At 37.4% G+C, this 72,089-nt stretch overlaps 1 protein-coding gene across 3 annotated transcripts; it reads right to left on the reverse strand.

Annotated features, from left to right (window-relative positions):
* Positions 1-1,553: 1,553 nt before the first annotated feature.
* On the reverse strand, positions 1,554-46,692 carry LOC131532473 (pleckstrin homology domain-containing family G member 1). Of its 3 annotated transcripts, none has more exons than XM_058764153.1 (18): positions 46,493-46,692; positions 25,572-26,026; positions 21,966-22,066; positions 20,916-20,985; positions 17,116-17,162; positions 12,960-13,110; positions 12,674-12,805; positions 11,785-11,967; positions 9,232-9,327; positions 8,390-8,476; positions 7,697-7,730; positions 7,501-7,587; positions 7,364-7,402; positions 7,227-7,249; positions 6,956-7,126; positions 6,487-6,606; positions 4,506-6,366; positions 1,554-4,387 (listed from the first exon to the last, which is right to left on the reverse strand). In XM_058764153.1, the coding sequence occupies exons 2-18, from the start codon at positions 25,905-25,907 to the stop codon at positions 3,390-3,392; spliced, it is 4,536 nt and encodes a 1,511-aa protein (XP_058620136.1). In that variant the 5' UTR covers positions 25,908-26,026; positions 46,493-46,692; the 3' UTR covers positions 1,554-3,389. The 3 variants fall into 3 exon arrangements, with proteins under 3 accessions (XP_058620136.1, XP_058620134.1, XP_058620133.1); XM_058764151.1 differs by having other exon boundaries at positions 25,572-26,029; XM_058764150.1 differs by lacking the exon at positions 46,493-46,692 and adding an exon at positions 39,028-39,284 and having other exon boundaries at positions 25,572-26,029.
* Positions 46,693-72,089: the final 25,397 nt, after the last annotated feature.

Raw genomic sequence — 72,089 nt, forward strand, 5'->3', positions numbered from 1 at the left:
ACATCTTGCGCCCTTACGTTAATAAGTATTATGACAAAATGCATTATAAAGAAGAATTGGACCTGTTCTGCAGCTGCATTAGAGCTAACATTAGCATCATGCTTCATAAGACAGTTTATGAGATTAATAATACACTTTTACTCAGAACTCACTTCAAACCACCATCAAGTGTTTGTAATAACTTCCTTTTGCAATCACATGTGGAATTTGGTCGTTTACTGTTGTTAAAATATGCTATTTATAGCCTTTTATTTCGCTGCACAAATTAGCATTTCAGACGTACACATTCATCTCAAGAAAATCACATACAAACCATATCCTATCGTAATCGTGTGTTTATTATCTTATATAATCTATAGTGGCTGTTGTCATGTTTATTTCTGCTGTGTAAAAGCCTTAACATGTGCTCTGTTGAAACTCACGTTGTTTGTGATGCTACAACAGCCTCTCCGTTCTTAAGTTGCCAGGGATCCATTCCAAGTATAATACACATTAGTAAAAGGATCTATTTTCATTTTTATTTCTCTATATACACTTTGGGCGGCTGCGGTACATTATAAAAGTAGCCCAAAAAAACGCAACCCACAGCTCTGTAATTTTTCCCGCGACTGTATTTTCAAAATAGCCCACTTGTGCCGTTACCCTGGCAACACTGGTTCGCTGTACCCTCATCAGACAATGATAGATAACCTTCCGCACTGCGATGACGGGAAGAAGTTGGGGTCAAACCTTATTAAACGATTAATTTGCGTTAAAAACATATTAACGTGTTAACATTTTTAGATTAATAGCATGCGTTAACGTGTTAACGTTGACACCCCTAATATATACAATATATATATATATATATTAGTTCTGAATAAACTTTTCTTTTGGAATCTTGATTTTCGAGGCCCTTCAGTCATATTCAGATATCTTTAATATTTCTTGAGTTACAGGCATGCAAACTTTGGAAAAAGAATATTTATGGCACGCAGACAGGTAAATTATATGCAATTGTATTGATAGAGGGTAACAAAATTCACTTCTAGTTTTAACATTATTTGCTCTACAGACCCTTCTCTTAAAAAAATAATAATAATAAAATCATCTGTATGCAAAGTGACCCACATTTGATTTTTGACCACAGAAAAGGTGTACAATTTAACAATTTACTCTAGGAACCATTTTTAGATCCCAATATCTCTGGAACCAAACCATATAGGGCCTTAAAAATAAAGATGCCAAAAGGAAAGTTTGTTAAGACCCAAAATATAAAAGATATATTTAATACTTCTTGAGCTACAGGCATGCAAACCATTTTGACCCCCCCTCTACAAAATAGTGGATTACTCTAAATATACGTGTGTGACATTTAATGTTTTGGCTTACATCACTATACATGGTTTTTATCTTTCTTCAGAAAAAATATTGACAAAATCACAAATTTGAGGCGGAGACCGGTCGACACGGAATGACCCAAAGGTTCATTTGCTTGGTAAAAAAACGACTGAAGAAAAAATTATATAAACAAACACTTAACTTTGTGATGGCAAAACTAAAGGCAAAATCAGTTTTGTTTTAATTGAATGTTTATTTGTTGCCTACATTACATCTTTGACCAGTTACAACTAGGCAGTTATAAAAAAAAAATGGCAAAACCTTAAATTAAGATCACGAAAATAGGTGAATGGCAACATTCATGAAAATGTACATCTTTACAAATAGAATGTTTAAAAGGAGGGAAAGTGCAAAAGTAACGATTCCAATGGATAACAGTCCCCACCAGTGAAACAGAAAACAAAATGTACAACTAAATAAAAATGAAAGAAAAACTATATAAACATACTTCATTCAAAGCTTCCATCAGATTATTTACAATGGTACTTAATAGATCATGATTTTAGGAGATTTCTTCTTTCGTTGTAACATTTTGATAAGGTAACGTCTTTGAACAATGCGCAGAAAAGCAGAGACACTGCAATATTCACAGCACATTTGAAACTTTTTCATACCAGATGAACCACCATTCAAAATGGTGGTGGTGCGGGGAGGGGTAAACAACATTTTCCCAGAAGTAAATAAATAAGAACAATAAACAGAAATGTGCTGTGAAAATCACTAATAAAAATAGCTAAATCTTTGGGATGACAGACAGTGTGTGAGCCAACCAGTGTGTAGTTTGAAGGCAGAGACAGGGTGGGGACAGCCAATGCTGAATATTTTAAACACTAAACAATTAAATGATCCGACAACACAGTATTAAATTCAAATTTACATCCAATTACAGTACATTTGTGACACCTCAAACTCCTTAATCTCCATCATGGTCCCTGAACAAATCAGATTAACCTAAAATTAACACGCTATAAATTATATCGTCCTGTCATTTTTGCCAATTACATTTACAAGTGGTGTTCCTGAAATGATGCTATAGCAAAAATTAAATCTAAAAGCAGTATAGTAATTTTATGCCATAATTACTGACAATACGCTTATGTCTGAGGCATGGTTGATTGTATCTAGGATTTTAGCAAAACGAGATCACATTTTTAAATATACTTATTACTTTCCAGACTGATAAATCTATATCTATACCTAATGTACAGCATAGTAAAATATATATGGATTCTATGTATTCCTGGACTCTCAAAAATGTGGCATGCAAATATTACAAATTACACACTGAATGGTCACTGGCTGATGTTAGCATAGTTTCCTGTAGATGCAGCCACCTACATGACCAAATTTACTAACTTCTACACAATTAAAAAACAAACATTTAATTATTGGCTTAAGGAACTGTTGTTTACGCTGAAATTACGGCAGATCATTTAATTAACATCACCATTCATGTGCACCTTATGTGGCTTATCTTAAAGCTTGTATGGCAACATTTATATACATGTACTAGAATATTATAACCAGTAGTTTGAGAATATTGTAACAGGTTTAGAGAGAAATAAGTTTAACTTGTGCCTGCCATTCAAGCCCATGTAGCCAATGTGTTTCTTTGAATTTTCTTTCTTTTCTTAAATCATGATCTGACATGTAGATGACTTTTCATGTTATATAATTATTGGCTCTTCATATTAAGAAAAAGAGAGATAAGATAAATCATTTGAAAGATGTGTACAGTGTTCTGCTTGGATATATAACTACCGTGTTTAACTCAATTCAAGTGTAGAGATGAGCAGAGTAATGCTGAATCCATCATTTACAAATCGTATGCTGTTGAGTGCATTTAGCTCTGTAAAGTACAATGAATTAGAGTTAAAATGTACTGTAGTATGTCTTGTGCTTTGTGTTGTGTCTTTAAGTTGTGTAACATGTTCCATGTGGAAGTTTAAGTTTGTCTCATTTCTTCCTGTGTCCTAAGTATGTGACATGTTGTCCATCTTTCCTGCTTCCTATGCAAAACTGCTCGAGCTGAGACACTGGAACTTTTCCCTCAGTGACTGGACAATAGTGGGCTGATTCGCACCTTGCTGGCTGCAATCCGGATCATTCCACAAGTATCCCTGCAGAGCCATCTCAGGGTCAGTGGAAACCTGCTGTCCTTTTACAAGGGTTTGCATGCTGCCTTGAGGTGGGTTGCAGTAATTTATTGCAGTTCCAGGCAGATTGTGCGGTGGAGCAGTTTCCTGCTTCTGCTCCTCACCCTCATCTTCAGAACGGATCTCTACATAGTCGTCATCATCATCTCCAGTGTCTTTAAAGTTGGCCAGATAATTCTCAGTGGCACTTTGCGCATTCAGTGGCACCTTTTTGTTGAGCACCAGTATTTGCTGCGAGTCCCTCAGTGTGATATCACATGGTGCTGAGAGGTCTGAAGTCCCTTGGACGGGGCAATCTGGAAGGCTGTGCTGCCGCGGCATGTGTGTCCTTGATTCGTTTCCGTTCACCTCCCACACCTGATTACTTGGACCCCTGCCATTCTCTTTTCCGGTCTGGTCTATCAGTGAAGATGAGGACTGGCAGCGATTATAGGGTGACACCTTGGCATTGCGTGGTCCAATTGAAGAGTAAATGTGATCAGAGTCATCTTTAATTGGTGTCACAAAAGCACTCCAACGCTGATTGGGTGGAGTACTTGGAGTAGGAGGGAGGTTCTTCAAAGCAGGAGTAGAACTTGCGGGTGCCAGTCCTATCTGTGGGGTTGAAGTGCATACTGTTTTTTCTGCTGGCCAAGACACAAAATCAGCAAGTTCTCCATTACTGTAAGTGCAGTTCAACCAGTCTGGCTCTTGGCTAGAGCTCTCAGATAAGGAAGGGGAGGATGTAGTGCTGGGGAAAAGCGGATGGGGGCCGGCAATACTGATTGATGACTTCAGAACTGGAGGAGTGGTTGGAGAGCCTTTAAAAACCACCTGTTCATACAGATGAGAGTACTCTGCTATTCTTGCACCTAAGCAGAAGAGAGGAAGACAGAGGCATTCATAAACCAATCATATGTTTAATCTTTATGAATAAAACATTGTAGAACAAAGAAAAAAAAAAACATTTGCCATACAAGTGTGTCTTACCTATTGCACTGCCACCTTGTTTCTTCTCCTCCAGTATGGATGCCAAGTCTTTCTGTTTGCCTAGCCTTAGCTTAGCACAACTGGGTTCATGGTCCATGCTCTTCATCTTCAGTAACTGATTGGCCTTTTTGATCTTCTGACTGTACTGTCTAGCCATGAGGAACACTCTGTTCTTGCCCTTCTCTCCAAGCTCAAGAAACTGGTCCCCAGCTTCCACACCCAGCAGCAGATTAGAGGAGCCTGAGTCCAAGCTACTAAACATGGTCTGAAGCTCTGAGTCCTTTGGTGAAGGGATATCATCATCGTCCATCCTGAAGCTTCCGCTGCTTAATCTTGCAAGTTTTTTGCGGATGCTCTTCACTGTACCAGGTTGAGGCTCAGGGGTAGGAGGGAGTGGAAGGGAAGGTGCTGCAGGAGAAGACGCTTCGTCTTTCTCATCCAGCTTAGTTTCTACAATTTCGGGAATGTTGAGGATAGGGATCTGGAGAGCTGGAGCGGGGTTAGAGGCTGGTGGGTTGGGTGACCCAGATTCAGCACAAACAGGGACTGTTTTTAAGGGTAATTTACATGGAGAATCATTTGATTTTTGTGCAGAATTGGCTTTCTTACTTGGAGATTCTTGTGCTTTGCATTGGGAATCACTAGCTCTTTGTTGCAGCCTGTTCCCTTTACTTGGGGAGTTATGTGTTTTTCGTGGAGAGTCTTGTGCTTTGCGTGGGGTATCATGCACTTTTTTGGGAGAGTCCTGTGTTTTACATGCATTGTCAGTTCCACTTACAGGAAATGCAGCTGGAAGTCTATCTGGCTTCTTTTCATTGTTCCGGATGTAGTTTTCCAAATCTGTCCAGATCTCTTCCACTTGCTCTAATGTGTGATCAGCTGTGGGAAGCTGAGATGTTTCAGTGTCTGAAATTGCAGAAGAGGGAATGTGAGGCTGTTCAACCTCTGTCTTATTTTTAGGACAGAGTTTTTCCTCAGACGCAAACCCTCCTAAACTCTGGCTAGCCATGAGGTCTACTTCATATGTCTGCAAACTCACTGGTTTTCCCTGATCCTTCACAGCTGTAAGAACTGGGGGCTCCTGGAAGACAATGGTATCATAGACATTCTCCTCATCCTCAACAATTTGCAGTTCACATGTCTCAAGCGGCTCCCCGCCTTGACCAGAAGACCTATTGCTCTCACATGAACTCTCGGTTTCAGTTGGAGTTATTATAACTTGTGGTGTTATCCTAGATTTGACCTCTGATACCTCCGAGTCTCCATGGTTAACTTGATCCTTGCGGATAAGCCCCATGGCCTGAAGCTCCTCATAGCTAATGTTGTCATAAACATTCTCGATATCATCAATTGTTAACTGCTCGGCAGAAGATGACCCTGAGATTTCATTGCTTGAAGACTCAGTCTGGTTGGTGGTCTCTTCTTCTTGTAGGGCTCGCTTGGTAGGGCTTTGTCGCTCACTTTGGTTTTCTCCAACACTGTTGGCCCTGCGAAGTACTCTGCTCCTGCTTGTGGGGAGGTCTAGCCGTGATGTTTTAGTTTGTTCAACATGCCAGCTACAGGGTCTTTCTGGATGGTCAGCAGCCTCATGGTCACTCTCGGCATCATGACTGCTCATATCATTCTCCGTTGGCATGAACATCTGATAGATGTCTTCATCATCGTCAATTTGAAAACTCTTTTGACGAGTTGGAAACATAGCCCTGCGGACTCGATGGTCTGTCCATATGTTGCGGAAGGAAGGTTCCTCTCCTGTTCCCAGCATGCGAGAGTAGCGTTCATCTCTGTCTCCTTCTGGAGGTGCGGTAACCCTTAGGATAGGGGGCGTGATTACCTTATTTTGCAGGGATTCTTTAGCAGTCTGAATGAAAAAATGAATAATCACTTTTACCATACATACGATTAGGGCTGCAGGAACCACAAAATAATTATTGGTGTCAACTATGTCCTAGCCACTTTATGTACCACACTATGTCCTTACCTGGAGGTCTGCATGGGTAAGGTTGTGGTTTCTCCACTGGTCAATGCTGTCCACCGACACTTGCTGGTTCAGTCTTTTCCGGCTGCCCTTCCCTGGTACTCTCAGCTTGCCCCCAGAACTCTGATCATTCAAAAGTTGACTCTTTGAATATTATTCATAATCAATGAAAATGAAATATAAACCAGAGCCTTACATTTGAAAATGAGAGAGGTGCGGTTTCTTGCAAAAATTGCAAGCACAAAATTAAGGTGTTGTGAGGGCATTGCTATACAGATTTTCCGGGTGTTTTTTAGATACATCTTTCGTATGCCTATGTTCCCTTGTTCTTTTTTTGGTCTTCAATATGTTAGCACCTCAGATCTTAAAACCTTTACTAACTACGATGCCCTTGTTTTCTGCTAATTTAACAGGCCCCTAAGTAATTATTAATAGGATTAAAATAAAACATCAAATGTCAATTCAGACTCACCAAACCGGTATCGTCCTCATCGTCAGCATCCTGTGGATGTGGCTCGTCGTCAACATCACTGTGGTCACCAGGGTCCAGAGATTCCTGTGATTCGCTGACAAGGCTACGGGATCGGCCAATAGTACCCAAATTGGCAACAGGTGACAGCAGGGTGACTCCCAAACTAGAACGCTGTGAGGAGCAAATATATTTTTTAATTTACTTTTTAAAGATTTTTCATCAGATTTGTATAATGGATTAATGCTTGCATGCTATGGGTGGTGTTCTTTACCTTCGGAATATCTGGACTGGATACTACAGCAACAATAAGGAAGAGAGAAAGAAAAAATGCCACAATGTTTAAAAGATTAATATTATTTTAGCATATTTTTTTTCTCAATTATAATTTTTCATATGAATGCTACTTACTTATATGTTTGGAGTTTTTCAATAACTTCGATAAGGGCTCTGATGAAACGGCAAAACAGAGGGAGAGACAAAAATAATGAGTAAACATGATCAGTGAAAAATTGTTGTTTGTTTGTTGTATTTGCCATGGGTCTCACCTGTCTTCCTGCGTACTCTCCGGGGCGAAGGACCCTCTTTAGTGTTCACTCTCTTGTCATCAGAGTTGTAGTTAAAACTTGGGTGGTCTGAAAAAAAAGTTAAGAATAGTGTCTGAAAAATAGTCTTCGTAAACAAACAGAAAGTGCTAAATATAGTGCTGTGTAGCTTTCAGTTTGAAGTTAAAATAATGCTTACTTGCAGTATCCATCTCCAGAATGGCCTGCTTAGCCTGCAGAGACAGAAATAAAACCTTCCTTAAACACTTCCTTTTAGTATTTATTTGTGTTTACTATGTATAATAATATTTCATGAACTAATTTTAATTTCTACAAATTTTTAATAAAACATATTATTGTATTTTTTGCAGTAATTTATTATTATTATTATTTTATAAAATTAGACATGGTTCATTTTATGAATTAAGCTATTAAAATAAAATGGGGTTATTGTATTAAAGTAATGTGAATTTCGGTGGAAAAAAAAAAATGTCAATGCCAAAAAAGGTGGCTTAATTTATTTTCATGCAAAATAATTTGTCCTTTTTTAAATTGAGGCAAAATATGATTGACAAATTTACACATGATTTACCTTACTGAAGGTAAAGTAAATGCACATAGAAGAAAAACTTAAAGGCACATTAATGAGCCTAGAAATGAGCAAACAAAAAAAAAATGCATTTCTAAATGGCCTCTGGGTGGCACTGTCTTAACTTCTGTAAGTACAGAAATTCCTGCTCCACCTTTTAAATTCTTTTATTCTCTCTGAGTTGAACTACTTTATCATGACACAGTTGAGTGTGAATAGCCAGATTCGGCCACAGCTGCCTAATTACAGAGTACATTGTACAGAAGCAGAGCTAGGACAATGTGCGTATGTGCACGTTCTAACCTTGGCCGGTATTTTGGCAGGATGGTTTTCAAGGATCAGCCGTTTTAGATGCAGGACCCACATTTTCTTGTCCTGTTGAGACTTCGCCTAAAAGTGGATTAGAAACATATCAGCACAATCTGCAAGTTTAAGATCAATTACCAACACACCTTTGAAACTACTGTGACCGAGACATCCCACTATCAAAGAACATCAACACCAGTCATCAAAATCAAAACAAACACTTTCATCAACTGGGTGAACGTCAGCAGAATCTGTAACTAACACACAGATGTGGTTGACTGGAACTGCTACTCAGCAGTGACGCACTTATACACGGTTCATTTCAGAGACAGTAAAACCCAACATCCTGCTGTGAGAATTCATAATTCAGGCTAAAATACATTTTTGTTACTGTAATGCTGTGAAAAATATCAATAGATGGATAGATTGATGGATAGATGGATGTACTAACCCCTAAGAGGTTATGAAGTCATGGAGTACATATTACTGGACATGTACTAGCTGCTGAGATGACGGTGAGCCGTTCAATAATTAGGAGGCAAGGTGATTTACAAGCGTTCTGCATCATATTTATGACTACTCGGCTGAGGTCCAACACAAAGGTCAGATGTACCAACACTGGCTTTAGGCGCGACTCGTACGTAACATCACTTTTGTGTGCGTATATTCATACATGCTGAAGCCTGTAGGTAAAGGGGTGTGGTTTTACTAGGGTAAAGTTCAAGGCGATTGGCTGTCCGTCAGAAGCCTGGCCTCGGGCTGGACATTCCACTGTGAGTTTAACACAACTTTGGTTACATGCTGTTTGTGTGCGTGTGTGAGAAAGTTTGAAATATTACCTGCACAGTGTGTTGAAGTTTGGGGTTCTTGTAGTGAAACACGCTGAAGCTTAGAGGCTCTTTAGGAATGACTTCTACCAACATTAGGTTACAGCACTGGAAAAATGTAGAGAAACAGAATATAGATTAAAGAGATCACTGTCATTTACAGCATCTCACAGAAGTGAGTACACCCCTCACATTTTTATAAATATTTTATTATATCTTTTCATGTGACAACACTGAAGAAATGACACTTTGCTACAATGTAAAGTAGTGAGTGTACAGCTTGTATAACAGTGTAAATTTGTTGTCCCCTCAAAATAACTCAACACACAGCCATTAATGTCTAAACCGCTGACCACAAAAGTGAGTACACCCCTAAGTGAAAATGTCCAAATTGGGCCCAATTAGCCATTTTCTCTTCCCAGTGTCATGTGATTCGTTAGTGTTACAAGGTCTCAGGTGTGAATGGGGAGCAGGTGAGTTAAATTTGGTGTTATCGCTCTCACTCTCTCATACTGGTCACTGGAAGTTCAACATGGCACCTCATGGCAAAGAACTCTCTGAGGATCTGAAAAAAAGAATTGTTGCTCTACATAAAGATGGCATAGGCTATAAGAAGATTGCCAAGACCCTGAAACTGAGCTGCAGCACCATACAGCGGTTTAACAGGACAGGTTCCACTCAGAACAGGCCTCGCCTCAAAGAAGTTGAGTGCACGTGCTCAGCGTCATATCCAGAGGTTGTGTTCGGGAAATAGACGTATGAGTGCTGCCAGCATTGCTGCAGAGGTTGAAGGGGTGGGTGCCTGTCAGTGCTCAGACCATACGCCGCACACTGCATCAAATTGGTCTGCATGGCTGTCGTCCCAGAAGGAAGCCTCTTCTAAAGATGATGCACAAGAAAGCCCGCAAACAGTTTGCTGAAGACAAGCAGACTAAGGACATGGATTACTGGAACCATGTGCTGTGGTCTGATGAGACCAAGATAAACTTATTTGGTTCAGATGGTGTCAAGTGTGTGTGGCGGCAACCAGGTGAGGAGTACAAAGTCACGTGTGTCTTGCCTACAGTCAAGCATGGTGGTGCGAGTGTCATGGTCTGGGGCTGCATGAGTGTTGCCGGCACTGGGGAGCTACAGTTCATTGAGAGAACCATGAATGCCAACATGTACTGTGACATACTGAAGCAGAGCATGATCCCCTCCCTTCGGAGACTGGGCCGCAGGGCATTATTCCAACATGATAACGACCCCAAACACACCTCCAAGACAACCACTGCCTTGCTAAAGAAGCTGAGGGTAAAGGTGATGAACTGGCCAAGCATGAGCATCTGTGGGGGATCCTCAAACGGAAGGTGGAGGAGCGCAAGGTCTCTAATATCCACCAGCTCCGTGATGTCGTCATGGAGGAGTGGAAGAGGACTCCAGTGGCAACCTGTGAAGCTCTGGTGAACTCCATGCCCAAGAGGGTTAAGGCAGTGCTGGAAAATAATGGTGGCCACACAAAATATTGACACTTTGGGTCCAATTTGGACATTTTCACTTAGGGGTGTACTCACTTTTGTGTCCAGTGGTTTAGACATTAATGGCTGTGTGTTGTTATTTTGAGGGGACAGCAAATTTACACTGTTACACAAGCTTTACACTCACTACTTTACATTGTAGCAAAGTGTCATTTCTTCAGTGTTGTCACATGAAAAGATATAATAAAATATTTACAAAAATGTGAGGGGTGTACTCACTTCTGTGAGCTAATGTATAGTTCCACACATTTTATTGAACAATAACAAAAATGTATGCACATTTCATTAACACACTGTCAGAAATATGTGTAAAAATAGTACACTTAGTGCTACAACAACTTGTCACCGAGGCAGTACACCTTTACTTGCTTTACCCACAAAGGTTTCATACTAGTACCTTTGAGTAGTAATAGTATACACCCTTAAGATAGTCATATGTGCCCTTATGGTACTATTATGAAGCCTTCAGGGGTAAATAAGGTACAAAGGTTTCCCTTTGAGGGTACAGTTTTTCCAAAAAACATTTTTTTTTTCTTTTCTGAAAGTGTACACTGCTGCAAATATTTAACAAAAACAAGTTATTTTTCGAGCTGGCCAAAACTGGTAAAATAGGTTGTTTTCACAATTGGATGAACTGCTTCCACCTCCCCTGCAAGTCTATTTTCACACTGTACTATTAGGGTTCAAACTACGGTATATTTGCATCTTTTTTGTGAGTACTGTCCAAAGCTGTTTACTACAGTAGCTGCATAATGACTCATTTGTGCCTTTGGATTTTCCACCAAACTTTACACGCACAGACCGTAGCTTGTATTTGCCATGGCTACATCGCAAGAGATGTGAAGAATGCAAGCTGCTCCCCGAATGGCATATTCCAGAGCCAAGCGTCGATGAGAAATGCATTATGACCAGCTGGTGAGGACAAGGGTGACTTGGTAGACCACTTTGGAAAAGTTTAACTACCAGCAAAAATAAAGCTACCATGTCCAAAACACCAGCTTGACCTGATTGTCCAGAATGGGAAACTAGTAGGTATATGGACTCTCACCAGGATATGGGCTTTGTAGGTGTAAGTCTCCTCGCGTTTCTTGGTGATCAGCAGAATTTTGTCGAACAGGAAGAGTGTTCTTTCATTTTTTGCTCTCTGGATACGGAATGTTCCCTCAAGAACCAGCTCACCATAGCCAATCAGATCAGGCCCCTTCCAGTTAGTCAGCAAACTCTGAATCTCCTGAAAGAGAGAAGGTGAGAGCAGAAGAGGAGTGTCACTCTTCACGTACATCAATTAACTTAGCCGAAGGGCAAGTTGGGAATGACGTTTATGTCTGATGAGTCTCAAACATAATGTTCTGCTATCTGTTACCACACACCATCCATAAAAAAGCATGCACCCTGTAGCCAAAATCAAATTAAAGTAGTTGATAGTGGATTTTACTTGGTCCAGAATGGTCATTTCCTTTCAAGGACCAATTCTCAATGTTTGATCGAATGAACTACTTGCTGGTGGCCTTGTGTGGTGCTGACATAGTAGACCAGGAGTGTCCAATCATGCTCCAGTAGGGCCCTTTTTTTTCCAGAGTTTAGTTTCAACTTGCTCCAACACATTTACCTGTAGACCCTGATTAACTTGTTTAGGTGTTTAACTCAACAGGAACATTGTAAAAAGGAAGAGAACACCCCTGTTGTAGACCATCTACAGCACCTTGTGCCAGCAAAAAAAAACAGCTACTATTTTCTAAACAACTGTATGACTCCCCTTTTTCTAAGCCTAAATATATGGTAGAAGCTATTGGCAAATCTATGATTTACTTAGCCTTATAATTCTTTGGGGAACGTAGCCCAGGTCAGTTTACCCTCATGTATTCTTGTGAAGTAACTGATATAGTCTATATGGTGCATAGTGTGTATATGAGTGTGTGTGTGTAGGGTACACAAACCTGCAGTCTAACTGCATGCTCGTGTTTTCTCTTCATGTCATTGATGTGCCAGGCAACCCTCTGCATGGTGTCGATGGCCTCCTGGATTACATCATACATCTCTGAATCCTTCTCCAGATGAGTGGCGATCTCCTGCAAAACACCAGTACATCTGTGATCTCAGATCAGTGCCACAATCATCTGTGTGTGTGTGTGTGTGTGTCTAGGGCAGTATTTGTGTACAGGTGTACTATGTCTAGGGTCTGTGTGTGTTTAGGAAGGTCATTCTGGGTGTTTGTGTACTTACATGCAGTAGTAGATGATACTTTAGGATCCTCTGGACAGGTTTAAGCAGGTAGGAGCCGAGAGGAAGGGAGTGTTTAAGACTTTCCTGGCGCTCTCGCAGAAACTTTGCAACTGTTTTGTTCCGCATGCACTCTGTTAAGACAGCAACGGATCTGCAGATGCATATAAACATGTGTTATCAATAAAAAAGTTTATTTTATATCCACTCAGACTTTGGCAGATATGAACAACATAAACATGTCAGTTACATATTATTGATTTGGCGTCTCTCTATGATTAATTTGTTCAGGTTAGAACCAAAATTATATACAACGGCCAAAAAAGTACTTAAGTGCACTTAAAAATATCTGAATCTCATTACATCAGATACAAAATATCAAAGCAAATGTCATCTGCATGTTCTTAAAAATAGCTTCACTTTTGTTCATTGTTACTGAGCAGCTTTTAATCAGCTGGTGTTTTGGTGATTTTTAGTGGATGTATGAAGTCAGTTCATGAAGTGTTGATAAAAAATTATATATATATATATATATATATATATATGTGTGTGTGTGTGTGTGCGTATATATTTTCCATCTTAGATCTGTATCTTAGTATATCACCTTGCATGATTCATTTCAATACTCTCCTCATCTCATAATTTTTTGTCTGAAAGGAAACTACTACAAATGCATAGGCAATAAGGCCACAAAAATAATGTTCATCGCTATTTTTCACTATGTGTCTTTAGTAAATCCTAACAGTAGTTTTGTTTTTGTTTTTGTTTTTTAATACCAAAAGAGGGTATGCACTGATACAAGCTGTTATTAAATCTGGCCCTTTGTTTGTTACTTTATCTAATGCAATGACTTTCAAACATTTTAAGCTATAGCTTAAATAGATAGTTCGGTAACACTTGAGTTTAGGGACCAATTCTCACTATTAACTAATTGCTTATTAACATGCCTATTATTAACATATTGGCTGTTTATTAGTACTTACTTACTTATTCAGTACTTGTTTATTAGCACATATTCTGCATGACCATATCCTACATCCCTAATCCTACCCATTACCTAAACTTTACAACTAACTTACTAACTATTAATAAACAGCAAATTTGGAGTTTATTGAGGCAAAAGTCATAGTTAATGGTTTGTTATTGGACCTAAAAATAAAGTGTGACCAATAGTTCATCCAAACATTTTAAATTACTCACTTTGGAACTCACATGTTATTTTGTTTTCCATGGAAGAAAAATAACATTATACAGGTTTGGAACAACATGTGGGTGAGTAATTGATGACAGAATGTTCGTTTTTTGGGTGATCAAGTGTCCAAACATTTTTTGGGCTAATGTACAGTACATTACTGCATAGATAAACAAACAAACACACACACACAGACTTGCACACACACAACAAATATGTATATGCACGGTTGAGAGAGTAAGGTCGGGCCCTTCTGTTAAAACACCGATTTTACAGTTTATTGGATCTGCTGCCATGCCTCACAAAGCACTGGGACAGATAAACGTGTGTGTGCGCGCATTCCTGCGTTCTGCGCACAGACTTCACATTGTCCCGATGGGAAATATGACCCGAGTATCACTGAGATACAGCTATTGCTTTCAGGAGTGTTACTGTATGTGTGTGAGAGCGTGCCATATGACCTTGGTTAGGGTCAACAGCTGTGTGAGGGTGTGAGGGTCTCTGTGGCCCAGACAAGAATCCATTCGTTCTCACACCATTCAGCATCTGATGAAACTACTACTGAGTCATGTCACTTTTAATTTCTCCTTGCATCAGAAGTAGGACTCATGACAGCACGTGCTGCACCAGTGTGTGTGTTTGATTAAAAAAAAAGAAAAGAAACCATGGGTGCGGGTGGCATTTTGCAAGGGAAAGGTGTTGTATGTCAAAGCTTTTGTTGAACTCCAGGCTTATGAATAGATTTAAATTCTCTGTATGTGTACATGCACCCAAAGGCAAATATATTTGACACACATTCACATTTATCTCCGCTAACCTTTATTCAAGACCTCAACACTGTTCAGTCACTAAAACACTAACTTAATATTTATTTTCATCTCTGATTGTCACCTATACATGCAATTAAAACAAATGTCTGTGAAGTTGACCCAATGCAGTTTGCTAACCAAGCAAAGCTAAGCTATTTCAAAGGAACTATTAACACTGAACAGCATCAGCATATTTATACTAGTATGGATAAAACACTAATGCTGCATCCCAATGCGCCTACGTATACTACGCCCTTAAAGAATGTACTCTTTTGGTGAAGAAAAAGTACACACTTTTGAGTGTGTAGTAGAAGAGTAAACAAGCTTTGGGACATACTATCACGTCACACAACTGCTGTTTAACGGACCGCTCTGTCGCACCTGTTACACACACCCTGTCACTGTAACCTGGTCTGTCAATCATCTTGTCACTGTTAACATCCTCCACATTTCATTTCATTTAACTTCCAACCATATTGGAGAGAAAAGAAGTAGCTCGTTGATCTGTCAGTCATCTTTCATGCCGAGAACTCTGCTCATATTTTCTGCATAATGATGCATTTCAATGACTGAATCCTTCGCCAAAGTGCAATGGGTTGTGGCGATTTTAGCCATTAGAGTGTGCACGGATCCACACTCTAAATGCTCTGCATTTAACCCATCCAAGTGCACACACACACACATACCATGAACACACTCACGGAGCAGTGGGCAGCCATATTGCTGCGGCGCCCGGGGAGCAGTTGGGGGTCCAGTGCCTTGCTCAAGGGTCTCACCTCAGTTGTGGTATTGAAGGTGGAAGAGGGTGCTGGTTATTCACTCCCCCCACCTACAATCCCTGCTGGACCCGAGACTCAAACCCAGGACCTTCCGGTTAAAAGTCCGGCTCTCTAACCATTAGGCCACTGTTCACTGTATTAAGCCCCAGTAATGATAAACATGAATTCAGATAAACTAGTCCGGTGCAACTCCTAACTGGAAGTTGTGCGGCAGGCTTGGGGTTCGTACTGACACCTGCTGCCATGGATGCAAAGCTATCTTTTATGTTAACTTACCAATACCTTTGTATTCTATTAACAAGCATATTTGTTATCCATTACTAACTGTATGATTCATTGTTAATGAAATTAGTCACGCTGTTTGCTTAAAATGTTGGCACTTTGTTGCACGTTCGTCATTCAAACCATGTTAATTAAACAATAGAGTTGTCGGTAATGATGTCACAAAGCTGGTGGAGTAATAATGTCTTCTAATTAAATGATTTGAGATCAAATGAATGAATCATTGCTGTAAATACCAAACATGGCATCTGATGACTACTTTGCTATTTTTGTTCTCTGTTGTTTCGCTTTATTTTCTTTATTTGTTTGATTCAATTGCAGGTTCCCTCTTACTTCATACCCCAGGGTTCACATACTCACATGCACACTCTTCAAAAACATGCTCTTGATAATCTAAAAGATGCAGAATAAAGCTTTTATCTATATGGACTGAAAGATATAGATTGTACTGCATGGTAGCTTATTTTTGAGCTAATTAAGTTCATGATAAACTAATATCAAGAAACTTGTGTTTAATCACACGTCGAGAGCTGTAGTTCCGGCCATACAAATTTGCAAAGCTGTTTGCAAATGTTTGTTGGAAGTATGGTTTTGGGAAACACCGAATCATTAAACTATGATGGTAATGACAGACCTCGAAACCCTTAGTCGGTTAAAAATGCTTTTGGAAAACACACCCCTGGTCAAGAGATCTCAACATGTTGGCCATTGTGAAAAAGTTTGTTCTATTCATTTCTTTAGGGGGAAGATGTTCTTAAAGTGCAAAAGGTTACTTGGTGCATTTTTACATGTAATAAACAAAGAGGCAGACTGTATATGTGATAGAGAGAGAGTCAGACAGGGGGTTTCCCTCAGGGGGGAATATATAGGAACAGACTCCCAGACTCCAATGGTGTTATACACATGCACACACACACAACATATAATATGAGCACACACACTCTCACAAGTCTCGCATTCCACACACACACACAACAGGCATCTGAGACGGCCTTCGCTCGTGAAGTCTTATAAAGCTCTATATTGAGAGACAGATGGTGACATGCAAACCACAGGAAGTCAAACTGCCACCACAAACCACAGGAAGTATTTCTTACCTTGGATAATTTGTGCAGTACTGCGTGTAGATGTGGAAGTCTTCACTCTGAAAAACAATGAGGAAATTAGGGTCAGTTACTCGAAGTAAGACTTGTGTTTCTGTGGAAAATAACTAGATTAACATATTAAATGATATCATAATGAAAAGTAATGCAGGAAGGTTTGTGTGAGGGTAAATAACACCTGATACATGCCTAATTTTAAGACTTCATTCATCCAAAAAAAAAAAAAAAAACATCTACTCACCCTCATGTTGTTATAAACCTATAAGATACATATGTGACCCTGGAGCACAAAACCAGTCTTTAAGTCGCTGGGGTATATTTGTAGCAATAGCCAAAATTATTGATTTTTCTTTTATGCCAAAAATTTTGGAGAATTGATCCTTATGATTGGTTTTGTGATCCAGGGTCACATACTGTACATAGAACAGGTCAAATATGATAAACAGAAGTTCTTCATACACAAGAACCAATGAGGCTTATTGTTGCATGTCGATGCAAGATCCAATGAACGTGGATCTTGTGTACCAAGCAAGTACAGTTGAGCTTTTATTTACCATATTTGATGTGCTCTAATATGCACACTGATCAATATTTATATGTGATAAAAGTCTTAAATAAATCTGTTCATCATATAAAGTGATTTATAAACGAGTTGAGTTGAGTATGGTTGAGTTTTTGGACTTTCAGTGAAGGGAAATATATGAAAGTGCACATAAAACAAAACAAACCAAACAAAATTAAGTTCTATAACTGATTAATACAATTTTATACTTTTAAGTTTCAGTAGAAATTACATTACATTATATTTTAATTTACCGTAAATGCTTGGCAGTATTTGGAAACACAATTTATATGTCTAAAGACAATAGAAGTAATTAGGAAATTACATATATACCTTAGTAGGTTAAAAAAAGCTAATTGGATTTAATACAAATTTAAACTACATTAAATTTTAATTTATTTGCAATTAACATTCAATTACTGTCAAACATTACATTCAGTTTGTGTATTTTTTTAAGTATTTTTTATTCCTGTAATTACTGATTTTGAATGTATGCTAAAGTTTACACATTTAGATAGCTAGGTCAGTGTGTGTATATGGCTGTTTTGGCACATAAAGCATCAGACTTGCTCTGAAAGGTCACATCAGGATGGTGCATTACAGCCTCTCTCACACACACACACACACACGCACAGCGGTTGCAGTGACTGTAATAAGAGTCCTGATGTTGTGTTTACAGTAATGGTAGATGTGAGTGTGCTCTGATTAAATCTCTCTCCTCTCCTCCTTCATCTGGAGTCTTTTGCTCTCTCATTCCGCCTATATGAACATCAAAGCACTTGGAAAAGTACAGAGAGTCTGTGTATCAAAGAGCCATTTATCCTCTTCCTCTAATACCCCTCTCTGCCACCCCCGCCGGCTTTCACATCTGCCCTCTCTCTCTTCATAAACACACAACACACACACACACACACACACACACATACATACAGGTAGCTTTATTAATGAAGGTGTCCTTGCATAAATGCTGTGACCCAAACGCACACACAAACACACTGAGTCGTAGGTTCTCCATGGGAAAACGTATAAATTAAAGAGCAGCATACTCTCCTGTTTTTAAAAGTCCGGAACCACAACCAGATGTGTGCTTACTGTTTGATTATGCTGAAGTTGTCTTGAATAGATGTGAAGATGTGAGCAGTTTTCACATGTTCTCCAATTTTAAAATGAATGGACACTTTTGTGTCAGAACTGTTATATAATGCATCCTGGTGCAAATAAAACACTGTATTAACCAATTAGCATCCAGGACTATTTGTTGTATAAGTTGTGTTAGTGCTGTGTGATATCCTTCTGTCTGAACTGAAGAGCTGCAAACAGCAGGTGGAGGATTGTTATGATCTCAGAGAAATAGACTGAGTCAGCGTTTGTCCTTAACAGAGAGAAAGAGAAAGACAGTGTTCTCTGGAAGCTTTGATAGGAATCAGATGTAATAAAACTCCTCACTCTTACTGGAATCCTGAAGCTCCTTTGTGATATCAGTACCACAGAACAGGCTGAGTAATGCCACACACACACACACATGGTTCTGGGAGTGTTTGCTAACGATGACTAACCTTTACTGACCGATACACTGTAAAAAGTGGGAACAAGCTATTTGTATCTGATTTAACAATTTTTTTTCCTAAATTAATGCATTTACATGTAGATGGATTCAGCGACATTAAATAATATTTACTTGAATAAAACCAGTTCATTTAGATGTTACCATTTTTAGTTTACAGTTTATTGCTGTAAACTGGATATTGTTAACAAAATATTGAAAATAGTTTTTGGTAACTGAAATAAATATATTGGCTTGGCAAGTAACTAAAAAGTTTAAATCGAAGTACTAAAATTACTAAAACTAAAACTGAAATAAAAAAAATTAAAAAGCTAAATGGAAAAAAAATCACAAATGCACATAACAAAATTACCAAAACTTAAACTAAAATTGAAATCAAAACTGAAAATATGAAAATAAAAGCTAATTAAAAATATTAATACATACTATAAGTATTTAAATAATGCTAAAATAACAATAACATTCGTATTATTGATGAGACACTTGAGATGATTTGCTTTGTTTTATTTATCACTTGTAAGTCGCCTTAGAAAAAAAAAAATGCATCATCTCTTGGAAAAAAAAAAAAAAAAAAATGTGGCACAATTCCTGGAGAAAATGTCCCTGTAATAAATGAATTCATGTTTGTGTTGTTTTGTTTTGTTTTGTTGTTGTTATATATACACATTCTAGGTTTGGTTAATTATCTATTATTCTTAGATGTATTATTTATTTAAACTCATTGGAATAAGGCCCTTGAAAATCAAGCACAGGTGGCAAATATTGAAATATTAAAAATATCAACATCAGACACTACAGACAGTTGCAGACTAACCCAAATCCAATTCATTTACTTAATGAATAGTTCAATTAAAATAATTAATTCCCCTTTACCTTAGTGGACAGATTTGGATATTCTTGGGACACTTTTGTCCAATGTATACATACACAGATTAGATTCCCCTTATAAACTCTGCTGTTGTTAATGAATATCATGTTTTAATGTTCTAATTTCGAGTTTGTCAGCAAATAATCAATAACACACACTGAACAGAAAGTGTGTGTCTGAATGTAAGTATGTGTGAGAGTGTAAATGAGAGCTGGACAAAAGAAGAAGCCAGTAAAGCAAAGCCTCCGAGGAAACCACCACTTAACTGTAGCACCTCTCCGTGTAATATCTCTCTGTTGTTTTCTCAAATAGACATAAACATAAATCCTCATAACCATATACGCAGACCTCTGAAGGCGTTTCACGCTCAGGGCTGGGCTGGATGTGTGGGTTTTAGGCTTTATATGAGATCTTGTAAGCCACAGTCATTTGCACTGTGTAAATTGTCAGCCCCCTGCTAACAGCACATTAGCACAACAATAACCCGAACAAAACAAAGCAATTATCACACAACACCACAGGACAGAAAACCACACAAACCAGCTGCATTCCAGCAGCTGTTAATTAGAGCTATAAAACAGCTATAACACTAACACTATAAGTATGGCATAATAGTGCTGATTGTTTACGTGTGCGACCATGTGATAGCAGATTTAATAATTTCTCCATTTTAGCTTCATGGATGAAAGAAAGTCTAAAATCTGGTTTGTAATAACTTGAGCTTGAGTAAATGGTCATCAAAATGTCATATTTGTGTGAGGTTTGTTTTTTTGAAAAAAGAAAAGACAAAAGAGTTTTACCTTGGCTACGAAACACTTTGCAATGGCAACTGGGTTGGCGTTACACTTCTCCAGGTCATGAAGCAGATCACTAAAACACACATAAACACACAGAATGATTATATATCAATCCTCACATCCATTAAAGGGCTGAGCCGTTATGAAACTATTCAACTTGTCCTCCGGTTATGTGCTGTATTGTAGGCCGTGTACTGTAAGGAAAGACCCACTTCCATGAATTGAACAGCATTATGAATGCATGTGTGGTCACTTCAGCGTTGCAGTCATGTGAAGTCACTCTCTCTGTGTGTGTGTGTGTGTGTGAGTGTGTGTGTGTGTGTGTGGTCCGAAGTGAGAGAAACTGAGGAAAGAGATATGGCAAACAGCAGACAACCTAAAACAGAAGATCTTCCCTCATCGGGTCTTTAAGTAAACTTTATCGGTCTTTTTTTTCTGTAAATGGTCAGTGAAGGTGTTTTAAAAATATTCAATAGCCAATCTCAGAAGGTCAGACTAAATGTTATATAAATTAAATGTAAATTAAAGCAAAAACTACACCAAATTCAATAATCTATCTTAATCTGTCAGCTATTTTGGGATTCAATTTTGGCTTGTATATACTGATGAAATTACATTTCCCATAATTTCCAAAAGAGAGAGAGAGAGAGAGAGAGAGAGAGAGAGCAAGAAAGGAAAACTTAGGGCTGAATGGTTGATGGATGCATTTAACACATCAATATTTGACAAACTAAAAAAACGAGAGAATGGAAATAGATTATTTGCTGTATTGATGTCACAACATTAATATATTTATATATATATATTTATATTTATTTATTTATTTTATTTTTTAAATAAATAGCAGAATATTATGGTAATTACCAATAACAGTTTATAATATACTATGTAATTGTTTATCCAATAGTTGTACCCCTTAAAAAAAAAAAAAAATATATATATATATATATATATATATATATATATCATAGAAATCAACAAACATCCATTACATTTCTCTCAAGAGATGTTTTTATCACTGAAACAAACAGGGACTGAATTGTGTCTGTGTACCTGTTGAAACGGTAGATCTCACGGATATTTCCAAATAAAGAATTCCTCTCTTCATCTCCCAGCAGCAGAAGAGACTGATTGCTGATGGACTCCAGGTAATCCTGTAGAGAAACAGATGAAAGGATGAATAATCTCATCAGCAGCATCATGTGAGACGGGCCGCACGCCTGCCATCAAACACAGGGGTCCTGTCCTCTGACTGGCTTCATGATGTTCAGGGTTTGCCATATTTGGACAGACAGACCTGCTTCAGTACGGCTTCAACTCTCACACCTGACCTTAACATTTCCACATCGGCAGAGTAGCTACAGTATGTCCGTTATGTAAAGACACTTTGATGCATATGAAGCATCAAAAGAATGGTATTTATTTACCATAACAGGATGCAAATTATACAATTGAACCGTGATATCTGTGATATTCTTGTGATACAAGTATCACTGCAGTTTTGTTTAGTGATAAACACTTCACCTTTAAGTTTCACAATGAGCTTTTCATGCTCTAGTTCTGTAGAAACATACCCATGTTCTGTGGTTTTAAAGAGCACAGAAACTGAAACACTGTAACAGTGCAGAAGCGCAGTGAGCTCTCACATACACAAATATCAGCAAAGCATGTCAGAATCTGTAACTTCTGCTCCGCCCTGCATCTGAATGTCTCTGTCTTCGGTTGACAGATGAGATAAGTGATTCTCTCATTCTGACAGAAATCTTTACCTGAACACCCTCAGGCAGTGTAAAATAACCATTCTGTGGGGAAAACACTCCCGCTCACACATGAACACAGACAGAGAGGTGCTGTTGTTTTTAAAACTGAAGAATAAAGACCCTCAGGGGACATTATCATCAACATATTGTCTACACTGGAAGTACCTGCTTTGCTTTCTTTGAGTATGCTATAGTTTTCTATTCACTTGTAGATAAAAGTGCAGAAGATACACTGAGGTAACAAACACCATACAACAGAATCTCTATTAATCATCTCAAACCTGTCAAAAACAACGTAAAGAAGTCATTTCAAGTACAGACAAAGTGCAATATTTATTTTATTTATTCGTTATTTTAGTTATGCGCTTTTGTCATTTTTAGGTTATTGAGATTTTAAATATTTTTATTTAGCTTTAATGTACGTTTATTTTAACTAATTTTATTTCAGTTGTTTATATATTCATATTTTATTCAATTTCAGCTTTATTTCAACAAAATAAAATGATTTTTAATAGTTTCAGCTTTAGCTAACACTGACAAACAGTAACATTTACATGGCATTTTAAACTTTGCCGTCAAATTGCAAGTACCAAATTCAATATGTTCACATTTGAGAACATTACGTTCTCTACAAAAAGGGAAGCAAAAAAGTCTGTAGATTGGATTTAAACATGGTAAAATCTGTTAAACCAGGGGTTTATTTCATTTCTAGGGGGTCTATGATGGTACTGCAGGGGTCCAGTAAATATCGTTTGATCTCAGTTAACCTCAACCCAAGATAAACTTCAGCTAAATGATGAATTGTCTCTCCCTCATTAGCATAAGTAAATGAAGTCAAATTAAAATATAATGTATTTTTGCATTAGCATGTTACACAAAGTTAAGCTGCTACACTACTGTTTCTAAAAGAAAATATTCTTAAAATAGCTAAAATGCAAGGTCTTTTTGAGAAACCAATTATAGATCAGCAGGAACATCCAACTAACAGTGTGTTATGGCTAAGTGGCTTATTTACAACCTTGAGCTCACAAAAATGTTGTAACTAAGAGAGAATAAAAAGAAATAACGTAAAGTGAGAATATGTTGCCTTCATGTATTCAACAGTCTCATGTGTTAACAGAACGGTTTCTTTCAAAGTTGTTTTCCTAAACCTCTTTCCTCTCCTTTATCTGTCCTGTCCATCCATCCTGCCTGCTTTCCTTTTCTTCCATTCTCTCCTCAGACCATCTATCATTCTCTCTGTGCCGGGGGGCCTGTGAATGTGTCTGTATGGAGGAGTAGGTGGGGAAGGGGCTTACCCCCTAAAACTCTGTCCCCACATTAACCGAGAAAGAGTGAGAAAATCAGGGCAAGGGTGAGAGGAAGAGTTTAGCATTCATCTCCTCGCTCGCTAGGTCAAATGACAGCCATGTGCACTTTACATCTGACAGCTATATAAATCATACACAAAGAAAGCGCACCCATGCCTCTTACTCAAAGAGCGCCAGTAGTTGGAGTCTCGTGGTTTATGGGGAGTGGTGGTTAAGCACAAAGGTGCAAAGTTTGAGCTCAAGTATGGAAAACCCATACACTGGACACTCACCACCATTTGTTTCCTTGAGCAAAGCACTTCACTCAAAAGTAAACACTGTCATAACTTACTATCCTGTCATTCAAAAATCTGACTTTGTCCATGAAAACGAAATGGAAATGTTCTGAAGAAAGTTATATGATGAACTAGATGCTATCAAGATCTATAATGATGTAAAAACAAACATAAAAGTAGTCCATATGACTACTTTTATAATACACTGGACTGAATTTTTATATACATCAGGTGATGTGACACCAAACTCCATTGATTATTGCATGTGTGTGTGTGTGTGTGTGTGTGTGTGCACTTATGTATGCATTTACAATCACAACACTGCAAGTTTGAATATGCAGAATTACAAATGAGATCTGAGCATTACTGCAGAGAAGATGATTTTCAGCAAAGGATGACTTTAATTATGACTAATTTTCTCATAGAAGTTATCATGACTTTAGAAAATGTAGCACGTTATATGGTCTACTGTACTTTTCTAATACTTTGACTACTTTTACTATGGTCTTTTTTGTAGTTTTTGCAGCTTGACAGTATGAATAACCATACACTTACAATGTATGGAAAGAGCAGCTTGAACATTCTTTAAAAGCTGTGTTCTTTGAAACATAGCAATAAATAAATGATTATTCATCTTTTCAACAATATCAAGTCACGATGAAAATGTTTGTCTATGAAGGGGTTTTGATTTCATCAGTGATAGTGAGGCAAAAAAAAGCACATTATGGCAATAAATTTAATATATACTATATATATATATATATTATATAAACTATACTGTTGATGAAAATATGACAAGAAAAAACAACACAAATATTGCTACACTAGCAATATTGTTTTTTTTAGATATTCCCAACAAAGACAATTTTTAGATGTTGTTTTTTTTTTTTTTTGTTCAATGTTGATACTTTCAATTTAATATATACAATGTTAAAATATTGGGTTTAATTTAGCAATTTTTGGCCAAAAAAATATATTTTAGTCTAACGTTAGTCTAAAATAAGATCCCATTTTGACTAAATGTAACTGACTAAACGCAAAATACTAAAACTGATTAAAAACAACACCAAATAAGTGAATAAATCAATGAATTTGACAAATAATTATTTAATTATTTGATTTTACTTTAATTGATTTTATTTTATTTCATAAATAAAATAAAGTAAAAAATAAAATAAAAGCTGTCAATAACTGTCAGTAAAAACTGGGAACTATTCCTTTAACTTTGGTTTGTTGTGATTAGTTTCCTTGAGTAAGCGATCTGCTGTGTGTCACCATCGGTAAGTGACCGCACATGCTTTGTGTCTTTCTTACCTGGACTATACTGCGAAGGTCCTGGACGTAGGTTTTTTCCGTTTCAAGAATTTCCTCCACCACTCGGTCCACATACTGGACTTTACGTCCTTCCGGCGACTGAATATCTGCATCGCTCTGACTGGTCGGTGTAGGTGTTTGTCTTCCCGTCTCCTCCTCCTCTAGCTGTTGGGCAGGCACCAGCTCCAGTCGGATGGCTCCAGAATCATGATCCCGCTCGGGGGCGGAGCCTAATACCGGCCGCCCCCCCAGCGAGCAGTGGCTGTCACGGGAGGAGGCGGATGAAGACGTGGAGCCGTAGCTCACCGGCCGCTCGTTGCAGTGTGTGGAGTCCATGCTGCGCGAGGAGCAATATCTCAGAGCAGAGTTTCTGATGGGACCCGCTGGGCTTAGGACCGGCCCTCCAACAGGGACCTCCGGGAGTGGCGGTAAAACATCAGTGGAGAATGGATAATCTTCTGAAAGATAAAAAGTGGTCAGAAATTAGGGATGCATGATATTGAAGAAAACTGCAATATGCCATAACTTGGTAAATATAATGCAATATGATGCAAAATCAGTTTCAATTATATTGAAATGAATTTAAACACTGAAAATGATACAACCAACATGTGTTTCACATTCTGTGTGGGAAAAGAAAGCATCACAAACAACTTGCATGCAACTGTTGCATTACATAAAACATCATTTTAACATTAATGAAAATGAAACACTACCAACTCTTTGCCCAACTTGGTAATAAATTAATTTGCAAACTTTACATTTACATTTACATTTACATTTAGTCATTTAGCAGACGCTTTTATCCAAAGCGACTTACAATTGGGGAATACATCGAGCGATTAATCTTGAAGAGGCAATCAGACATACGAAGTGCTTGCAACACCAAGTCTCAGACATTGTTCAAATAAATACAAACTACCAAAGGAAGGAATAAGTAAAGATAATTTTTTTTTTTTATTTTTATTTTTTTTTTTTTTTTAAGTTTAGGATGAAGTCAAGTGCTGTCGAAAGAGATGAGTTTTCAGTTGTTGCTTGAAGATTGACAGGGATCCAGCATTCCGGATAGAGGTGGGAAGATCGTTCCACCAGCCAGGAATGGTGAATGAGAATGATCTAGAGAGTGATTTTGCGCCTCTGTGATGGTATCACGAGGCGCCGCTCACTAGCAGATCTCAGATTTCTGGAGGGATGTAGTTTGTTAATAGAGAGTGCAAGTAAACGGGTGCTGAGCCAGTGGTTGTTCTATATGCAAGCATCAGTGTCTTGAACTTGATGCGAGCCGTGATTGGTAGCCAGTGCAGGGAGATAAAGAGAGGTGTAACATGGGCTCTTTTGGGCTCGTTGAAGACCAGTCGTGCCGCTGCATTCTGAATCATTTGTAGAGGTTTGACTGTATTAGACGGAAGTCCAGCCAGAAGAGCATTGCAATAGTCCAGCCTAGAAATGACAAGGGCCTGGACAAGAAGTTGTGCAGCATGCTCTGTCAGAAAGGGCCTGATCTTTCTGATGTTATATAGTGCAAACCTGCAAGATCGAGCAGTTTTTGTAATGTGGTCTTTGAAGGTCAGCTGATCATCAAAGATTACACCAAGATTTCTGACCGAAGTTGATGGGGTTACTTAAATGGGCAAATTTGGGTTACTTGATGGGGCAAACTTAAAGCTTGTTTATTGCTCTACCTCCCTCTATTGTTCTTCCTCAGATGCTTGCTTACTGACTATACTTCGCTTTGAGAGCGTCACAACAATTGCTGAACAATGATTGTTGATAGACTTGCATACACACACATTCACGCAAACACACACACGCACACCCCAAGTAAAAAGTTGCATACATAATCTATTCCTATCTGCATTGAACTAAAACTCTGAAGTAGTAAAACCATTCAGTTATCGCAACACGATGTACGATGTAATATGCATATTGGATTTGTAGATTTGAGGTATTTTGTGATAACTATCAATTAGCATGCAGCCCTATTAGAAAGTGTAATTCTTAAAGGCTTAAAATAGAAGATATAAAAAAAAAAAAAAAATTCTTAACCAAACAGTTTCAGGTCCCCATTGACTTCTATAGAATTGCCCCCCTCATACAATAGTCAATAGCACTGGCAACTGTTTTGGTTTTTGGGTGAACTTTCCCTTTAAGTGAACTCTTCACTCATGTTGAACACAATATTATAACCAAAAATCCCACCCACTGCAATTATAAATTTGATTCCCACAGACTTAGATCTCGAGGGGGAACTTTCACACAAAAACATCATGAGAAACCCACAGCAATCTCTAGCATTCCTGTGTGCTGATCGCCGTACACATACATACACGCACTCAAAACCATTCTCGGTTTGTCTTTTAGACAACAATGCTGGTCTCTCTCTCTTCCTGCTTTTTTGTACACAATTTAGGAGAGAGTTAAAAGTTAACCCACTTTTAAGCAGCTATAGGCTAACTATTCTCATCTCACTAGTCTCACTGTCCCATTATTGCAGACTAAAATAGTAACACACCAACAGTAAAATTAAGAACACAACACTAAAATACATCCTTTTTACATTCACAAAAGAAACTGTGAGTGAAAACATGTGGGTTTTATGGGTGATTCTACTTGCTAAGGTGTTTTTAGCATAATGCTAGGTGATTAATAGGTTCTTCTGGGTTGTTGCTAGGGAAGGACTCATATTTAGAGACCAGCATATGACTGGAGGTGAATTTAGGGTGGACTTGGGACAGTAAACAACACCCTAGAAAACACTCAAAAGAGCCTAGCAGCCTCATAGCAACCTTCACATCGTCTTAGCATTGTGGTGTGTGAGCAGCATGGCAAGTGTCATTCACATTTTCTTCAGAAGATGTAAAATGCTAGTGTTTACTTTATTTAATTTTAAGAGATTTTACTGCTAGGTAGAGTGTTTGCATGTGTCTCTGATCTTGGGTTTGATTCAGTTGTGATTGTCACTCACCACATCACTCAGTGAATTACCATGGGGACACACACATGCACACACACACACACATACACACACACACACACACATACACATACATACATACAGAGTCTCTCATAAAAGAGAAAGGCCAGCACTGAAAGAGAGAGGCTTTAATGAGCAGATTAACGTGTAATGGAGACATTTTACTCTCTGTGTGAAATGAAAGAGAGCTCTGTGTGACTGTGCATGTGTGTGTGTTGGTGTGTATGTGTGTGTGTGTGTGCACGTGTGTGGTTGTAGACTGCCTATTGTCAGACTCACTAACACAACAAATGTAAGATCATCCAGACGCACCCACTCCACACACACTAGCACAGGTGTGCACACACAATCAACTCAGTGTAACATGGGCATTTTTACCCTCCATTAACACAATAGGTAGATTACCGCAGTGGAAAGAGGTAAGTGATATACATATGAGACAAAGTTTAGCATTGAATTTCAATATATCATACAATTCACACCAAATCGCATCATGGAAGCCAGTCAGATGCAACAAGTAATCGCTCTCTGACAACAAAACCATATAAAAGGATTCCAGGGAATTTAAGACTTTCTTTTTGTCTTGCAGTCAACCACATGTCTCCTTCTCAGCTGCCAGTTATGAATAATCGCCGTCATTACTCACTCAACACGGAGCCGTCTATATTATCCAGGGCTCCAGAGCAAAGCCACATGATTGGTTCTTGATTGTCTGTGCCAGCCTGTGATTGGTTAATTCCTGTACATGCCAAACTCACACACTGACCTACTTTCACTAGACAAACACAAAATGAGATGCAGTCATCAAGTAAACACATATGCTTTTGTGCTGCATGTTTATTTCAGTTGAACTATTGAACAGATAAATGGATATGTCTGTATACGTTAACGCCTTTATTAATGTTTCATGCATCAGGTTCACTGCTGATTGTGTGTTTTGGTGGGTGGGGTCGTGTTCAAGTAAAATAAACTTCTATGGGTGTGTTTGAACACTGTTCATGCACGGGTTTGTCTATGTTTATCTTAAAGTAGAGCATTTCTTGTGGTTCTTATTTGCAATGTTTTGCCTATTAAAACACAAAAAGTCAGCACACTGTTGCTCCCAAATATGCACACCACAAACATGACATGTCTTTATAATATCACTGTTTTTCTCACACAGTATAAATGTTTTTTTTTTGAAAATTGAAAACATATGCCTGCCTTTATATTCCAGGAAGGATGTCCCTCACATGGTGATCGCCTTTATTCCCCCCACAACTGTTGCACTAGGGGATGTGGCCAATATTAGCTCAAAAACCATGCATGGACTTTGAAAATCCACCAGACATAGTAAATCATCTAGACACCTTTGGCATACTAATACTAATCTTACATGCTAAACTAACCCAGACACACAACAGGAGTGCAATGCACCCGCTCAAGTGTCAAGTAACGCAACACACAAAGTTCAGTCAGTTTCAAGTTTTATGTCAGTTGTCATTGACTGTTAGATGAACAGCCAATGATTATGAACCATCACATGGACTTGTCAGAGTGAAGGAAAACGGTAACACTTTAGAATAGGGAACGCATATTTACTATTAAGTGTTTTCCCTTAGTAAACTTCTAATTTGGTGCTTATTAATAGGTAGTTGTTAATTTTAGTATAGGGTAGGTTTAAAATCTAAAATATGGTCATGCAGAATAAGACATTAATATGTGTTTTATAAGAGCTAATAAATGGCCAGCATGCTAGTAATATGCATGCTAATAAGCAACTAGTTAATAGTGAGAGTAGGTCATTCAAATAAAGTGTTACCATGACAACATATGAGAGACTGATTTTGTGATACATTAATATACAACAAGTTTTACAACCACAAAGGCATCATGGCAGCCAGTAATGAGGTCAATTTCAGTTAGGACGCTGCCTTAGATAGCTGCATAGGTGTCTGACAGCAAAGCTGTAATGATGACTTGAGCTATTGTGCCAGTCCCATAAGCATAGCCACTATGTTCAGACTGTGTCTTCTTAAGCAACTAGCAATCAGTAGCAATTAAGCAGACTTTCTTTTTGGAATCAAAGGAGATCAGTCTACCTATGTATGTGACTGTTGTAAAAGTTATGACCAGTTTTAAAGAAAAAATCTTGTAAGACTAGTCTAAGCAGTTTATGAAACTGGCCACTGATCTCCACTTCCTTCCAGAATGATCACACCCCTATTTCACATTTCCCAAAGCAGCAACAAAAACAGCCCAGGACTTAATCAAGCTCATCATAACCGTATAATACACACTAATGTCTGCTGTATAATGTAGTTTATATATTGTCTGACACAGCAGCATTTACAGCTCAGTTTTAATAATCAGGTCAAAATGAAATCTCACAATGAGGTCACAGACAAAAAGAGATCAAATCCTGGGTTATAAGACAAACATTTTTTAAATAAGTAGGACTGAATGTGATTTTACCTTGATTAACCTGACCTGTTCTCTTTACCTGTACTGTGCTATTAATATAACATCTATCCCTTGTTTTCGGCTTCTTGCTGGTGAGGAGACTGATTGCGGGATAACTAAATGGGGTGGGATAAGGATTTTAAGAATTAAAAGCTACCTGCTGGCCAAAATGCACTGTCAATAAATGAGCCCGATGGCCTCAATCTCGTGAAACTCCACTGAACTAGAAAACAGTGCTGTTCCATGTTGTTACGGTGGATTTGTTTTCGGTTAATCAATTTAGTATAATTTTAGTATCAATTTAGTAGTTGGTCCTTTGAGAAGTGGCGGTGCTCCTATTACATTCCAAATTATTTGTTGCCATTCCTAACAAATAGTGGCACAAAAAAAAAATCACTTTCACTTAATCACTGTGCAATGGTTATCATCTACAGGTTCAATATCTTTGTTGTAAAGGCCCGTTCACACCAATAATGATAACTATAAAGACACAGTTAAAACATTAAAACATGAACTATATTAATGTCTACACAAATGTGCAATAATGTTGTGTTTATTATAAGTGTGTACTGCAGTTCTGTCATCTGCCGCTTTAAATTCTCAAGCTCGTTATAGTGAGGTGGATTCTGATTGGCTGTCAGTGTTTTTATCATTTATCAGCTGGAAAAAAATATCCAGAAAGTGATTTCAATGATAATGTTCCTTATTGTTATAGTTGTGGTGTGGACTTTACTAGTCTCATTTGATTTAGAAAGAATATTAAATGCCATAGTTAAGTTTATTGTTATTGTGAATGAGATATAACTTTCTGTTAAAGTAATTTGGGTATGTGCTCTGGCTCTGAAATATTTTCCATTTTATCTGATTATATGAATCCCTAGCATTGTAAAAAAGAAGCATAATGTGTATTTATCATGATCAGACTGACTGCTTTACTGCAGACACAGTCTGAGCTCATGCAAACTAATCACTGAATTGTGAGAAACATGGACAATTGCTTGTGCTTTTTATGTGTATTTGCATAGACTATGTTTCCTGTTCCAGAGAAACGCCAACTATCACATGACTGGAACTACTATTGTTTGTCCACGATCACACACACACACACACACACACACACAGACATGCAAATAAACACAATCATGGCGTGTGCTGTTGGACTTCAAAGGCTACAGGGAGCTGTGTATGAAGCTCAGGGGTAACTGAAAACCAAGCAATGGTGTAAGAAGAAAATAGGTGTGACTGTGTGTGTGTGTGTGTGTGTGTGTGTGTGTGTGTGTGTGTGTGTATGGTAAATGTAAAGACATTTGTATCATGTTTACTTTGATCATTGCAACCAAATCCATTAACACACTAAGCCTTCGGTTTATTTAGCAGAAGATCCTGGGTTTCACCAGTTTAAATTACAGCTAAATCCAGTGTTCTTTATGTGTATTTACCCTTTGATCTGTGGAAGTAGTGATATAAGGTAACATTTTTGTTGGTATGCTATAGCTGTTCTGGACGATTTCAAGGGCATTTCTAGGTGGTTGCTAGGGCTGGATGATTGCTGGAAAATTGCAAAGTTGCAAGGATGTTCTGAGTGGTTGTTACTGCATTGCTGTACGCTAGAGCGATCTGTGTGATTACTGTGACATGGCTAGATGATTGCACCTTAAAGGGATAGTTCACCCAAAATGAAAATTAGCCAAAGATTTACTCACCCTCAGGGCATCCTAGGCGTGTCTGACATTCCTCTTTCAGACGAACACATTCAGAGTTATATTCCACATTGTCCTGTCTGTTCCAATCTGTATAATTGCAGTGAATGGAGCCCCTGTTTCTTAATCCGAAAAAAAAGTGCCCAACCATCATAAAACTACTCCACACGGCTCAGGGGTGTTAATGAAGGACTTCTGAAGTGAAACGATGCGTTAGTTTAAGAAAAATGTTGATTCTTAAAACTTTATAAACTATAATGTGCAGCTTCCGGTCTCTCGAGCAGGTGCGTTCACGACAAGGCGGTCGAGCGAATGGCGTAGGCGTAACGAAAGGCGAACATAAGATTTCCACTTACTCTCGCGAAACTACAGTCTTCTTACCGGATCTTACATTCGCCTTTCGTTACGCCTACGTCATACGCTCGACCGCCTTGTCGACCAATGTGGAATATAACTCCGAATGTGTTCGTCTGAAAGAGGAATGTCAGACACGCCTAGGATGCCCTGAAGGTGAGCAAATCTTTGGCTAATTTTCTTTTTTGGGTGAACAATCACTTTAAGTCTCTATTCTGGTCACAAGGCCCAGGTCCTTACTTTAATATAAGTCTATTGGATTTTTTTCACTAGTTTTATTATTCAGCATGCAAGAATCATTAAGACAATTTAGTGCTGATTATTAAGTGTTATCCATCATATGAGAGATGAGTTATGTACTGAAGTTTGAGCAACATTTAAAAAAAAGCTTCTCTTAAATAGGGGCTGAAATTATTGATTAGTCTTGGAATATTATTGATTAGTCGATATTACCAACAATGTCAACAATTAAAAAAAACTGTCGAATAGTCATTTTATCTCATATGTCATAATGTAAGGGCCTGCAATAACACAGTTTGATCGAGGCAGTTGAGTGCAGGAAAGTTGTACAAAACTATGAAAGGAAAAATGCTGTCATGTGTAAAGGCTCCGATATACTCATAGTGAAGTTTTTTGCGTTCTTCGGTAAAAGATGAAAAGAAGTTTGATATACACAAGTAGGAGTTTACTGTTAGCGAACATCCTGAAACTGATGAATGTGTATGCTATACTTTTTCCCCTCAGTAACAAAATAAACACACAACAATCAGTGAAATAATTGATGATTAGTCATTTAATCGCTCTAGTACTCATTCGATTAATCGGTTATCAAAATAATTGTTTGCAACTACCTTGCAGCTTTAGTCTTAATCAGCACTGTTTACTTGCGTATTGAAACAGTGATGTAACATGCTATAAATGTGCCTTATGAAGCACCATGTAGGTCTCCAGAAGCTTCACTGCTCACACAATGTGACTCAGAGGTAAAACCAGAAGGTGGGCAGCTGGTCTCCAATTTCCCACTCTCTCCTTCATATCACAATGCTGGCTTAGACACACAGATCCATTCCTCACAGTGAAGGATAGATGGAGAGTGAAGAAAGGGGAGAGAGTAACTCGGGGGGTTTAAGGCGGATTAAGCCCCGTCTGCCCCCCTCTGAGCACTACTGCTGGGAGACTCAAACATGACATAATTCAGAGGAGACTAAAGGACAAAGACCCTCTCTCTCTCTCTCTCTCTCTCACACACACACACTCTGTGCCTCGCTCTCGTCCACTCATCAGACAGACAACATCAAACAGTCCCCCCAGCAGCCCTCTTCAGATGAATGGTGCACGTTTTACAGTTACACACACATTCAGTGGGTTGAGGGAGTCCAGGCCTGTGAACATGAAGCTTTTATAGTTTACTGAGGGAGAAAGAGACTCCCAAACTTGAGTCATGTGTGTTTGTTTATATATAGCTGGATGTCGATAAAAGTTTTAAATACAGACTTTGAGCTGAAGTCCATCCAGCTGTGAGGTAAATGGTACAGCTGAGCGTTTCCTGAGGCCTGTCTGTCCAATTTAAACCTATATTTAATCTAGAAAACACACTAGTGGTCAACCAGCATGGGGTTTGCAATGGCTGATATAATGGCAACTTGTATAATGCAGATATGCATTTTAATTAATTCATAGTAAATGAGATAAACACAATCTTTCACACACTTTGCTGCATAAATGAAACAAATGTATGGATTACCTGAATTACCTATGAATTACCAGCCAAAGCCTACCCTAAATTTATGATATGTATGCTGTCTAAATGGTTATGTACTGTTTTACAGAGATATACATTATGCACACACAGTTAAATAGCCTGACAGTCATATAACTGCAATCTGTGTACATTTCCGCCCTGTCATTATGCACAGTAAGCAGTTCCTGACCACATACTGTACAGTAAGCATACATAATCATTCCCAAACACACGCTCATAAACATGTCAAATACTCAAACTTGAGTATGAATGACTGTACTTGTCTGCATAATGGTCACTTTTCAGATACATGCAATCAAATGTAACTACAAAGTGTGCAACTAATATTATTTATGCTATAATGTACTGTGACGGTATAAGTAATGTTACAATGTTACACATGTCCATCTGTAGAGAATGTGAGCTTTTGAGTGTGTTTTTGTTCTGGCCAGTGAACTGTGCTCCACTGGAAACTATTGCAGGAACTGAAATTAGAAGCTTGTGAGAACATCAAAGCATTAAATATATTAAAGATGGTTGACTGCAGATGATTGTTAAATGGTTCATTTAGCACAAATTAAGTTCTTATGAAATGCTGCTGCCATATGTTTTGTGGCGTAACAATTTAACCGTTCTGATAAAAAAAAAAACATGGGTGTGCTCATAAATTACAATTCTGTTACTCATTTACAATCTCATATTGTTTTTGTTCATCCATGAAACAGAAAGGGAGATATTTAGCTGCTGTTTTCTACACAGCAAAGGTTGATAGTGCATTTATACTGTAAATGATATTTGGGAGCTTGAGCAAAGGGAAAGATTATCAGTGACCTTCGGTCTGTTCTTCACACAAAGCTATAATATGGCTCCAGAGAACTTGTAATTCAACACATGAGTTATATGGACTACTTTTATGATGCCTAAGATTTCCTTTTGTGTTTGTAAAATGAAAAAAAAAAACATCCAGGGTTAGAAAAACTAGACAGTAAAGCAAACTACGACAGAATTTTGAGCCAATATTTGAGCTGTTTTCACTTTTTGTTCTAAGCATTATAGCTTTTTCTGCCTGATTGATTGCCCGTTTTTATGTTAGACTTGTCTGTCTGCTCAGACAGATAAGGTCAATCCTTTAATGGTGGATTCAGTCTGATAACCTCATTCTCATATGTGACAGCAAATATGCGTGTCAGTTTGCGAATTAATTTCTACAGGTTGACAGATTTTCATGAAAAAAATAAGCTATATTACTTTTAAAATGATACCTTCTTCTGCTGTATCATGCTATTCAGTTTAAAACATTGGCATTTGTGTGTATTCCTTATAAATTAATCCTACAGCGTGAAACATGCAAACACAAACCAAGATTTTACACTGTCACATTAGCTTTGAGAGAACTCTGATCACCGAACATAAAAAGAATCGGACACATGCGCAAAATTACACAAAGCTCTCATGGTCTTGATATCTCCACGACAATGTGTGTTTTGCAGCCAAGCGCTGCGTGTCCATAACCAATGGGATTAATTCTCTCCAGCCCGACTGCACGAGAGCAGCACACACACACTCACACAAGCAACACTTTTTCTATTCTGGTCTCTGAAACATGTTGGAACTCCACCACGACTTCTGGAGCTGGAATGCCTGTGACGGATTCATAACATGCCGAAAACATTCCCAAAACAACTCCAAACTTCTTATCTACTCCAGGACTGAGGATCCCTGAGAAAAAGTCCTTGCTTATCTCTCAATCAAACATAATGACTCGGAGTAATCACATCTTTATAAATAGCTCTTCTTCGCTGCCCATTTCCTGCAATCAGACCGGCCCATTATCTCCCAGAAGTCATCAGACCAACTGACTCAAGTTCTGATTGTAGAATGTTCTCAGAGTTGGACATTCTAACTCAGAACATTCATCTCTTCAGTTACTTTGTAACAACCACACTCTTAAAAATAAAGGTGCTTCACGATGTCATAGAAGAACCTTTAACATCTGAAGAACCTTTCTGTTTCACAAAACAGAACAAGGTTCTTCAGATTATAAAAAGGTAAGAAAGAGATGGTTCTTTAAAGAACCTTTGACTGAATGGTTCTTTGTGGAACCAAAAATGGTTCTTCTATGGCATCGTGAAGCAGCTTTATTTTTAAGAATGCAGATGCACACTGAAGAGAAAGAGAATTATTTCTTTCTTTTTCCATATGTTTTACTTGTAGACAATCCCTCTATCTACTATAACACATCAAAGAACTGCAATAGACAAAACAATCTGACTGCAGTCCAAGGAAAATCCTAAATATCAATTTATCAACCACAAATACTGTTCTGTACGGGAGAGGCACAGACCCATTCACACTCTTGATGGATGCATGACCATATATCAGACTTTGTCTGATGATCTCTGCAGTCATCTGCAAAGCGCTGCTGTCTGGTATGACATCTGAACTATGTTTGCCCTGTCTGGAGGATCAGGATATTTATTGATGTGCTTCTATTCCCAGACAGTAGCAGTGTGATGTCATTAACATGAACGATTTGCTTTTTCACATCCCTTGTATAATATAACATACACATGTATAACATGGGGCACATTTAAAAACAATGTGTTAATTACACATTTATAACAACCAAATTACTGACAGGCTGGTAAGAAGTTCCCTTAGAGGACTGAATGCATTTAAAGAATAGGATTTGACAAAGGGACTTAACCTGCATGAATGAACGTACTAATATACACACACACACACACACACATACGGGGTGAATGTCCGCCCGTGACCCACTGCCCCAGTGCTACCCACAGATTAGATTTCACTGAGATGGATTTGCTTCAGAGAAACCTAAAACTGACATTTATATACGGCATGCATTTATAACCCCAGCACACAAATGCTCAAAGAATGCAAATGAACAGGCTTTGAAAACTTCCTAATTTGAGGAAAAAGTACACTGTTAGATTAAAATGTGATTAAAACGGTGCATATCAGTACCATATGTTGAACATTTTAGGGGTAAATGAGGTACAAAGGTTTACCCCTAAAGGTGTAGTGTACTTTTAAAAATACTATTTCTAACGAGAAGCTCTGGATAAGCCAGGGTAAAACCTCCTAGGACGACTGCTTTTTGAACTTTTGAAACAAGTAATTGTTATCCGCAAATAAGTTCTGACAGGTTTTCACCATGCCATCTTTCAAACACACGCTTCAAACTCTTTCTCGCTCTCTCCAGCTGGGCTGTGTCCCGGGGGGTGTATTACTTTAGGGACAGATGTCCTGAGGGGGTGCTGGTATTGTCTAAAGCAGACTCTAAACTGTTATTATCCCCCCGAAACCCTCAACCCATGGGGGACTAATTTGGGTCAAGGATGGGGGAGAGCGAAAGGTTTCCTCATAACGACAGCATAACCGAAACATACCCTTACTCATTACATCTGCACTAAAAAAAGTGGATGATTGACTTTGAAACAATTTTCACTACTAAATTTCACAAGAAACACTGAATTAAACATGAAAATTTGAAGTAGGAATAAAATAGTATTAACAATATTATATATTAACATATTCCAATAATCTGTATACCATTCACATACATGTAAAATCCTATCAAACACATGCTCACACACACACATCTTGGCTATATAAATCTATTTATAATGACTCCAAACAACCCAAACACTACCTTTAAAAGAGCTATTTAATATATACTTTATATGAATCACATTTACCTTTAACAGTGTCTTCAAATAAAGGTTTGGTCAGATCTGCGTAATGTCTGGAGACAATTTTGTGCCTAAAGTATAGCTAAATTAACCAACCCACACACATATATGTATGCACTTATAAACATTTCAGTCATTTGAGGTTGTGTAGAGGACTTCTGTTTGGTACAAGAGCCCACCAGCACAAACCAAGCCAAATAAATACTCTCAGTTCACAACTTGCCAACACACACACACATACAGAGAGAGACATTTAGTTAAACAGAGAGTGCCCTAACGGCAGGACTCAGGCAGTTTAAACACAGCAGCTCAGACATCAATCAGAGAAGTGTTCAAATGTTGTCACACATTCACATGAAGCTTTCGAGAGCTGATATGACTTTAGAAGCCATAAAGATTCTGCACATAAACCAACATATCTAAATAAACCAAGTGCACATAAAAGTACAATAAAACATACTAGCATATTAACAGTAACAATAAAGACTTATTATCTGTTTATATGCTGCATGCAAGTGTGATCCCTTACCCGTAGGCATTGCAGCTCGATCCAGATTTGATCACATATCCACTTAGTATTCCAGACCAGTGCCACACACACACACACAACACACTCCTCTAATCCTTCAATTCACTTTACATTCTCCCTGAGACACACAGGATAGCGCCGTCTGTGTGAGTGATACTGAGGGTATCTGCACACACACACACACACACACATTCAGTAAATCCTCGGTTCACACACGCATAAGCTCTGAGCCACACCACAACGGTCCTGACGGTCTGCCTGTCACTCACACATTGAGCACTTCTAGATTCTCTTCCCAAATCTCCCTCCCTGTGGCTCCTCCCTCTCCCACTGCAACAAATTAGCAGCTCAGACTTCCACAGAATGTCTCTCTCTCCCTCTCACTCCCTCTTTCTCTCTCTCTCTCGCTTTCTCTTTTGAATTCCTGTGAACTCCTGTGAATGTTTTTCTTACAGTGTTTATTAATTTGCTCCATTCTTTTTTGTCATGTGACTTATTTTAAGTATTTCTGTTTTGGCACAACTAAACTTCGACACCAAGGCTTTGACACTGTTTGATTCTGGCTGTCTGAGACACATTTTGGGAATTATGAAAGGTTCCTTTCATTGGGCCTTTGTTTTCTGTGACATGTTCACTGCTCACTGACAGATGATTAATTGCAAATAATTTTTGCCTCTGATGAACTTCTGACAGTCTCTGCTTCAAGAAGAAATCTAATTGAAATGGAGCTTCATAAGTGAGCGATGTCAAACACTCCAGATAGGCAGCAAGTCTTTGCTTTATACAAATGGTACTCTTCATGTGACACACACAAGAGACATTATACTCAATTCATTTGCACAATGTTTGGTATTAACATCACTCTAATAAAGATAAAATACATAGCACACACAACAATTGGTAAACATTCAATCTTAAGTTCAGTCGCTGCCTTAAATTATAAAAGTACATATAAAGTATACCATCTTGGTTGTACAAGTCATTATTGAACTTAAATTACATTAAACTGACTTAAAAATCAAATTTAATTTAATATAACTTATAAATACTTTGAAATTGTTCAACTGTTTTTTTTTTTTTTTTTTACAGTATACAGTATATATATATATATATATATATATTTTTTTTTTTTTTTTTTTTTTTTCAATGCAATTTGTTAAGAAATTATTTGTATTTAACATTTCTCTTGCTTAGTTTTCTCTTGCACCATCTTGGATAGATGAGCTTGATAGATTTCTCTAAATTTTCCCTTTTGCAGGAGAAGTGCCAATCTTTGTAATGAATGTGCACTTGAGTGTATACTTAAATAGAGTTAACTTTCATGACTGTTTCCTAACACACTTAAGTACACTATTAAAAGAGCATTTTGTAATAATGTTAAATTAAAAGTTTTACTTTATATACTTTTTAAATCATTGTTTTAATAATATTTTGTTGTGCTTTAAAGAACACTTATTTTCATATATGACTGACATACTAAAACATGTGAAGTACTTGAATATAATTTGAACTGTAGTGTTTTTCAGTATTATATTTGGAAGTTAATATATATTAAATGTACTTAACTGCAGCTTCATTATTACAAATGTGTAATTACAAACATTTAAATACGTGACATTCAAGTTTCAGTGAAAACAACATTTAAAATATAATTCAGTTTACCATAAATGATCGTCAGTAAATTCAACAGTACTGTACATTTTAACCATATTTCAATAACGTAAAATATAAAGAAGTCTGAGTGGGTCAAAACAAGCACTCTAAAGTTCAGCTAATTGCATTCAAACTATAATTAACATGCAATAATTGTCTTTACATTAATTGTCTTTACAATGCAATAACATTACATTAGGTTCACATTTAAGTATATTCTTGGTTGCAGTTCATTGTCTTTTGTCATTGTCTGGCATTGTCTTCTCTACAAAGGTTACATGTGGCAAAAGAAAGCCTCTTAGACTGAATCATAATTATGTTATAATTTCATATCAGGATCACACCTATGCTTAAAATGTTGTCTACCTAGGATGCTGACTAGGTTTTGGAACAGAGCCCTGGAATGAGAAAAAAAGAGAGAAAATGATAGCAAGTTGCAAATTTCTTGTATTAGTCAGCAGGTTGAGCTGACTCTCTCTCTCTCTCTCTCTCTCACACACACACACACACACACACACACATTGAAACAGTAGCAGGGGTTCAGGCCTAATCAATAGCTGAGAACAACCCCACATAAAGACTGTCCCCTCTGCTCTCATAGAAATGCTCTCAAACAAACAATACACCACAGCCACTTCATCACACACTATCAGTCAGGGAGATTTATTCCTGCCCACTAACGAGCCTGATTAAATCATACACCTTAAACTCGCTAGTTATTTTAGTTCATTCATTATATCTAATTATCTAGATATTAGAATAGATATCATGACTGTCTTTTTCAAAAAAAATTAAATATAAACATGAAACATAAGAACAAACACACACATAAACACACACTAATTAACTAATGACTAACTAACTAATGTGCAAGTAAATGATCTCATGATTTCGTGAAATGATCTAAATTAAATCAAAATGATTTTGTGACTTAACTATTCATAAGAATGAGCAAAGAAATAATAATAATAATAAAAAAAAAACATTGAAACAACAATCTAGCTAGCTAGCTAACTAACAAACAATAACTCAACCTGCTAATTGTTGAGGGATTGAGTGATTTATTTATTTTTACTCAGCAATTTATATATATATATATATATATATATATATATATAATATCTATCATGACAACTCTCAGAATAGTTTATCATGGTAATAAATATGACGGTGTTTGACTGTATTTAGTCTTGGCAGAATAAGACTGCTAGAACTGCTGCTGCTGAGTAAACTGCTGCAGCCAATACATCCACAGACAAACTGCTGTGAGCATGTAAGACATACTGCTGCCACACAAATAGCATCAGACCTACTGAAAACAGTAGCAGACCTATACAGGTGGAGCTGGGGAGGTGGAGGATTTCTTTGCATCAGAAATCCTCCACCTCCCCCAGCTCCTCTTGTATAGCTCTGCTACAGGTAATGAACCATGAACCAAGATTGTGTTAAGGAGTTACAGTATCAGTCTTCACCAGCTAGAGTTTCATGACAGAACTACAAATATTTTTGATAAGTTTTGATTACTTATATTTCTTCATATAAACATTGGCCACTTCTTAAAAATATTTTCATATAATAATTAATCTTATAATTATATGTAACATATTTTAGCATTTTAATGATTTTAACAAAATATATTTTTAATTATATGTATTTATTTATTTACAATTTACAGCATATATTTATAAATACGTTTTGTCCAATTATTATTATTTTTTTGTTGTTGTTTTTTTGTATATATGTATAGGATTATCTAACAGCAAACCGATAAACACAGCAAACATTTAAATTGACACAAGTGAGCAATGAAATGAAGGCATCAATGAGCTTTCATGCCAACAAACAAGCAAACATCAGCATCACATCATTGCTTGTACTTATCTCATCAGACGTCATTCAGACATCTGTGGTCACCCACTGTGGACAGTTACTCAAAGATTGAGTAATGTTCAGTATTGGGTAATTAATAAGTGTGAAGTAAACAGATTTGTGGCTTTGAGCTGATTCAGAATTGCCTTGAGTTGATATCACACATTCTCCTTGGACACATTCAGAAGGAGACAGCAGAGGTACATGCTAGTACAAGTGACTCTAACACACCTTAAACTCACACACCCTCTGAACACCTAAAAAAAGCTATTTACACAATATGATAAGCAACTGTGAAAGTGATAATACCTTTTAATGAGCACTAGTTTAATGCACACACATACACACACACACACCTGCAAAACCTTATTGAACCACCTTTACTGACAGTAATCTGGATTTGTGACATGGCCAAACATTTATGTATAAATATGTGTGTGCACGTGTGTGTGTGTGTGTGTGTGTGTGTGTGTGTGTGTGATGAGCTGTATGCTGGAACTGAAAGGTGGGTTTCAATTTGGGTCACTGGATATGAATAGCCTGCCAATTGAGGATTGTCAAACTAGTTACTGAGTGTGTGTGTGTGTGTGTGTGTGTGTGCGCGTGTGTCTGTGTGTGTGTGTGTGTGTGCGTGTGTCTGTGTGCGTGTGTGTGTGTGTGTGTTGCATTATAGCATAAGCTATAAGAGCTTGTTGTCAGTTAGAATTGATGGATTAAAGTCTCTCTTACACACAAATCCAGCCCCATTCACAGTTTCAGAGTTTGAAACTGCAGTCTAATCCCTGATCACTCAAACAAACTGAGCAAAACCCCCATTTACCAGGAAGAGGGTGAGATTTCACACAAACACACGAACCCATTTGCCCTCATATCCTTACATGTGTAGTTCATGTTTAGTGTTAACCGAGGACATCCCTACCATTGTGTGCTCGGTATTATTTGCACCACCATATATTGTAATAAAAATATAATAAACCATACATACAATATAAAAACTGCACTATTTAAAAGTGCAGTTTGGACATTTACATATCATTTTTGCATATTGTAGTTTACCAAAGCTAATGTTACAACACAGAGGAGGAAATGACAGCACTACTAGATATACTGAATGAGCAGAAAACACACAGAAACACAAAAGTTCGATAGGTTTTTCAGATTATGTTGTAAGTGTTATGAAACTGAAATATATTAATTTGATGAAGCGTTACAATAAGGCTCAGTTTGTGAAATGCTGAATTAACAATGAATTATACATGAACAATATATATATATATATATATATATATATATATATATATATACACACACACACAATAATAATAATAATAATAAATAACAAATGTTTAAGTAGCAAATCAGCATAATTGATATCTGAAGGATCGTGTGACACTGAAGACTGCAGTAATGATGCTGAAAATTCAGCTTTGATCACAGCAATAAATTACATTTGAAAATACATTACTGTTATTGTAAGTAATATTTCACAATATTACCGTTTTTACAATTTATTACGTCAAATAAATGCAGTCTTGGTGACGGAAGGGATTTTTAAACATTTCTAATTAATATTACTTTATTTTGAATGGCCATGAATTCACACAAAACAATATTGTATTAATAAACTAAAATTAACCTACAGTTCATTAATGCTGTTAAAATTCATTCTTAGTTCATGATACCCAGTTTAGTAAAGTTAAACAGCTGAGCCTGATTGCAAAGTACTATCATTATTATTTTATAAATCAAATAGCTGCAGTCCCAGATTCTGACTGTGAAATATATTCCTACATCTGTTCATCAGTTACTGTGTGCATCACTGTACAGCACTCATAGAGACTAGCAATTCATGAATTTGTTTATTGAAATAACATTCCAATCAGTGCTTAAGGGTTGGGATTAGGGTTATATTACAGCTACATTAAATACTTACTGTTATTTAATAATCCAATTTTACTAAATTCTGGAAATGATTTTTTTTTTTTACACCAAACCATTTCAAAGTAAAACACACACAATACAGAGGGCTGGGGTGAGGGTCGCCAGGAAGACAGCTGTTGTTATGACAACAGGTTCGGTGGCAGGCCCTGGGATGTGAGGGGCGGGACGGCCCTCACAAAAGAACATCGTTAATAGACGAGTGGGTCCCTCACTCTCGCACTCCTTCTCAAAGAAGCACAGAAAGACAGAGAGAGAGAGTAAACACTCTGCTGTCGCAATGCACTATACGGGCAAATACAAGTTACGTTCGTTGTAGATTTGCATGCATGAATGTCGTCACACTCCACTAGAGCAGATGCAAATCTAAAGCAAATTCTCCTGATACATCCTAGTAATAGACAAGATTTCAGCAGGTGATTGAGTTTGTGTCTGTCTTTCTGTTTCTGTTTGCATGATTGTACTCAAGTGTGTGTCTGTGTGTGTACTTATATACACTATGAATGTTCCCACAAGGATAGTAATACCAGTAAATTCTGACATTTGTTGGTCCCCATGAGGAAAACAGCTTATAAATCATACAGCATGAAGTGTTTTGAAAATCTAAAAATACAGTGTGTTTTGTATGAGGGGATAGGGTTAGGCTAAAGCAAATACAGTTTGGACAGTATAAAAACCATTACACCTGTGGAATGAGCCCATAAAATATGGAAACCCAACATGTGTGTGTGTGTGTGTGTGTGTGTGTTAGCATTTTGAAAAGTGATCTGTTATTCCAGCTGTGACGTTGACCCTAGGAAGTGGATATGCCCTGCTGTAAGGTAGCATCAGTGTGTGTTTGTGTCTGTGTGAATGTTTGGTGATAAATGAAAGCTATTGTCCCTGATACAAACACACACACGCTCACTGTGCATTCTACAGCATGTATATTGAGCTGTGCTAGTTTCCTGTCTCTCATGTCACAACATTTCACAATTTCAGCTCAAATGAATGTTAACTGGCAATGTATTTGTTCATTTGGTAGCCGTGTAGTAAGTAGGTTATGGTCAGCCTTGTGTTTTCAAGGGTCAGTGGCACTGTGTGTGTGTGTGTGTGTGTGTGATGGAGGAAGGGAAGTTTGGCCTCAGATGATCACGCTGGGTAAGCAGTCAACAGGAGGTGGAAATGGTCTTCCTCTGAATAACATGGATGTGTGTGTGTGTGTGTGAGAGAGAGAGAGAGAAAGAGTCTGTGTGTGTGTGTATGCTGAAGAAAACTGATCATCTAAAAAACATCACAGATTCAAGAAATATAACAATAATTTGACACTGACTTTGTGTCCATCAAGCGAGTCACTTTAAATAAAGCAGCATATTCACACACACATAATGTGTGAATTTCCAGTATTTTATCTCTCTAACATATAAATGTTACGTACCAAATATTTGCACATCCAAGCACACGCAACCATGCAAACTCAGTAGCTCAGTAGAGTTATTACAAGACAAACATTTTGTCAAACATTTGTTTACCATTAAAAATATTTAAACATCATTAAAACAACATGAATATTAAGATTTGTTTTCAGAAATGATATGAAGAATATAATGATATCCTCTGTTTTGATATGCTCAAGATTTCATTTAATTTCCATTAATTCAAAAAAATAATACGCAGTAAATGTTTCACAGATATGCTCTGTGTGGAGTTGGATGTTCATAAGTAATTTTATGAAATAAAAAGCTTTCTAAATGACACCTTAAAGCTTACTAATACCACAATGCCTCAGTCTATACAAATAGAAACCCAATAAATACACATACGCACAACACAGTCACAACAAGAACCTGATAAAAATGAAAGCAAAAATTTTAAAAGAGGTATCTCTAATTACCCTATATCTATCTAAATGCCCTACTTCTATCTGCACAAGCATCAAAAACAATACTCGCTGCTGTCACTAAATGTTGTGTCTATAAAAATGTCATTCCTGTTGTAAATGAATGAATAACAACCATAAACTCACCTTTCAAACAGCTTTACCACTGTTCCCTGCCCTTTGGAGTGATTCACACAGTTTTCTTGTGAATAAAATCCTTCGGATGTTTAATTCCATGTCCATGGGCTCAAGCAGTCTTGCTTGCTGTCTGACACACACAAACACACACACACACAGCCTGAGACTGACTCTCCAAGTCAGGCTGAGCGTCCACCGTGTCCACACCTCTATGAGATCAGAAAGAGAGAGAGAGTGAGCGCATATATCTGATGATCTTTCTCCTGATGCACCATCACAAGACACACACACACACACACAGTCACTCACTTTCGTGGATGCAGTAACTGGATCACGGATAACGCTGTAGGCAATGCAAATTGTAAAAAATGACTGAAACAAAAAGAAAGAGTTTGAGAGAAAGAAAGTTGGAGAGAAACGGAGGGGTTAAGAAAGCGAGAAGCAAGCCAAGGGCGAACCGTCCTCCTCCTCGTGTACACACAATTGGGTCACTTTAAAGAGGCTACACACACAGAAATAGATCTGAAAGCGGTCTGAGATAGACGTAGAGATGGGATTTCTGCTCAGCGCTCAGTCTGGAGCTAATGCTTTGAAAACACACACATTCAGGGTGTAACTGTAGGAATCAGACTCTTGCTTGACCTTCAGTCAACAGAGGAGAAGAACTTTACCTCACACACACACATAAACACACACTAACGTCACCAGAGGAAATCGGTGAAACTGTATCAGACCCAAAACAATCTCATGGTGTAAAACAGGGGCATTGTTTCGATAAGTGTTGCACACACTCACACTCTTGAGGAAAGTCCCTCAGTAGAGTCCAACGGTCATTCCTGCTTCCTGAGACTGAAGTGTTTCCATCACACTTTGGTTTTTACTAAAACACACACCCCTCACATATTTATGGCCTTATTCATGACCAAAGATACAATGCAGCATAAATAATAATAAATGTCCTTGTAAAAATGGCATGAGCTGACACACCCGTGCGGGGCACACAGGGGCAACACTGTTTGAGATTGTGTGAGATTCAGGTCACTGACTGTTACTGTGACGTCTGGCACACCCCACATGGAAAACATACAGCTAATTAAAGCTGTAAATTGATTAAAAACTTTACACTATTTAATCACAAAGGTTTCTGTGATTAATCACACATAAAAACCAGATATTATTTTAATTATATCTGTTTAATGGCATTTTTTTTTTCTATCGTAACACTCTGGTTAGTAACTGATTACATGTAATCTAGATTACGTAATCAGATTCCAAAAATGAACTACTTTTAATTAGAGTATATTACATTTTAAAATGCTTATAATCAGATTACAGTTACTTTTTTTTATAGATTACATGATTACATATTATAAACACAGTGGCAGAAAATTATTCATAATTTATTGATTCTTAAATTTTCCTTTCTAAAATTCAATTACCTCAAGTAAGTGAGGTAGTTGTTAAGTTTAGATATGCATGCTAATGAGCAACTAGTTATTAGTGAATGATGTTCCCTAATCTAAATTGTTAGATTTAGAGGTATTATCAAGGCTAGTATTTCTAATATAATACCTTTTTCCTTTTTTTTTTCTTTCTTCTTTTTCAGATTTTGAGGACATAATTAACTAACTACAAACATCAACAATATATTTGAATAAATTTTAAAGGGGTCCAGTGTTTTTTTTTTTTTTTTTTTTAATTAGTTTTATTGTTTAATCTCGTTAAATCCCCTTTCTCAAATCAAGCCAATCTCAGATGCCTGTCTGTGTGACGTCACACAGACAGGCCCCTCCCACGATAGTTTGATTGTGAGTAGCGTTTCAGCACAGACTGGACTGGTGTCTTACCTCAGACCCGCCCTGAGTGAGCTGTCATAAGTCCGCCATTGTTTTGACGCCGGAGCAGATGTAGACAAGAATGGCTCCAAAGCGATTGAGGTGTTTTGTTGTTGGATGTAATAATGAACATAGCAGTCGTCATTTACTCCCGACATCTGAGCCACTGAAGACACAGTGGATTAGCTTTGTTTTTGAAGGGAATCTGCCTAAATGCGTCTATGTTCACGTGAATCATTTGTGATCCAGCCTCACCTACAGAAGAACTGAGTATAAGTTAATTTTATGAATCTTTGCAAATCGCCTTTCCTAATAACGTGCTAGTTAGCAAGTTCCACGGCTAAAGTAAACAGTATCATGAGAACAGAAGAGAGGGGCGGGGTCAGCAGAGCTCATTAGCATTTAAAGAAACATGGACTAAAACAGTTTGCTGAAAACAGAGCTGATTTAAACAAGGTAAAAAGGCTGTTTTTTTACACGACCATTGAGATATTTTAACCAAATTATGTTATAGACTTTTCATTAAGACCCTAAAGAATCATATCAACTTGTGGAAAATGGGCATCCGATGACCCCTTTAACATTTAAAAAGCAGTAATAATTATTGAGCATGATCAGTCTTGTAACAGAGGTGAGCTTTAACTCCAGACTGAGCTTATGCTGTGTCCTTCTGTGTTTTCTCCCCAGGCACCAGTGACAAGTAGGCCTGATCAGGACTAGACTCTTAACTTTACACACCTTGAGAAGTTAATAAGCAGAAAGCTGGTTCACTAGGGGTTGTTTATCAAAGCACAAGTCAGCTCTGATCACTAATATTCAAAATCTACTGCCAAAAAATAAAATAAATTAATTAATTAAAAAAAAATACTTACTAAAGACTCTATTAGCTGGTTCTGGGCCCGTATTCCTAAAGATTCTAAGAATCCTCTCAGAGAGCTCCTAATTTAGCTTAAAAGCGATTCAGGAGCAATCTGAGAGCAAAAACTTTTATCTTAGTGAGGAGGCGGGGCTGACCCCATTGCTAGCGATGACACAGTCTTTTGAAGACTGTGATTGGTTAGTTGTCCAAGAAGGAAATAAGAGAGCGCTTTTAAGAGTAGGGTTTATTTTAAGCTTTCACAATTACAGGCGTAATTTTTCCTGTTTTACCATACTCTCTCTCTCTCTCATACACACACACACACACATTATATATGTATATATATTCTTTATTTTTTATTTACCATGCTGTCATACTTAACGTATTTTATAGGAAATGAACAGCGACACAATAAGGTTCTGAAAGTGCTGTCAGGTCCAGACCCAAATCATCGCTGCTGCATAGTTGCATTTTTCCAGTTGCCAAATATGTTAATGTAGTTAATGTAATGATTACGTTAATTTCTGGCGCTATGGCATTTCTGCACGGTGTCTGAGATGTTAGCGTGTCTCTAATAAGAGCGGTCACAAACATGATCCCTGCATGATCTAATGTGTAGCGTCTTATTAACTCACTGTCATGCATTGTGTGCAACACATTTCTTCTCCCTCTTCATGTTTCGTCCATTTTCTCCACTGCTAAAGAAACTCTTAAGCCTCTTAAAAGTCCTCGTCCGTACTCCTAAAAATTTTGGACCTTAATACCTCTTTTAAGGGTTAAGATGCTTTCTGAATTACTTTTTTCTTTACTAGGATCTTTTCTTTAATTTTAAGGGGAAACACCCATATTTCTAAGAATTTTCTTACAATTTTGTTACTAGGAGCAACTCCTAGCGCTACGATTTTTCATGAATACGGGCCCAGATGTTTATTTGCAATTGGAGATAAACTATCAATGGACTCCCCTAAACTAGACCATCTACTGAGGATGCTAGTAGAGTTACATAGGGCTGGACTCACCACCAACCTGAAGAAATGCAATCGGGGACTGTACAAAGCACGTCATAATTGTTTTTTAGTTGGTTTCTTCTGTGGTGAAATGGATTAGATTTAATGTATTAGATGTAATATTTGCCAGATGAAAGATTTTTTTAATTTTACAGTACAGTGTTGTGGACTTGAGTCACATGACTTTGACTTGACTTGGACTCAAGTCACAAATTTGAGTCCAAGTTATTTGCAACTTGACCCAATCCAAGAAGACTTCTGACTTGACCTAGGCTTTGACAACAATAACTCAAGACTTTACTTGGACTTGAGCCCTCTGATTTGGAAAGAATTTATACATTCTAAAACCAAATATCAGAGTTATGGTCACTAGTGTGATCCCTGAAGCGCGAGATCACATCAGTTTCATTAGAGCAGCGTTTGCACTTTGGCTAGCACTTAGCCAGAGATCGACTCGCTCAACGAGCGCTTTTATATCACAACTGTTCAGTGTTCTCAAACACACAAATGTTTATTTTATGTTTCAGACATAAATACACATCAGTACTATTAAAAAAAAATGTGCAGACAACTATAAAGCCAACTCTGTTCTCCTCCCTGCCCACCAGCCACTTACTTTTATGACTTTTGAGGAGAAATTACTGAATTTATGAGCTGTAAATCTTATAACAGCATATGCACTCATAGCCCCCGATAACTTAGACCATTAGAAACTTATTTAAGCAACTGGAAACTCTTTTCATTCAGTTGATAATGCGCTGCTTAATAAAGTGCATGAGGTGATACTTTTATGCCATACTTCACTGTAGCTGGGTTTCCATCCAAAGCTGCAAATTTAACTTATGCACAAAATTGGAATATCGTATAAAATATTTGAAAATAAGCACCGTTTCCATTCAATGAGTCAAAGAGAACAAAATTGTCACTTCCTGATAAACCGGTACTAAATATCACTTGGAAATATAAGTGAAGCCACTCTCAAATATAAAAAATGAGCTACTTGCTACTTAGTGAGCAGACGAAGTTATGCAGTCATTGCTTTTAGAGGCGGATGGCTGCTGTTTATGAGTGACTATAACAACATTTCAGATGCTGTGCAATGAGATCTGTCCGCTTTAGTCAGGTCACATTAATATTTTGATGTACATGGAGGAATTTATTCGCAAAATGCGTTTCCATCTCCCATTATTCGCATTAACCCTTTTACGCAAAAAACAAAAATAAACACCTCAAGTGAGAGTAAAAATTATTTTGCGAATTAAGGGATTTTTTTTTCTCTAAATTTGGCGTTTCCATCACTCAATTCTGATGCGATACTTCACAATAGTCATAAAACAATGTGATTGAAACATGGCTAGTAACTGGTGCAATTTTAAGTGGTTGGTTTCTACCAACATCCATTGCTTCAAAATCGCAAACGATCTACACAGCACCGCATTAAGTCAAATTGATTGTCACTAGGATCTTATTGCATCACAGCTGTTTGAGTCATGGCGTTTTAGTCAAAATATCTTAGAAGGTGGCACAATGTTGCTATCAACCATTTGGAACCTTTTAGATTATTTAGGTTAAACAACTTGCTGTCCACTGATAGCATCACCCATTTTTCAGTGACTGGCTTGTTAAAACAAACAAGCAATTCATTTCAGATAAATCATTTGCAGGAAATGCATCATAATCATCTAAAATTTACTACCATTGTGATGGGATCAAAGTTATCTTGTTCTCCTGAGAGTGACTCAGTGATTACCCATCAGAAAGACTCTCGAGAGCCAATCAGCAGTGAGCATAAGTGCTCAGTTTACAGGCCAGGTAACTACAGCACAGCAGCACGTTTACATTGCAGTGGGAAGCTCCCCACTTCCCGCTCCGGATTTCTGGAGATTGGGAAGCATACAGGATGTGACCTCATCGAGGAAAGACCTCACTCAAATGTCCATTGATGGACACTGTGATAGTATGACCTCAAAACTATTTATAATGACTTATCAAAATCAACCCTTCACAATCATGTTGCTATACATTATGACTCTGAATAAAACACGTGCACAGGAGCTGCGCACAGAGAACACATTAAAAGCTCATTTTAGGCACAAAGGCAGAAATAGATGGTGGTTTTTAACACACACTTATAAAAAATGGTGTGGGTAAGCCAGTATTGGGATCCCATGTGTTTGGTATTAAAGCTACAACCACAGTCTCTAAAATACAACCCAAATATAACTGAAGTCAAAAGTGTATGTATCACTGCACACTGCAGTGGAGTTTTCAGGTTGGATTTTCTTTCAAAGTTTGCTTGTGCATATATAGAGATAACTACATTTTTATATTTTATAAAGAAAATGTGAGTGACGTTCATACAAAAATCAAAATTGTAATAGGTTGAGGCTTATTCTGAGTTGCCATGTGGTTTCTAAAGGATACTTAGTGGCTTTTAGCAAGTTGCCAGGGTGTTGCTTTGCAGTTGCTTAAGTTCTATGTGGGGTTTAATGCATTATGTGGCTTTTACTGTAAGTGGTCGCTTACTTATCCAAGTTAAAGGGTCCACCTGCAAAGTCTCTATGACGTTTCCAGATATGGGGGTTCCTAGATTCTCATTATCCAATAAGCGTTGTTTAAAATGTTTGACATTTGAAAGTTTTGAATGCTCCGAAAAGTCATTCTTGCAGATCATTTTCAATAAAGGAAGACATTTGAGTTGTGAATGTTACACTTCTTTTTCATATTACATAATCTTTTTTATCACATACTACGGTAAGCAAATAATTGTATTTTTTTTTTCTACATTGTGAACAATTATGGTATTCAGTGCTCTGATCTTTCAGATAAAATATTTTGGAAATGAAAATGAATACAAGTCTCTCCCTGTCCCAACAAATCAGAAATGAGAAAATAGAGAGAGAAACTCTGTAATTCATTTGGGCTTGGTTTTCTGCGTTCATTGTTGGCTGGACGACCAAAACCATTAAACAGGAGAGCACATGTCTGACTAATGAAGGGTTATCTGTGTCGAAACTGCTTTTAGACATGTATACACACTCACAAAGCAGTAACAGGGCCCAGATGTTTGTTGAACTAAAAGTATGAATATCTCAGAATGTGAAGAATGTCCTGACACGGCAAAATGAGTGACAAACAGACATCAGATGAACTGAAGATTTCATTCGCTGTATTTACAGACTTCCTTCTACCGTCAATAGACAACTCCCAAAAAACACAACTAACATTTAGCAACACTGACAGCTAGGGTTAAAGAAGTCACAAAACAGACGCCAGGATGTTGTATGTTGTTGCCAGGTGTTGCTAGATGCCTTCTACACTATTGCGGGTGGTTTGTTAGGTAGTTACATACTGACCCAAGTCAAAAGAGCCCAACCTCAAGTATGATATTTTGCTTCTTGTTTGCATTGTCAAAAACCATCATAAAAAAATTCATCAGCCAGGACATCTGAAGAATGTGTTTTAGTAAGCACTGCCAAAAACACAGGGCTTCTTCTTCAGAAAGGGCTCGATTATAGACATTATCCAGTTTTACTGGTGGATCTCTTGTCTGTTTTAGGTATAAATATTTGCTTGCACACACTTTAGAAATCCAGCTCATTTGTGACAGCAGATTGAGCATAACTGATATCCTGGACTGTGTCCTGTGATACGCAGATGAACATGGTGAACTGCTGCAGGCAGATCTGCTGTAGCACTGCATGCTGTGCAGACATGCAGGGTGTGTGTGTGTGTGTGTGTGTGTGTGTGTGTGTGTCACAGATGGTGAACCTGTGAGTCATCCCTCTCTGTTGTGCACATAAAACAGCTTCATAACGCTCATTCTGATCTCATATTTCTTGTCTATTTTGTTTGTTTTACAGAGCATGAAATCATCATCTATTTAATGTCACCTGTTTCTACAAGTTTCCTTCAGATGAGATCTCAACAGTAGCATTACTTCCCACAGTGCAGGCGGCCCACAAACAGGTGACCTATTATGACCAAAGCCCCTCAATGTATTCTATCACAATATCTCATAACATGAACACGTATGCAGCCCTGCTAGATTAAATCTCCTAACAGTGCTTGTCCACTGCAGCGGGAGAAATCACCACTCAGTGCCAATGAAAACACTGAAACTCTTCTGCTTTGGGCTGTGCTAGTGTGTATCTATCAGACTTGTAGACCAGACAAGACCAGACTTGAGAAAGAGCGCTGAAGAGTCTGAACATTTTAAAAAATTAAAATATTTTTGGGGGTGAATGAAGCTTGGATTCGCATCAGGGTCACTCAAACCTCTGCAGCGAACACACAGTACTCTGGTCCAGAGATACGATTGCACAAACGGATCATATGTGTTGGCACAGATCACAAAACAGAGTCCAAATGGTCCCAAGACCAGGACAAGACCATGAATATATGGTCTTGGACTTGAAATTGAATAGGAGTCATGACCGGTTTACACGGTAATCTATACCTGTTTTCAGTACATAGCCAATATCATCATCATATAGAGACCTCATGTAGCTCTGCCATTTTTCAGCGCTGTGCTTCTTGTCTTCTGTATTCTGTTTGTATTTCCACAGCACGAAGGTAATGTTGTACGAATTTATGAATGAACCGCTCGTTTTAAAATCTTCCCGGTCTACTGACATCCGTTTCATACATTGCAATGCTCATGATAACTTTTGTTAACTCTACAGTATGTAAATCCACTTCACCAGCTAATAATTATTCAACAGTGACGCTATTGAGCTACCGCAAAAACATAAGTTCAAAGACAAAATTCTAAAGACAGTGGAGCATTTGTTTCTCTGATGCATAAGGTCTATGTCAACAGTTAAAGAGACTGTGTTAGTTTAACATAGTGGTTCCCAACCCTTACCTGGACTGGAGTTCCCCTGACAGTAAACACTTTGGATGTCTCTCTTATTTGACACACCTATTTTGTGTCTTGGATTATTTATTAACAAGCTGATGAGAAGATTCAGGTAAATTTGATTAAGAAAATATTTAAAATGTTCAGAATTGGGAGTAATCCAGGACAATCCACTATTGGAAACTTCTGGTTTAATAAACTTTTGTTAAACCAGCTAGTCTAGGCAGTTGGATCATTTTACTGACTCTCATGTTCAGTCTCGTTCATCAAAATGATGATTTCGTTCATTTAAGTGGCTTTAAATGTTACACTTTTACCAACCAAACACATCCACCTACATTTTCCCCAAACACATCCACCTACGTAATCTTTACCATATTAAGTATGCATTATAATGCAGCCAAAGATAATTTACAGGGAACATAAATAATTACTTTACCTTCTGAGTCTTTGCTCATTTGTCACGTGACAGATGCAGTGAATGGATCGTTCATGAATGACCCATCACAAATCGACTGGTTGCTGCTTGCCATTTTTCTCTTGATATTTGCATAAAGGTTCACATTTCTCAATTTTTGGATGCTCTAAAGCACTCCTAACACGCTCCTCACAATCCTTGGTGTCATTGCGTAAGTGACTCCAGGTATTCTTGGGAAATTTAAATTTAGAAATGACATCATTTCTATCATGTGTTTTTGTACTGGGGTCCTTAAGATCTTGGTTACACTGCTGGATCTCAACAATGTCTCAGGTTTACCAGATTGAGCAATAAAATTCCCCTCTGGCTGGGGAATTCATTGAGGTACCACTTAAAAAAAAACAAAGTAATGAATGACTAATTACATTAGCTATAAAATTACAAACATTGTTGTGTTAGCTCTCTCCTCTGATGTTAGCTAACTACACCGAAACCAAGGTACTGTAAACATACCACAGAAGAGAGTGGCCAACAACCGTTGCTAACCAAGTTCATGACCCGGGTGCTCCCAGCATCACCCTGAGGGGACAATCAACAGATGAGAAGACATGAAGGTTTGTTTATGATTCTACAAAGATCAGCACTTTATTATTATTTTTCAAAAATCTAAACCAAACATGGAAGACCACAGGGGGCATGAATTTTAATCTTTTGTCTTGAAAAGTGACATTTCAGAGTTTCTTTGTAAAGTGGATCTGCAAGAACAAATTCATAAAATAAATTTCATGAATACTGCACGTCATGAATATACTGTAGAATGGAAGGGTTGCATCTTCAGACCTGTAGATTGTTTTGTTTGTTCTGAAACAAGGACTTAAATTGTTACAGTGTTGTCTTTCACGTTGGTTCATGGTTAATGTTTATGATATTCCCTTCATAGCATTCATCCATCAAGACGCAGACTGTCATTACACTCACACACACATTTATATAAGCCTTTATTCTAGCTCTCACAAATTAATTACTTATTTAAATATATTTATCAGTTAGCATGGGCTAGCAAGGCTTTATTGGGATGGCTTTCTTGCACATATTTCAGAGAAGTTCACAAAATTAAACTGCTGCATTTTATGCAACTTATCTCCCAATGTGAATTATGATCAAGCTTAGCTTGTTGCTCCGTTGGATTTAATTGCTTTCTCACCACAAGTAAACTGCTCCAAAGTCCATTTGGAGTCAGGCCAAGACCACCAGCTGATCTCAGAGCAATTGTTTTTGTGTGGATCCGATTCATACATGCCTAAATGAAAATGCAACAAGTTTCGAAACAAACGCTCCAAGCCAGCCAGGTGTGAATACGCCCTTCAAACTCTTCTCCTAAAATTTGGTGACATCTTTAGATCCTGCAAGCTGTTTGGATTGTGTCTTTCAGTTCCAAAAGGTCATGATGACATTCACATGGCACCCTGAGGCTAAACTAAACACAGCCACACCTAGAAGACAGAGAAATAGAGTAACACACGTATCTTTAATAGGGTCTCAGTAACACACCTGCCTTTGAAACCAAATCTCCACAGAAAACAACTGTAACGTTCTCCTTTACACAAATCACACACACACACCTCTTCAGACTTACATATAGTCCATCTCAACTCAACAGTCACACATGCGTTTCTGATCGTCAGATACGCTGCTCGGCTCATCTTTCGCCTCAAGTGTGTCACTAATATAGGACAGCTGAACCTTTAGCGACTAAATACAACCTATACAGCCTCTACTCTCTAAGCTCTCTGCTCCTCACCCCTCCTTCTCCGCATAACTCCCAAAGGTACTGTCACAGAATACAGGAAACTAGGACGAAAGACAGAGAGAAAGAGAGCGTCAGTTCTAGAACCAGAGTGTGAGTGCTCTCTTTTCAGAGAAAATCAACTAAAATATACCTGATTCACTCTTAACCATAGGTCTTCAACCCTGCTCCTGGGGATCCACAATGTCCTGCAGAGTTTAGTTACAACCCTAATCAAACACAACTGAACCAGCTAAACAAGGTCTTCAGGATCACTTGAAAAATCACAGTTCAGATGTGCTGAATAGGTTGGAACTAAAATTTGCAGGACAGCCCTATTGAAAATGCTGGTAAGGTATGTTTTGAAGCATGGCAGCTGGTTTGAGCTGGTTTAAGATGGTCCTGAGTTGTTTATAAGCTGGTTATGAGCTGTTTTAAGCTGGTCATGTGCTGGTCATGAGCTGGTCCTAAACAACTATCTCCTGCTCAGGGCCAGCTCATGACCAACTAAGGAACAGCTTAAACCAGCTCAAACCAGCTACTAATTAATACATCAAAATATACCTAACCAGCATATGCTGTTTTTTTCAACAGGGAGTGGGTCCCCAGGAACAGGGCTGAAGACCTAGGCTCTTAACTATAAACAAATACGATCTGTACACATCTCCAGATGTTTCTAGGAGTTCAACGTCTGTTATTAACTAGGGGTGCATTTACCAAAATCATCGTTAGCTTGGAGCTTCTTGCAAGTTCCATTTCTGTTGACGTAGTTCAACAATTCTGTATTCCGACATTTTCAAACAGCGTAGAAAACTTGTCTGGTTGGAACTACAGCCCTCAGCAGTTTGGAACTCTCAACTCTCAATAGGCAGACTAACGTGCAGTGCATTATATATCATTATAGAATGGCAGGGGACTCCAATCCTGCTCCTGCTTCCTGCAGGCTTTGGTTCCAAACCTTCTTGACCACACCTGACTTTTGTTATCCAAACAAGTAAGCCTGATAAACCTTGATTAGTTGCTTTAGTTATGTTCGATTGGGATAGGAGCTGAATTCTGCAGGATGGTAGCTCTCCAGGAACAAGGTTGGAGATCCCTGATGTACGGTTTTGGGAAAAAGGTTGTGACTAGTCCAGGGGAGGCCAACGTTGGTCCTGGAGAGCCAAAGTCCTGAGTTTTGCTCAGTTAAAAACTCACCTACCTGTTGCTTTCTATTAATGCTTAGACCTTGATTAGCTTGTTCAGGTGTGATTGATTAGGGTTGGACCTGAACTCTGCAGGACCGTGGCTCTCCAGGACCGACTTTGACCACCCCTGGACTAGCTAGTTAATTTCTCGACGATGCATTGTACTATGGTAGTTAACCAGCAAGTTGTACAGGAAATTTACCCTAGGTCAGTTATTATGCTGAAGGTCATGGACAAGTTAGCTTCAAACCCGAAATATACTGCAGTTTTTACACATATGATAGGGTTCGCTTAGAGGGCCTCATTTATATAATATTGCGCAGAAACCATCCTAAATTTGATCTTACGATCATCTCTCAAATATGTGTACGTATGATTCACAGAATGAACGTACACACAGAAAACGCACATACGCCTCTCTTTCAATCTCAAATGATCATGAACTTGCGTGCAACTGAATTGTTTCAGCTCTCTGCCTTGTAAAAAACTCCTAATTAATGTTATTAACATATAAAAGATCACCAGCATCATCCAAATCCTTTAATTTAGAATAGCGAGCTGCAAGAACAGCTTACATTTTCAAAAACCTGCAGTACTCCGACAAGAAAAAGTGTGTACGTCTGCACAGACCCTGACGTGACGCTAAACACTTTTCCACATCAAAGGCAGTTTTTACAAATATGAGCGTTGGCATGGATTTAAGCGTACACACACTCTAAGATCAAATCTGAGCATATGCACGCTTTATACAGTAAATGAAACTCATAGTGTGTGTGACATATGTCAGCATAGTTGCATGTGTAACTATTTGTACTCTGTATGCTCAAGTTGCACATGTTCCTTGAATTTTTTTGAACTAATTAGTTGGTCCACAAGGCCTAGGATGTAGCTTCCAGTCAAAAAGAAACTGAAGAGATAGATCAATAACAGCAAACTTCTCTACACAACAACAATAGATGCCCGTGTGGATGAGCACTCCTTTAGGGGGTTAAGAGATACACGCAACTCTAGTTCAAAGAGTACAAAGATATTTTCATCAGTTCTAACTTCTGGAAAGAAATAGTGCAGATACTGGACAAATATAAAACTTTGTCTGTGTGCACATGCTAAGCGTTAGCAACAAAACTGAAGCATACATTGGGTTTCAGCCACATACAGAACACTGATAGTCCATTCACAGATCAAACACAAATACAGAAAGACCTTTCCAGATCTGGTTAGCTCTGATTGCCTGGCTATTTCCTTGGGTTAAACTGTGATATTTTGCAGACAAAAAGGTCCATTGTCTATTGCAATACTGTAGCAATATATGAAGTACAGCTCACACAGAAGTCACTTCAAAACCAATCAGTTTTCTGTTGGTCAATGCCGCAAATCCGTGTGAACCTGTTGCAAAATCTTCATGGGGAAATCTTTTGTCTTCACATAAAATTCCAGATCATGTGGATTTCTACTGAAATTAGACTACTAGATTTCGCATATGAAACTTTGCTGGTCAACGGTAATAGTGACCAAACTGTAACATTATTAAGGTTTTTATTAGTTCACTAGACTCTTTAAATTACAAAATCAGGTAGAAAAGTCTGAAGTACTGCTGGACCCCTGTCTGTTGAGGGCCCTTAAAATTGCCCCAGTCTTCCTCCACATTATACCACCCCTGATTTTGAAGCTCACACTACTTCTATCCTGAAAGACCTTTCCATTATCAATACAAATCCATGGAGAAAATGAGTGGGATGTTTACTTCCAGGACCGCACTGTTGTGTTCTGTTTTCACTTGTTGCACTCTCTCTCCTCTCTCTCTCTCTCTCTCTCTCTCTCTCTCCCGGCACTGATAATCATTTCCTGCATGTTGTAAGAGGTCATCGTTACAGAAGCACTGCAGCATTGTGTTTTATCGGTGTGTTCAGCACTGGCGCTATCAGTGGCTGATAGCATTATTCTGTGTGCATATGTGTGTGTATGTGGTTTAAGGTGAGGTGGGAGCACTGTAACAGAGAGAAATTTATTTCTGGTTCTCTTATCTGAGCTGTATTTAAAAATTCAACGTCATCTGCCAGTATATAAATCTTCACACACACACACACACACACACACACACATGCCCAGTTTTATTGCATTTAATCTTTTTTTTTTATATATCACATGCCAGACACCTGTTGAAAAGAGAGAAAGAGTCAGAGTAACAACGAAAAGGCCCATATGGTTGGTTTTGAATGTCTTTATAGGTCCAAATGCCTTCACATGCTTGAGCTTCGCAGCTGCACGCACACACACACACACACACACACACACACACACACACTGGGCTATTTATACACAGTTTCCTTTTATTTATCCATTGCATTGTTTAGCACACATCTGCTGCAGTCATGGAGCACAATGGATGGGCCACACAACACACACACAGAGAGAAAGAGTCTACAAACACTATTTGCTAGAATCAGACTAAAGTTGCAATGCTGTATTATGAGACTATACCAGATGTTAGCTGTCTAACAAAACCTAGTGAGCTTTTTTTAGTGAGCCTCCAGAATTCACTGCAATGAACTGAAGGCATCAATACAAATTCAAAATAGTGTTTTACCCAATATTTTTTTGTGTTTTTGTACTTAAATCACATCGTTAGCATGCATGCTAAAATCAAACGAATAAAACTGTCGAGTCTCCTGTGCATTCTGTGTGAATCACTATTTATGTTGCACTCAAGAGTTGATGTCTATGTGAAATGTTCCAGATCGATCACTTATGTCAGCTAGGATGCTGACTTAAAAGCCAGCTGCCTGTAGACAGCAGGGGAGTTCACCAAGTTTTTTAAAACATCCTACGCATGCTCTCTCTCCTGGGCTCTTCTCTGGGAAGGGTTATGGTATTTGGAGCTGGAATAAACTGAAAATGTTGTGGAAGTAAGGAAATGTTCGAAACCTAAGACACACAAACACAGCACACATTTTTAGGTAACTAAAAAGGGAAATACCATAGACTTTCAAAATTTTAAAATCTTTGTTTTTATGAAAGGGTAACAACAAATAATCCCAACACTACCCATAACAGACATGAAATCGTGTTTACTTCATGATGAAATGTCCATTTGAGGACGAACCCAAAGGAAGGTTTTGCCACTGGTTTGCGAAACAGGTCCCACCCCAAACTCACACCATTTGTTTAGTCTGGTTAAGGCAAAATAAACACTCTGACCAATCTGACACTGTAATTACAATTTCAGATTGGTCAGGATGCTTATGCTGCCTTAATGTGCACCTGGGAAAATCCAAATTTATACATTTATAATTACAACATGTTACACAAGTCGGACATAACACGGAAATAGCCTAAACAAAACAAATGAATTAAACTGTGAACAATACACAATTCCAAATAATATATATATATATATATATATATATATATATATATATATATATATATATATATATATATATATATATATATCAGCTTTATCAAAAAGTGTACATGGTACCAAAATTACATTTTTGTGTTACGTAAAGCAAAACGTGAAAATGGAGTGATCAGCTTAACACTTGTCTATGAGCTGTTCCATATATCACACTTTTAAAATGACTGACATACAGCAGGTAAAATTGAAATAAATTGCAAATGCATTCATTGTTATTTACTACAGACTTGCTTACTGCTCACTGATCTATATACATTATAGACATGATAATACAGTATCTACAGTATATTATAGATCAGTGTTTCCACCATGCTTTAATTCAACAAGCTCTTCCAACATCACAACCCAGCAGCTCATGGATCATTTCGAATTCCAAGTTTCCCAATCATAAATACAAATTCACTTAGTCATTCATATGCTCGGAACTCATAATTATGATACTTCTGGCACTTTAAAGCAAGGCCTCCAGGTTTGGCTAGTTACCACAGAGTAGCAGGTTAATCCCTGCTGGTAAGTGTTATAACTATACTATCAAACCTCACAGCACCTTTATCATGTCTTTCTTAAGTAGATTAAACTGATATATTTTAACACTGAAAAAAAAAAAAAAAGTGTAGAGTGCACTTGGCCTTAGTAACCTCCTCAACACACATTTAACAGATCTGATACACTCCAGGGGCATCTGTCTGTGATCACCACGACTTGATGGTGTTAAGACACTCTGTCTTGAACTTCAACAGGAGGATTAAAATAGCCTGGAGTTCCTCAGGCTTCTGCCAGCCACAAAACGAGTGAAGGAGATAACTGACAGGTTAAGCTCTTAAAAGCTTCCTCAGCAGGTGTCCAACATATTAAGAAATACACACACACACACACACACAGAGAGAGAGACCAGTAGACCTTATTTGGGGTAGGCGACATTTACCGGTAATATTTCACAAAAGAAAACAAGACTGTAAGGGACGGATGTACACTCCATTCAGTGGGTTTTACTCTCTAATTACCCCATGTTACTGAATGTTGAAAAGACTATACTTTTATCCCCTTCTATTACTAAAAAAGGTCCACACACACACACACACACCTACCCTGAAATGTTGTCAGCCCCTGTATGCCCTCATTTCCTGATACTGAAAGGTCTCAAAATGGCTGACTGAACTGTAAACAAGATCAGTATCGCAAAACACACACACACACACATACACACACACACCCACAGAATGTTACATCGCAAAATGAGACAAAACAACACTGTAAAATGTGTAGTGTGTGTTTGTGTCAGAGTGGATAGGAGACCTACAGTAAGACTCTGTAACAATCCCTAAAACACACACACATGTATACAAATGCTTGGAGTCAAAAGCAGTTACTGGGGCCCAAGGGCATTCCTAAACACCCAGCTATGAAAAACATACACACTTTTAGGCTATAGGAGGCTGGTGTTGTTGCTGGGTGCTGCTGGGGAAGATTGTATAATTTTGGTTCGAGTACATTCTTTCCTGCCCAGACAGGAAATGGCCATTTGTCATTGACTCAAATAACAGTGTTTACTTCCTGTTGCTTGTGTTTTCCTGTTTTGTTTTCTTTTTGAAGGACAATTGGAGAGAAATCAGCTCTGTAGATGGAAGCACAGAGACTGGAAATCACGTGTTTTTGATTTCACTGTGAAATCACTTTTATTTTAGGAATCACCATATTTGCTCATCTGCAGTATGAAGAAAAAAAAGAAAGAAAAAAAAAAACTTCATCTGAGTGGGTTCTTGAGCATGTGAAGAAGAAGCAGCAAAAATATTTTCTGACAGCAGATTTTGTAAAAGCACATTTATCATGCCATGAAAATGGACGTGCCCATGGTGGCTTAAACCAAACTGGTGTTCAGCCAAACCAAAAACAAACATTCTGCCAAAGTAAAGAGACGTTGATAAATGCTGCACTGCACTCCAACATCATGGGCTTTCTATATTTTTATAATAGTAATACTTTGGTATTTATTTAGCCCTAAATATCTAAAATAAGATGTTTTATATATATATTCTCTTGACTATAAAAATGCCCTGAGAAAGAAAATATACAAATAATTATTGCCATAAAAATGCCTGTGGATTCCAAGGGAATGTGGAAGTCAGGAACATTGAATATTTGGTCTTTTTCTCATACCCATCAAATCACATATTCAGATGCAGACACTCAAATAATATTTAATAAGAAGAAGAACAAGAAGAAGAAGAAAGTAATAATAATAATAATTATTATTATTATTATATAATACAGGTCATAATTTTACCTATTGGCCCAGGCAACTTATTTCCTAGCCTTTTAATGCCTTTTCATGCCCATTTTAAATTAGGTCATCAGTCTGAACTTGTGTAGAAGGACAGATCCATCTAGGATAAGTAGTGTTTCTGAAATACAATACTCAGTGTGTTTGTAATGTTCAAATCAATGGTTAAGAGATGGATTTGCGACTTAAACAATCAAAAAGTACTGTCTAGCATGCATGAGTAGCTTTTTAACTCTCCTCTCTCTTGCACAACCAGATACCCCCAATGATCCGCAGGCATCATCAATCAATCATCATGTATATTGAAAAGAGGAGGGGGCCAAGAACTGAACCCTGAGGTATCTCGATAATAAACAGAGTTTAACTTCAATGTGAATTACTGTCTTACATGTACATTTACACATTTTCTGACACATTTCATTTATTGCTTTTATATATGTTGTTTGAAGAAATTGAAAGGCTTTCTAAAATGAAAATATCAATAAATCAACTTGCAAAAGCAGATAACTTTCTCTCTAATGTTTAGCAACTGGGAAGGACATTGTCGGTGAGCTTAACAGATGGAAATAGGACATACTTATATTTTCTATTAATTGTTGGTGATGCAGTTGGTGAAACTGGCATGTCTGATCACATTACAGTGAAATCGAACTGTAGAAATGTCTAAAGTTGACAGTCCACACGCATGGCTGCACTTCAGCCTGCCCATCATTATTCCTGAACTTTCACCTTTGACATTACATCCCAGTCTCCTCTCTGGACAGACAACAGACTCTGACTGACCTATGAGGGTCATCTCATCTCTGTAACCTCTGACCTCTACGCACATATCAGTGAACCCAATATGTGCCCAACTCTGACCCCTCAACCCTGACCTTACGCGACTGTTGCAGATAACGGACAGGTACGTTACTGAAGAACTTGCACACTGGCAGAAGAACACACACAGACTCACGGCTGAGCAGGTCAGAACAGACTGAAATAGACACTAAGGTAAACATAATAAATGCAGCTAAAAACATCACTAAACATCATCTAACTACAAAAACCAAAAGTTCGAATCCATATTTAACTCTGGATAGTCCATTGTTATTATGTAAAAGCTCAGTGAACATCTTCAAAACACTCTCGCTGTGAAAACACACAACTCAACAGGATGAAAGAGTGGAAGTGTGGAATAATGGTTAGCATACACATGGAAACACACACACAGGAATCCATGCATTCACAACCAAAATACAGCACAGGCCCTGGCCCGCTGCCCCCGGATACAGTCTGACACACAAGTCATGAGACCTACACCTGCGTGTATATCAGGAAGGAGACACACACACAATATGCACGGACATACTTTCAGTCAGGTAGGTGTTTTCCGTGGGACTGATTTAATTTAAGAATGCCAACTCATAAGTCAATTAAAAAACATAAAAAAGTGATTCTTAAAGACTTACAACTTTTTATTTTAATATTAATGTATTATCAGCTTTTAATATCTGTAAAAAAAAAAAAAAAACGTTTTGGTAACACTTTAGGGAATGCATATTCACTATTAACTAGGAGTTTTCTAATTGCTGCTAATTGATAGTAAGGTAGTTGTTATATCAGGATTAAGTCATTAATTTGTGCTTTATATGTACTAATTAACCATTCAATATGCAATATGCACACTTAATAAGAAAATAGTTCATTTTAAATAGTGTTCCATAGTCTAAAGTTTTGTAAAGCTGGAAGACATCTTGTCATGTAACAACAAAGAAACTATGTATCGAGGTCAAAGTCTCATACAAATAGACATTTCTGTTTGTGAAACAAGAGGCATTGAAACTTTTTAAAAAATACTGGTCAACATGTTTACATTCACGTGTTTTTTAAAGTGCAATGAATATGTGTTGTTACTTGAATATGTTGTTGCTGCTCAAAATTACGCCACATTTTTGGTTTTTCATCAGCTTAGACTTATTACCATTTTGCCAAATACAAAACTTTTTGATCCCCAAAAATATCTGTTAAAAAAGAAAGAAAAAAGTAACATGCACCATCAACAGACAAAACACAACAGGATGTGCTGTTTGTGTGTGAGTAAAATCAGATTAATGAGGTAATGACAGACAGCAGCCTTGATTGGTCGACAGCTGTTTTCCGTGTCCTGTTACCGTTTTTAACACACACACACACACACATCCTCTTTTAAATTAGATTCCGATGTAACCCTCATATATTTTGCTCATGTCTATTACATACAGACACCCGTATTTTGTGTATTGCCAAAATATACAAAATACAAGACACTATGGGCCTCACTCATGGAACACAAACACAATGAACTTCTGTGTAAATCATTTGTAAAACCATTTGTACGTAAACTGACACATACGGCAGTTTTATAAATAATTTACACAGAAATACATTCTGTATATGTGGGCTTTCAGAATGTGCTGCCCCATTTCAGACACAGGAAGACAGAAGCGAAAGTGTTCTTCCTGAGATTGACCTGATTCTGACTCCCTGTGCTCAGTATCATTATAAACCAGCACTGCCCTCAGCATGTGCCATCACACAGCAAACACCCTCTGCCCCCCAGGAGATGTGCTGATAGTGCTCAACTCTACACTCCAGGAAATGTATGAAACACTAGCGCTCTAAACTCAGTTTAGTGAGCTGACTACATAGACAACATTGTTTAAGGAATCCCTTATGTTTTACTATTAGCTAGTCCTTCAGTGAGGAGGCAATCCCAGAAAGCTTTGTCTTGTAAAAAAGAAATGTGCTTAATTGTATTGAATGTGTAATTGCGGTGTACTCCAAAAACGGACAAAACTGTACTAGCCGATAAAATAGTATTAATGAAATTAAAAGCCACTTAAGTGTACTTAAAAAGAGAGTTTGTTTCCATGACTATTTATTAGGCTTAAATACACTTTTAAAAATTGTTCTTTGTATTAGGGTGAAGTTCAAAGTTTAACTTTGAAACACATTTTAAATCATTATGTTTTATTAATCTTTTGCCATGCTTTATGCACTTATTTCAATGTGTTGACTAACATACTAAAGTGCTGCTAAAGTTGATTATGATTGTAACTGTAAAGTAATTCAATATTACATTTAAATGTAATAAAATGCTATTTTTTTGGTACAAAATGTGTAACTACAAATATATTTGAATTCATGACTTACACGTTTCAATAGAAACAACATTAAAGCATATTTTAGTTAATCATAAATGCTTGTCAGTACATTCAGAAGTCTTGTCTTGTCTTCATGCAACATGATCTTTACTTAATATCCTAATGATTTTTGGCATAAAAGAAAAATCAATAATTTTGACCCATGCAATATATTGTTGGCTATTGCTACAAATATACCCCAGCGATTTAAGACTGGTTTTGTGGTCCAGGGTCACATATATATTTTTTACATAAGGACTCTTTTAAAAGAATGATAAAAAGTCATTTTTTTCACAAAGGTTGTGACAAGTTCACTATGCTTTCATTCAAAGGGGTAAGGAAATTAAGTGTATTTTTAGCTTATTATATTTGGCTGTTTATTTTTATCATTATTAATGAATCACATCTCTAGCTAAACTAGGCTTACAGTATGTGCTAAAATCAAACTATAGTGACATTTTTGTTGTTTGAGATATGGTGTGCTTCATGTGAGGAGGACTAAGTGCTTGCAGGCCCAGATCAAAAGAGCTCACTTCTCTATGAAATTCTGGTCTCTGTATGTTTGTATGAGCAATGCCAGGATAATTATTTGTCAGCATTAAATATATAAGAGGAGAAGCAAACAATGTTTAAACATTTTAAACAAACCACACTAATATTAATAATAGAAAACCGGACATAAATGTAGGGCAGATGTTAGGAGGAGAGTTCAGTTCTCTGATATTATAAAAAGATCTCATGAAGACAGACGTTTACCCTGCTCTGAGTCTGCCAACACAGCTGACACTTCCCCTGTGCTTCCTGTACACTAACAAGGAAGACTCATTCAGCTGGACAGGATGTGCATCTTCCTCTGTGTCAATGAACAGTAAAGACACTACAGAAGTGTGGATGATTGCGCAAATCTGTGCCTCATTCTGTGATTTAAAACCCTCATTCACTGCTGATTATTGTGAGAATTTCTCTGTGGCACTAATTAGGAAAAAAAAGGAAAAAAGGAGTGTAAATAGTATGACTCATTTTTTATTTAATTTTATGAGCAGTCATCGCTATTAAATAGTTTAGCAAGCCATTGTTTTTATTTTATTATGCAAACATCAATATTTTGTTCATTATTAGGGCATAAACTGTGTTGTACAAGTTTTCTTATGCCAAAAAAAAAAAAAAAAATCAGATTATATTTTATTTGAAATTGCTGATGTATGTGTCTAAAAGCATGTAGATACAGGCTACGTTATCAGTGCTTTGGCAGTGTAAAGCTTTTGTAGCATGTCAATAAAACTACTCAAGTCTGAATATGAGAGAGAGAGAGAGAGAGAGAGAGAGAGAGAGAGAGGAAGTAGGTTTGTGATGTTGAGAAGAACAAAAGATGAAGGCTCATTTCTCTTTCTCTGTCTCTGTCTCTCTGAAGCGTGACCTCTCTGTGGGTAGTTTGAGAGGGACAGGTGAAAGGTCGTGACCTCGACGTAAAGCTCTGCTGGGTGCTCTGAGGGTGTGGAAGAGGGTCACAGGTGAACCCCGCAGGGCGAAACACAATGCTCACGCACTTCTCACATGCACCGCTCAGGAACATGTGAAAACAAGCCAATCATCACAGCCGAAATCTCAAATGACAGCCAATCACAAATGACTTAAAGCGTCCTCATTAAAACATGTGGAGAGCTTCAGGAAAGGTTTTTGTCTATTCTTCTGATTCTCATTGAACAGTGCTGGATTCATAATAGATAAAAGACGCCGTGTTAAGAGTGGCAAAGACACATTTAAGAATTAACAGCAGAACAGACCAAGAAGCCTAATTACCGTCTCTCTGAAAACATCATTTTATGAAATTTAAAGCACTTTTTTTTTTTTGCATTCCAGTTTAATGTGCAGTGAACTACGAGTGTTGAAGTATAAACACTGCTGCTCTGTGGGGTTTTTAAAACACTGCTCTGTTTGTCCGAGCTGCTCAGCGTGTTGACGTGAAGCTCAATCAGTGCTGTGAGTTTGGGGCGGAACGGCCTGTCAGCTCTGTCACAGAGGGAATGTGAAGCCCCGTGTGAGTTTCAAAAGACCGTTACAATTGGGACGTGGTAATCGTCAGCTACCACCTTCTCCTGTAGGCGTGGTGTTTTACAGTTAGGATGGTGCTCATGTTATGGCTTCAGGGGTGAATGTTGCAGCACTGTAAAACCAAACAGTGAACTGAATTAAATGAAATTAGTTAATTTCACTCAAGTAATAATGAAAGTTCATTGGACTTAATTGAAATAAGTTCTGTAAACTCATAATGTCGTTGTAGTAAGGTGAACTTAAAATGATTGTGTTTTCTAGTTCCCAGCATGCTTTGCATCAGACAACAAGGAAAATAAATGTAGAAATTAAGTGTTATTGTGTGTGTTTTTGCACAAGATTAACATAGAGATACACGAGTTAGTACTTAAATGTTGTGTTATGTCAGGATTTACATAGGTTTCTGTTATGTTGGTTTTGTAGTGTTACCGTTGTGGTGAAGAGTAGAGCCTGTGGTTAGATTAAGGATGGACAACAAAACTTCAAGACTATGTACACTGCATGTTTTTTTTGACTATTTACATGCAAGTGTTGTCGTGAGTCTATTAGATAACTAACTATTAGCATGTACCAGTGTGCTGTTGCTAACAAGTACTAACCTATAAAAATCTGAATGAATGTGCTGTTGATGGAAGCAAGTTGTATATAATTACCATTGTGATAAGTGGGGTGGGATTATGGAAACAAGGCTTGGCTTGGCTTTTAAGCTCTACTAACTAAAAATTGAGTTTGTTTACTCAAATGTTTTAAGGCAATACGTTTCCTCAAATGTTTTGAGTATTCTTAACTTATCAGGTTTTACAGTGAGTGAACAAGGAATTTATTAATATACATCAAATTATTATGAATTTGTACGATTTTTTAAAATGTTTTTGAAAGAAGCCTCTTATTCTCACAAAAGCTGTATTTGTTTAATCGTTACAATTTAAAACATCTGTTTTCTGTTTGAATACATTTTAAAATGTAATGTATTCCTGTGATTAGTCTTTAGTGTCACATGATTCTTCAGAAATAATTCTAATATGCTTTGTTTGAAATAGAAATATTTTGTAACAATGCCTTTACAGTCACTTTTGATCAATTGAATGCATCTTTAGTGAATACAAGTATTGATTTCTTAAAGAAATTAAAAAAATAAAATAAAATTGTGACCACAGAGTGTATTTACTAAAAATTTAGAAAATTACATACTTTGAACAATTGTGCACTTTCAGAGATTACAGTTATTAACCATTTATCACTAACAACAACATTAAGTCATAGCCAATAAAATATTATAACTTTAATAAAAACAGTAGATAGAACAGAATGAATGAATGAATGAATGAATGAATGAATTTACAAGGATACAGCATGTGTTGGTTATGATGTAAGAGCTTAATCTTAATGGAATATTTTCTTCATATGGTGGCTAGGATGTTTTCTTCTTCATTTTATTTTTTTATAACCAGTCAATCAACTACACATTTTTATTCATTTTTTTGTTGGATAAAATGAAAATATTTATTCATATATGAAATTCTCTTTGATGTCACACTTCACAATTACTTTACTTTATTTTATTAAAAAAAAAAAATAAAATAAAATAAAATATATATATATATATATATATATATATATATATAATTATAATACTAATTATAATAGATTTGACTAGAGTTCTTCTGAGTTCACAGTAAAACTTTTTCAGTCAAATTTATCAAATGGAACATGTTTATTTTACGAAATATTACTGAAATACATTGCACTTAACAGAAAACGTCATGTGAACTCAGCCTGTTATAGTTTACTATAGCTAGCTAGCAGGTAAATATAAGAGAGCAGAGTCAGTGTTATTAAATTAAATTAAATGGTTTTCATCAATACAGTTAAATTTCATCAACATACAACAATTGAGTTGAGTTTTATAGTGGAGTTATAACTTAAAGGGTTTATAGTGTATATACATATATACACTATATATATATATAGTGTATATATGTATATACACACTATAAACCCCTTTATATATATATATTATTATTATATATATAACAGGCAAACAGACAAGAGCCTTTGAGCAGTTTTGTGTTTTTCTCAGATGTTTGGTGTTATGTGAGCTTTTCAGCTCAAACACAGAGTCTGGATCTGTTTAAAGGCACAGGTAAGTGTTGCTGAAAAGCAGCTGCACAGTGTATAAGTTGTGTATGTTTCTTAAGCACAGTAGCTATGTGAGAGGTGTCTAGACAAGACCTTTTGATTACAGGCCATTCCACATCTTCAGCCGTCCTGCAGAGCTTTCCCTTGAACATAATAATTCACTCAGCATGTTGTTTCTTTAACTTATAATAGAGCTTATGTAATACACACACACACACACACACACACACACATCATAAAAGCGTTTCTACATACAGTGTACTCACACTGAGAAAGAAAGAGAACGATCATCTCTGATGTTCTGATGCCAGTGCTAATCCTGATAAGGCTAATCAATGTTTAAAAATGTTGACAATTTTTTTTATATATATATATATATATATAATTTAATATTGGCCTACTTTATATTGATTATACTAAACAAAAGACAGGAAGTATTGGATAGAAGCGTTTTCGCTTTAGTTTATGTTCTTTGACGTTCCCTATAAAGTTTTGACCTCACTTTTGAAGCTTTCAGAAATAACATTTCATGCAATGACAGGTGCATTATGTATTGTTGTGCAAAACCTCTAAAAGCATGCTAATGGATTGCTAATGGG

Source organism: Onychostoma macrolepis, chromosome 23 (genome assembly GCF_012432095.1).
Source record: "Onychostoma macrolepis isolate SWU-2019 chromosome 23, ASM1243209v1, whole genome shotgun sequence".
Lineage (NCBI taxonomy): Eukaryota > Metazoa > Chordata > Actinopteri > Cypriniformes > Cyprinidae > Onychostoma > Onychostoma macrolepis.

Bases quoted from the DNA above. Each gene is read 5' to 3' on its own strand.
- LOC131532473 (XM_058764150.1), bottom strand. The intron at 22,067-25,571 runs GTAAGAAAGACA...GTTTCTCTACAG, and splicing joins ACCTTCGCAGTATAGTCCAG to GATTACCTGGAGTCCATCAG. The intron at 6,367-6,486 runs GTAAGGACATAG...TTTTTCATTCAG, and splicing joins TTACCCATGCAGACCTCCAG to ACTGCTAAAGAATCCCTGCA.